Source organism: Lepidochelys kempii, chromosome 7 (genome assembly GCF_965140285.1).
Source record: "Lepidochelys kempii isolate rLepKem1 chromosome 7, rLepKem1.hap1, whole genome shotgun sequence".
Lineage (NCBI taxonomy): Eukaryota > Metazoa > Chordata > Testudines > Cheloniidae > Lepidochelys > Lepidochelys kempii.
In genome coordinates, this window is record NC_136386.1 from 23154250 (window position 1) to 23225781 (window position 71532).

At 42.9% G+C, this 71532-nt stretch overlaps 1 protein-coding gene across 1 annotated transcript; it reads left to right on the plus strand.

Moving 5' to 3' along the window:
* The first annotated feature begins 293 nt into the window (after nucleotides 1–293).
* Nucleotides 294–48475, plus strand: KBTBD12 (kelch repeat and BTB domain containing 12). The gene is made up of 6 exons (XM_073351377.1): nucleotides 294–373; nucleotides 9072–10257; nucleotides 11334–11604; nucleotides 16527–16677; nucleotides 32361–32558; nucleotides 48251–48475. The coding sequence occupies exons 2-6, from the start codon at nucleotides 9188–9190 to the stop codon at nucleotides 48418–48420; spliced, it is 1860 nt and encodes a 619-aa protein (XP_073207478.1). The 5' UTR covers nucleotides 294–373; nucleotides 9072–9187; the 3' UTR covers nucleotides 48421–48475.
* The last annotated feature ends 23057 nt before the right edge of the window (nucleotides 48476–71532 follow it).

The window sequence follows — 71532 nt, forward strand, 5'->3', positions numbered from 1 at the left end:
GTGCAGCGGCAGCTGTCTGGTCACACAAGGATCCCAATGTTTTCTTAATGGCTATATGTGGCTGATGACAAATCAGTTAGTAGAAGGAAGAGGGGTAGTGAGGAGATGCCAGTGCCAGTCCAAGGACTTTCATTTAGTCCTAATGTACTCTGCATGTGACATTAATACGGCTCCCTCTCACAGCCAGGAATCCAGCCAGGCCTAATAATAGCCCCTGGCTCCCTCTCTGTCCACATGAGGCTCTCAGATAAGCAGCAGCCATATGAGGTATCTCTTTCACTCCCGTTTGCCCCCCCCCCCGCCCCCATCTCTCTCTCACGCAGTCTCCCAGACATATGCAGATCCAGAGGCGTCGGGGACAATAGGGAGAAAGGTAGATATATCCACTCCCATCTCTCGGCACAAGAGAGAAGGGGATTTGCTGCTGAGGCTCAAAAGCAGTGAGCAAGTGCCACTGTGGATTGTTGGGTGGGTGTTATTGTCATGGGCAGGGTTGGAGAGGCCCTGAAGATCTTAGGGGGCCACTTAGGGATGTCAAAACTGGGGCCCATTGGCAGTTACATGAGGCAGATAAATTGGAGCCCTTTGCACCTGTTGGGCACCCCCTGGAGATGCTGAAACAAAGGCCCTCTCACTTCCATATAGGGCTCTCTGTAGATTTCAAAATGGGGATATGGGACTCATTCCCAGGGATCTCAACATGGGAACCCCTGAGAACATCAGACCGGGGGTCTGGTACTTATATGGATTTGCAGTAGATGTGAAAACAGAGACTCTCTGCGGATGTAGAAATTTGGGGGTCCCAGTGCTGCACACACCAATATAGGGACCTTTGCACTCTCAACAAATCTGAAAATTATGTGCACTTTCAGCAAGGGCTCTTGGAGAACCAGTTGCTCTGCTGTTTTAGGATTTTCATGTGCCTAGGTCTGGCCTGGACCGTGGAGTTCTGAATTTGTAGTGTAGGTGTGTCATTGTGAATTGTGGGGTTGTTATGAATTGAACCTGTATTGTGGGGTTGTTCTAGATTTACTGCTGTGTTGTTGCCAGGGGTTGCAGGGTAGTTGGTGCGGGCAGGGAGGGGGCAATAGCCCTACAATGATATATTCCTGCTACTGACTGAAACTGAAACTAGGGGAAGTTATAGGAAAGGATAGATTCACATAAATTGCACAGTAACTAGTGAAATGCTGATGTCAAGGGGTCAGGGTTCTACAACCAGCAAGCTATTTGAATCTCACTGTTGATCGACAGGAGATGTTAACTCTTAGAACACGAGCATTTGCTAACCAGGTGATTGCTCTGGTAAGTGAAAGTTTCAAATAATTATTGTCAATTATATTTCATAAGTTTTGCCAATTTCAAAAATGAAAGTGGAAATTGTTTTATACAAATTATTAAATTACACGTATTGTAGTTACAAAATAGTGCAAACAATTTATAAAAGCAAAAACATGAATAATATTTCAAGCTTTCCAGTATTTTCTGGTATATCAAACATGTTCTAGGCAAACAAAAAGAGAAACTTGAGAGCTTTGGAAGATGGATTTAGCTAACAGAGCAAATTTTAGAAAAATGGCCTCGTTTTCTGAACGCATAATTTTGGGTGTGTAAAATACTTGTGCATGCACTTTTTGTTCACTATCACTTCTCTGTGCAAATAATATTTTTATATACGCAAAAACCATCTGCAAACTGCAAACTGAACAAAAATGTATAACTTATATCACTTTCATGTGCCACTGATTAGTGCACAAAAACTGCCCATACAGGAATTTGTTTGTGCTAATTTTTATGTGCACAAAGTGCCTGATCTAATGCCCACTACAGTCAATGGGAGTCTCTTCATTGATTTCCCAGGGTTTTGGAGCATTCTCGAATTAAAGTCAGGCTAAGGCATCATAGAAAAGGTAGCCCACTTGGTCATTTTATTCCTAGCTCTTTGATATTTATGAATCTATAAGATTTTAAAGAAAAAAACATTTCTGGTATTTGCTGAGATTGAATCAGTATTAATCTAACTCCACTTCAGGGCTCTGGGCTGGCAATAAATGCAGCTCTCAATGTCAAAACTTTCCAGGATCACACACCACACAACCCCTTTGAAAAGCAATCAAAGCATCTTCAAGTATCCACTGATCAAAGACACAGCCAACAGTTTTTGTAGCATTGTAAAATGCTGAAGAACCCATTGTTAAGTGTTGTGTTGTTTCTCCACACACAAAGAGCAAAACGTTATGTTCAGTCCGAATTATTTTTACTTTAGTTTAAGAGAGCAACAAAACCAGGAAGAAGAAGTGTCCATGAGGGAGCAGTGTGTGCGTATGTGTGTCCTCTGTAACAATCTGACCTGAACGTAACACAAAATGGCTGCCAGTCTCTGCTGACAGCAGTTAGCATTTTAAAAGTACAGTACACACAAACAGGGTCATAACAGTTACATAGCTATATACAATACATCACAGTAGGGAACACAAGGTCATGTATGCTGCTTGTCACTCATGATCCTGTTTTTTTTTTTAAATTAAAGTTCTCATGCACACCATTTGCACGCTGGAGATCACTGGGGAGCATATCGAGAGCATGTCTAGCAACAAGCTTTCTAGCAGAAGCCAGCCCATGTGTGGGGTGCATAAGACCTCACGTTTCCTAGGACTGCGTGAAAATAAATATATACTAAAGGGTTTTGAAAGAAGAAATGAGCAAAATACACACACACCGTATGTTATATGGACCAATCTCATCCCAAGGACAGAATTCTACTTGCAATGTCTACAACCTCAGAAAAGTGTAAAGACTCATCATCCCCATCCCTTCCAGCTCAAAGCAACTCAGTGCACATCACCTAGAACAATGAAGAGACATTAGTTATAGGTCTGATCCAGCTCCCATTTAAATCAATGGGAGCCATTCCTTTGACTTCACTGGGACTTGGATCAGGCCCGATGGGCAAAATTTTCAAAAATGTCTATGTGACTTAGGAGCCTGTGTCACAGTGAAAGCCGAAATCACTTTTGAAAATGGGACTTGGGCTTCCAAGTCATTTAGGTGGAGGTTTTATAAAAAGTAAAGCCCATTACTAACAACATCTAAAGGCCGTACAGTAATATAATCCTGGGATTCTAAACACACGGTTTATAATGTTATCACCCTGATATTGATTTACCTCTCCAGTGGCTGCTAGCCAAGGCATAAAAGTATATTTAATCAACATATTTTCTTCATAGCTCATCAGAGCATAGAAACATAAAGAATATGTAGTCAGAGGCCCCAGTTTTTGGCTTTGACTGAGCAGTGCTTGGTACAGAACCCAAAGGAAGATGCGACAAAGAAGGCTTTGTACCACCTTTGTATCCTCCAGATTCTAGGACTGGCCTGAAGGCTGCTCTATCTTACATTTGACTGCCATCTTCCACAAGGGCTTATTCTGGTGGCTGGGAATTGTTGGAGCACAAAGGTAATCCAGCCACACCCCTTTCCCTCAGCCAGGCCACCTGTGTAGGGACTAAGAAGAAATGACAGACTCACAGTGCTGACTCTACCCCAACTGAGAAATCTCTCTATACAAGGGAAATTTGTGGTGGTGGTGGGGGGGGGTAAGCTCTACCTGGTTTACAGTCCCTTTGCATTGGAGCAGCACAAAGGGGCTGTAGTGGAACTGAGAATTGAGGACAGAGTACGCTTACAGTATGATAGCTTCATAAAAGCCGAAATTCATGATTCTGAGATAACAACTGTGTTTTTATTTATATTTTTAACTGTTCCTGCAGCACCCTAGAGCCTCGGAGGGGGTAAGCTTTAGTTTCTGCATAACATTATGTATTATTATTATTAATAAGGTTCACTTCACGAAGAATATTAAATTAAACTAACAAAACAGGTAAAATAAAAATAAAGGTAGCAGACCAGAACAGGAGGTAAATCAACAATGTGGCTCTGAAATAAAGTAACATTTGCAATTGAAGATTTGCAGTTGGATCCATTTTTCATAGCCAAAAAATATGAAATCAGCAAACAAGGCTATAAATATATTTTGGGCGCCTGGTGACCTTACAAAGCACTCAAACATTGTAGTGGAGGTTTTATAATGACATCCAAGCCCTTTGCTTGATATAAATACAGTATCTGGCTGCAATTTACATTTGTGTCCCATTTATCCTCTCCTTGATATAAATGTTCCATCTTTTCCCTTTATAAACCAGAGCAGAAAGCAGAGCAGTCCCATTTTATTATTATCCTTTTAATAACCTTTCTAATAGTGTAAGTGAGAGTAGTAATGTCCTTCCAGTTACCTCACCTAAATGAAATGTTAACTGAAAGTCAGGAAAAGAATGGTGGTTTTGTAGCCGAGGCATAGGAGTGAAATTCTGGACCCACTGAAGTCAATGAAAGGATTTTTTCACCCCTGGGTTTTATTCCTGGTTCATCTTCAATCTTCCTCAGTAACCTTTCAGTTCTTTGTGCCAAAGTTTCCTCATCTGTAGAATGGGGAAAAATCCCTACCTCACAAGGGGGGTTGTAAGATTTCATTCAGTAATGTTTGTGGAAGCACTTTGAGATCTTTGATTGGAGGAGGCTAAAGAAATGCACAGTTCTTATGAGGAGAGGTAAATATTATAACTTCAGATCTGAAAAGTGTTAACTCAGCAGTTAAAGTTGAAGTAATTTTCATCCTTCTTCATAACAAAGTATAAAAAAAAAGACAACTCCTACTTAAAAAAATCAAGGCCCAATTAATTAAGGCCCAATTAATCCTACAAGCCCTCCATATCCAGAACTCCCAGTGAAGTCAGTTACCAGATCAATAATGTAATGGGTTCTCAAATATTCAGTTTCAATGTAGACAGCAAAAAATGGCTGTAGTGTCATCTTTCACCAGCACAGGGCCCAATCCTGAGATCCTTTTTCTTTCTCCCCTAACTCTTTATTCCAGCAAAACTCTCATTTCCTTTCACTGAGTACAAACTGAGTCATAAGCTCAGAATTTGGCCCTCAGAGAGACTATGAAGTTATGGTTTATTTTCCAGATACATTTTTAAAATGCGGTAATAATCCTGATCCATTGCTCAAATTTGTTGTGTTGAGCTCAAGACTTGGAAAATGGAAAGAAGTGACAAAGTCAATTGATGTGTCTGGCTTTTACTGCAGGTTCAGTGTAAGAAATCCACAACTTGCTAAAACGGCATGATGACTAGTTATGCAAACATCTTAAACTGAAAGCACAGTCCTGGGGCTGGTACTGTAGCTGCACAGCCCTTCCTCACTTGGGAGATAATTATGATTTCTAAACTTCGACACTACAGAGAGATGTGGACTCTGCCGTGAGGAGCCCCTTAGTGGATTTTTTTGATAATTTCATACACTTATGTTTTTCATAGTGATGTGTTGTTTTTTTTAACAAAAATAAGCCTACAACCTAGAGTCTTCTTGTTAAAGCTTCAGGAAGCTGCTCACCACTGCTGCAGTCTGAGATCCTGCTCCTGCTTGTGTATAATGTTTCTTATTTGAATATTCCTATTTAGTGTTTGCAGGATTTGGAAACAGGTTTATGATAGTATTTATAACAGCTTTCAAACATGGCTATACCATGGCTTTACAGCCTGTCTACAAATCACTTACCCTGTGACATGATTCCTTAACACAGCTCTGTAACAGTACTGTCTCATTATCACCCTACAAACAAAAGGTGTGTTAAAACACCGATTCCTCTAGACATGACAGATACATGTGCATTGGCACGGGTTTACAAGGCCTCATTCTCCCCTCACACCGATTTTATATCAGTGCATTCCAAGTCCATAGCTTGTTAAACTGAACTGGGGAGGTTGTGGGGCACAAAGACAAAGATTACAAAACCACTGTGTCCTTCACATTTTTTCCCTATGGATAAACATAAAGATACAGTATATAAATAATTAAAATTCAATTAAAATACCATCTGGGGCCACTATAGATGGCATCAAACCTTGTTAAACTATGTCACTGAATTACATAAAGGCCTTCGGAAAGGCTGTAGCACACAGTTTAGAAACATAGGCCGGATTCTCCCCTCAGATACCCTGGTGCAAATCAGTACTAAACGGAGTTACACTGGTGTAAGACAATGCAGACTCAGGCACATTGTTTAGTCCCAGGCCCCTCCCAACAACACTACCAGATCATATTATTTTAAGTTAATATCCATGCTGGGAGGAATGGCCATGTTTTAACAGGGTTCTCCAACATGGTAAATTTCATAGTGCAGGCAGACAGGACTGTATTTTTAAACATGCAGGAAGAGTGGAGGCCCTCAGATGTGATGGTGATGGGCAGGTAGGTAGATAGAACCTAACTCTCTCCCTCCATACCTCTTTCTTCTGCTTTCCCTCCACTGGTTCCAATGTTCGTCCTCTCCTCCGCCCCCAGCGCGCTGTCCTCAGATCTAAGAACAATCCCCAACCCTATGTATCCCCGTGGGTCTCTCCCCACTTCCTGCAGCCTTTCCCCTGCTCACCTGGGGTCATCCTCCCCTCCCTTGCCATGCGAGCACCAGGACCAGGGTTGCCTTTCCTCAGTGATATCTTCTCTGCCTACCCTATTGTTCTCCTCAAACCCACAGAGAAGGCTGCCAGCAGGGGGAGAGGCAGGGTGGTATCTGTTACTGCACCGAGTATGAGGCTGTCTCATGGCTGTCCCTGCTAGTGGGAGGACAGAAGTGCAGGGATTTTCTCTCAATACCCTTCTACATGCTGGGAGCTGAGCTGGGAGATGCAGTGGGGACAAATGGGTAGGTGGTGCCACCCAATGTCTGCCCATTGACCATTACGTCTTTGACTTAAGCAGAATTATAACAGAATGACTCCAGTTTGAGCAGAGAACCAGGTCTGTTGTGTAAACCGTCCCTTTCTATGGTCTCAGTGGGCTTGAATCTCTACTACCTTGCGTTATATACATTTACTCTGGTGTAAAATGGTAGTGAATCTGAATTCTTCACTGACTTGCATTGGTGGTCATATTTTACACCTGCTTCACAGAAGTGTAAATGACTATACAAGGTGTGACGTAATGAAGAATCAAGCCCACAATTGTTGTTAGCCTTTTGGGCACATTTCCTGCAGTCCTTACCCAGACAAAACTCCTGCTGAAGTCTTTAAGGAACAGTGAGCACTGAAGTGTGCCACTGATGGACTAGAAGATTTCAAAATAATCAAGTGGTCTGAGCTAAATGAGCTGAACTATAAGGTGACATTCAGCATCTGCATGGTGGACTGATTTTCTTTATGGGTGTGTATGTGTGAACAGGTTTCAGAGTAACAGCCGTGTTAGTCTGTATTCGCAAAAAGAAAGGGAGTACTTGTGGCACCTTAGAGACTAACCAATTTATTTGAGCATGAGCTTTCGTGAGCTACGGCTCACTTCATCGGATGCATACCGTGGAAACTGCAGAAGACATTATATACACACAGAGACCATGAAACAATACCTCCTCCCACCCCACTGTCCTGTTGGTAATAGCTTATCTAAAGTGATCATCAAGTTGGGCCATTTCCAGCACAAAAAGCTGGAAATGGCCCAACTTGATGATCACTTTAGATAAGCTATTACCAACAGGACAGTGGGGTGGGAGGAGGTATTGTTTCATGGTCTCTGTGTGTATATAATGTCTTCTGCAGTTTCCACGGTATGCATCCGATGAAGTGAGCCGTAGCTCACGAAAGCTCATGCTCAAATAAATTGGTTAGTCTCTAAGGTGCCACAAGTACTCCTTTTCTTTATGTGTGAACAGAAGCTTGAAGGCCTGATCCATGGACTTTTTACAGTCATTGAGAATCTTTCCATTTGCTTTAATAGACTTTGGATCAGGCCTTAAGAGAGGTGACAGCAGGGAGCCACAAAAGAGAACGCTGAAAGGGAGGTTTAGGGTTTCTTTGACAAGAAAACTGAGGGGAGAAAAGGGAAAAATTACTGAACCCCAAAGAGGTTCATTTGAGGTGGCCTTTGTCTTTGGAGAACACTGACTCACAAAGTGTTATTCCAGTTATTTGCCAGTGTAAATGCCCTGAAATCAGGCCCTTTGTATTTAATTTTTATATCTGTGACTTGTCAGGAAAAAGGGAGAAAAAAAGAGAGCCAAATGGCAGAGATAAAATTATAGTAGTTGAAAGTATATTTTTTCCCTTGGAGTTTTATCACATCTAAAACTAGTCAAGGCAGGCAAAAGACTTTAATTAGGGATCAACCCTGCATTAATTGCACTCCCAGAACTCCCACTGGGTTGCAGAGTTTGCAAGGCAAATACTGGAACCTTGTGCTAGCCTATGACAGCCTGAAAGTGATTCTAAATGGACTATAAACAGAAGTGAAACTGACTAGTTGATTCTCAGAATCCAGGCTGAGATAAATGTAAAAGGTACTGGTGACAAGTAAATTTTAAATTTCTTTCAATTTTAATAATCTGAGGTGTGAAAGCTATTTGTCACATAGGTAAGCTCAATAAAATATATGACTTTCAACCTGACAGCGTACGTCAAAATAGGCTCAATTGATGAGTGTCAATACCAATAACTGATTTTTAGGCTAAGCAGCAACACAGGGCCTGATTTTCAGTTAGCAGGTAGGTGGATGTCTACATATGATATCAGTAAGAGTTTTGATTGACTGAGGCCTGGAGGACTTGTCCTTGCAATTTTAGTTCCAATTGGGACGTAATATTTAATTGCTTGGATCTCTCTAAACAATACCATAAATATTTGGTAGCGTGCATTACATCATTAGAACATTACCGTAATACAGTATTTTTTCTATTAAATGCCAGTGACCTGTCAGAATGTTAAAATATGTATCAATTTTAAATGCAGAATGAAAACTGTATTTCATTTGTTCAGGCATCAAAAATGAGAGTGAAAATAATATAGTCCTCATCTTGGAATCAAGCTCAGTTTGAAAATGAAACGGTTATACATGTTCAAGTATGTATTAATGGTTTATAACCTGTCCTTTAGAAATGCTTACTGTCATTAGGATTTAACAGCAAAATTCAACTGTCAGAGGATTTATTCTTATAAGAAAATTATATGCTTTCCTCCCCCCAGAAATATTTTATGATGAAGGCATATCACTTCGAGAGCAATCAGACATGCAAGTAGCCCTTCCAAAAATCAAGCAAGTTCTTGAAGAGATTTAAAAATAGAAAATTTTGAGTTTTATTATGGATCACAAGACTGAAGGGAAAAGGAAGCAGCGACATAGCTTGACTTTACTGGATCAATTAAACAGTATGAAAGAATTAACACAAATGATTGATGTGGTCCTTGTAGCAGAAGGTGAGAAGTTCCCCTGCCATAAATTGATATTGGCTGCATTCAGTCCCTATTTCAAAGCTATGTTTACCTGTGGCTTGCTTGAGTGCACCCAAAGAGAAGTGGTGCTCTATGACATCTCGTCAGAGAGTGTGTCCATAATACTCAACTACATGTACAGTGCAGATTTGCACCTCACTAATTTCAATGTCCAAAGTGTTGCTGTTGCTGCATTTTTTATGCAGATGGAAGATGTTTTCAATGTGTGTCAGAAATACATGATGGACCATATGGATGCTTCCAACTGTGTGGGGATCTACTATTTTGCAAAGCACATTGGGGCAGAGGAATTGTCCGATCAAACCAGGCAATATTTGTATCAGCACTTTGCTGAGGTGAGCTTGCATGAAGAAATATTAGAGGTTGAAGCACAGCAATTGCTGAGTCTCATAAGATCAGATGATCTGAATGTATCCCGGGAGGAGAGCATTTTGGACTTGGTCCTCAGATGGGTGAACCATAGCAGAAAATCACGTGTCGAGTACCTGATTGAACTCCTGAAGCAAGTGAGACTGGAACTTGTAAGTCCTTCTTTCCTAGTGGAAGCTCGGAAAAGGAACACGGTTCTTCTCTCTAACTCAGAATGTCATGATATGATTGATGGAGCATTAGAAACTATAAAGAAATCCACCCACCCCTCTCTCAGTCTTCGCTATGGCATGGAGACCACCAGTCTTCTACTTTGCATCGGCAATAATTCTCTGGGGATTCGATCAAGACATGGTAGCTATGCAGATGCCAGTTTTTGTTACGCTCCTGCAACACAAAAGACTTACTTCATTTCCTCCCCAAAGTATGGTGAGGGTTTAGGATGTGTGTGTACCGGTGTTGTCACTGAGAACAATGATATTATTGTGGCAGGGGAGGCCAGTGCTGCCAAAATGTCTAGACAAAAAACCAAGAACATTGAAATTTATAGGTGTGTATCCTCAAACAGGAGGAAAAAATTAATCATTGTTTTAAAGTTAAACAATAAATAATGTTCCTGGAGCAGAAAAAGGCCACTAGAGAAAGCATTCTTCTCCCCATATGTTTGTATGTGGATTTCAGGTACCCAAAGCAATTTGTTACAAAGGGCAATCTGTCCCTCTCCATGAAACACTGAGGCATCGCCTTCTATATTAAGGGCCAAATCCTGACCCTTTTACTCATGAGAAGGCCCATTGACTTAGATGGAATCCTTGTATAAGTAAAGTGAACTGGATTTCATCCTAAGTCTCTTTCTGTAGACCTCATATTCCCCTAACTGAAAGGTCATCAGTTTGTTAGTATTTTCTTTCCTGGATCATTCCTCCAGGTCATTTATTTAATAGTGGTGCTGATGTCTGAGATGTGGAAATTAATGAATGAGTTTGGTCATTCGTGAATCTACACCCAGCTTTAACTATACCATGCTGATGATGCATGGGAGCTAAAATGTAATAATCATAATCATAATAATAAATAATTATTAATAATTAATAATATTGAAACCTTCACTCTGTTTTTACTCATTCCTCACTCAGATAAACCCGCATTAAGGAACATAGGAGCTTTGCCAGAATCAAGACTGATTACAAAGTGAAGCCAACATCAGCAAATGTGGGGCCTAAATTGAGGCGCATAAATCCACAATTAGACACTTAAATAAATGTGGCCTTTGTTTCAGAGGTGCTACTGCAGGTTTCACTGAGTACAGTGGGAGTTATGAGCGCTCAGCTCATGCAAAATAAGGACACTTTAATTGTGGTCAATATTTTCAAACTTGGGTGCCTAGAATTAGGTTCCTAAGTCCCTACTAAAGCCCTGATATGCAAACACTTATGCATGTGAGTAATTTAATGCACATGACTAATCCCACTAAGTTCAAGGCTAGAAACGTTTCTTCTCTGTTGACAAGAGAAAGAACTTCTGTTGTCACTGTAACATCATCTGAAACTGGAGAAGGGAGATTTAAATACAAAATTGATATGATTTTATCAGAACCACAGTTTCTAATTTTGGATTTTCCTACAGGTACCGCAATAGAGGAAACCGGTTTTGGCAAAGTTTGTGCACTGCTCAGTTTCGTGAACTCTATGCCTTGGGCACTGTTCATAATGACCTGTATGTCATAGGAGGGCAAATGAAACTGAAAAATCAATATCTGGTCACAAACTGTGTTGAGAAGTATTCCATGGAGCAAGATAGCTGGAGAAGCGTGGCACCTCTTCCAGTGCAACTGGCCTGCCATGCTGTGGTAACAGTAAATAATAAACTCTATGTGATGGGAGGCTGGACACCACAGGTAAAGAAGTGTACTAATTATTTTATTCTATAAAAGCTAGCTAACCTGGCTTATGTGCTGCCTAACTTTGTGGCTCTTCTTGCATAGTTAAAATACCTCAGTTATAAGCAAAAAATAAATTGCACTCATTCCTCTCACATCTTTAATGGGAAAATCAAGCAGGCCAAAGAGGAATAATGTCCATGTCATATAATCTTCAATTTATATGCTACCCGTAATAAAGGCAGTTGTTTCAAAGGGAGTTTCTCAGTGAGAAAAAAATTAAAAATGCGTCCTGTCTAAACACAGTTTCACTCATGTTCCATTTTTAAATAGTCATGGGGTAAATCCTGAAGTCCTTACTCAGTTTTTAATCCAGTGAAACATTAATTAAAAAGAAATCATGGTGATGATTATACTTGGGTCTTCCCCAGCACTTTCACATCCCACTAGTTAATAATTGTCCTCTATAACTTTTCTATCAGCAGCAAATAGTTGTGTTTAAATAAGAGACAGAACAAATCCTGCATCTTGGCAGGATGTTAGACTAGATCAGTGGTTCTCAAACTTCATGGCACCGCCACCCCCTTCTGACAACAAAAATTACTACATGACCTCGGGACGCAGTGTCGAAGCCTCAGCCCACCTGAGCACCGCCACCCCAGGTGCCGGGGCCAAAGCTCAACCCTCACCACCCCATGCGGGAAGTGGGGCAAAGCCGAAGCCCAGGGCTTCAGCCCCAGGCAGGTGGCCTGTAACCTGAGCCACACTGCCACCCAGGGCTGAAACCCTTGGCTCGGCTTTGGCCCCAAGTGGTGGGGCTCAGACTTCAGCCTCAGGCCCCAGCAAGTCTAACACCAGCCCTGGTGACCCCATTAAAACGGGGTCGTGACCCACTTTGGGGTCCTGACCCATAGTTTGAGAACCCCTGGACTAGATGACCCTTGCGGTCCCTTCTAACTCTATGTTCTATGATTCTAAGACATGGACCCATACTGGAATCTAAAATCCAACCCCTATAAACTTTGGTAAATTTCAGGTCCAAATCCATATACAAGCTTCACAGCTCAGCTCCATTACTTGGGGAATCTTTTCCGTTTTTAGGTGTTTGGGTTTTTTTTTTTTTTTTTTATAAAAAGTTAAAACTTTCAGTGGAAAAGCAAAAAGAAAAGGAGTACTTGTGGCACCTTAGAGACTAACCAAGCTTTTCATCAAAAAATTAGTTTGGTCACAAATGCAATTTTCCACCAAAATAATTTGTTAGACTTTATTTGGGACATTTATAATATATGTTGTTGTCTGTAGGATATTAAAAATGTAATCACGTCTCATTGGTTTGGGACCACTTTTTAGAATCAAATCTTTAAAAATTTAAGACTAAAACATGTTCAGAAAACACAATTTCCATCTGTTAAGATATTCTGAGTTTGGAAATCCCTAAGGAGGAAAGAGAATGTTAAGAGAGTAGGTCTGACACTGAAACTGAGCAAAGATACTTTCTCTTTTTTAAATAATTAAAATACAAGGACGTACTTAACATGGAAATAATATGGCTGTAAAAAGCTCAAGCTGGGTGGTGTGTAATATAACAAAGATAGATGTTAAGGTAGACGCCCAGCTTTTGTCTAGCTTGATAGCTCTCTAAAACTAAGGAGAAAAATGCCTGAGAAGCTATTGTCCTGAATATTGAGCCAAGACTGTTAAAAACACACGCACCTGGGAACTGATACCTGCCAACTAGCACTTTCTGTGACAATTCAGGAGTACATATCTATGCATACAGTTGTTTGGGATGAGCAGTTTAGCATTAACTGGTAAGGAGTTACATAAGAATCTATCTGCACAGGTCAGAATGCATTAGCCACAGTGGTGAAATAAAGATTTTAAGACCAATGACCCAGCGGTAGGTGTGTTGCTTCAGTATTAGTATTCCCCTCTCAGGCACTAAGGGTGTATACTGGGGTGGGAAAACTATGGCCCATGGGCAACTTCCGGCCTGCCAGCCAATTTAATCCAGCCCTTGAGCTCCTGCTGAGGAGCGGAGTCTGGGGCTTGCCCTGCTCCTGCACTCCAGCCGGAGCGTGGGGTCGGGGGTCGCTCGGCATGTGCATGCCACCACTCCACAAGACTCCCACAAGCAGCGCATGTCCCCGCTCCGGCTCTTCCATTTAGGGGCAGCCAGGGGGCTCTACGTGCTGCCCCCGCCCCAAGTGCCACCCCCGCAGCTCCCACTGGCTGGGAATTGTGGGCAATGGGAGCTGCAGGGGTGGCGCCTACAGACGGGGCAGCGCACAGAAGCACCTGGCTGCACCTCTGCTTAGGAGCCGGAGGGGGCACATGCCACTGTTTCTGGGAGCTGCTTGAGGTAAGTGCTGCCCAGAGCTTGCACCCCTGAACCTCTCCCGTGCCCCAACCCCCTGCCCCAGCCCTGATCCCCCTCCCGCCCTCTGAACCCCTCGATCCCAGCCTGGAGCACCTTCTTGAACCCCAAACCCCTCATCTCCAGCCCCACCCCAGAGCCTGCACCCCCAGCCCGGAGCCCCCTCCCGCACCCTGAACTCCTCATTTCTGGCCCCACCCCAGAGCCCGTACCCCCAGCCAGAGCCCTCACCCCCCTCCTGCACCCCAACCCCAATTTTGTGAGCATTCATGGCCCACCATACTATTTCCATACCCAGATATGGCCCTTGGGCTAAAAGGTTTGCCCACCCCTGGTGTATATGTATGATATTGTCAAATGAGCAGTATGAAAGCATATTAAAGTTTCTCAGGTTAGGGGTTATGTTTATATTTGCGCAACCCTGAGCACTCATTCCATCAGCCTTGACAAAGATTAATAATATAACATTGCTATAGTGCCATAAGTGTACATGTCAGTTCACAGAACATAGTCAAAGATATGCTCTCCCCCCTGAGACCTTATAATTGAAATAAGACAAGGCAAACTCAAGACTGGACATATAACAACAGCTCAGGAGAGGGAGGGCCTTACTCACCACAGCATTACTCCAGTTCTGCACTGGTGTAACTGCACTGACGTCAATGTAAAATTGGAGTAGTGCAGTGAGTATCAATCAGGCCTATGGAACTGGGAGTTGTTAATAACGAGAAGGAAAGAAGGATTTTATGAAGAGGTTCTGTCAGAGGGTAGCTGGCCCTCTGAGGGGGTCCGGGGCTCAGCCTACCTATGAAGGCTCAACAAGGGGTACATGAGACAGCCCAGGTTCACCTGGGACTAATTACATCATTGAATAACTGAGAGGCCATTAATTAGGCAGGGAAGCACCTCGGCATCATAAAAGGAAGCTACTCTCAGTGGGGGTGGGCCAGAGAACAGAGGTTCCTGGGGAAGGGAACTGTCCTTACAAGGAGAAAGTTCTCAAGGGGAGCCTAGTGAGGGGACTCACCAGAAAAGGAAACCAATAAAGAATGTTCCTAGGTGGGAGAGGCTCCAAAGGGGAGGAGCTATGAATGCCAAGGCTTAGTGGCCCCTGTGGAAGGACTTCATCAGGTAGCAACAGAAGCCCCTGATCAGAGGAATTATAGGCTGTTCTGAGGATGGGTGGTCATGGTTTGATCTCTGTGAGGATCTTGACCCAGAATGAGAGACCCTTCCCCAGCCAATGACAAAAGGCCCTGGCTTCAGAAGATGATTCTGGGACAAGAGGTCCTTGCTGGTAAGGGACCTGGACATAAGTGGGGTTGATGGACTAAGTTTAATTCAGCCCCCTCCCTCTTCAGCTAGAGATGCAGAGGGGGAGGCCTGTTTGTATACGGTTCCACCTTTGGGTTACATAAACTAGACCCCTGCAGGGGCCCAGTTCAATACACATGTGTCTTGTTGCCCTTAGTGAAAGCCCACTGTGGAAACTGAGGCAGGGATGTAATTGTGATGCTATACTGAATGGCTGCTCCAGGAGTGAGGACCGCCATCACAGGTAGGTTTGGGAGGAGGCTGATGAGGGCAGTGAGATGGTTGTGGATTCTGGGAGCAGAATGGAAGAAAAGTGTGAGGTTGAGTGTTCTGTACACAAAAAGCAAAGCGTGCACGTTCAGTGTAAATTACTTTCATTATCTAGCCTTTGATTCCTTGCCCATTGCCATGATGTCAGAGTGTCTTTATACTAAGGAAAACAACAAGCAAAAAAGAACAAATATAACAACCCCATGAGTAAGCAGAGTATGCGTGTGTGTGCTCTCTCTCTCATTGAAATACTTCAGAGCCCTCCCCCACAGCAGACTACTTACATTTAAAGGGGCCGTCACATAATTATAGCTGAAAAACATAATTATAGCTGCTTATGTAACACCAAAAGAGGGAGAAAATGGGGAGGAAGACTGGAATAAACCGGGGGGGCAGGAGTGGGTATGGGAGGGGTATAATGGGAACAAAGCTGTAGTTGGAAGCCAGGGGGTTATTATTAAAACTATTAAATGGAAAGATTTAGCAATTGTTCAGTTTTAATTATTTGTTGATTAAATAAATAGACATTAATTCAGAACAAATATTGTATATAAAGAGGTTCTTAAAACAGCCTTTAAAGTACCCCATCAAAACTCATGGTACAGCATCAGTAACCAAGTAAACAGAAATTCAGTCTTCAGGAGAAAGGTTTTGACTTATTCTTACAGCTTCACAGAGGCCTTGTAAAAGAGCTATGTTCTGTCAGAACTGCGTCCATAGATGTTTTGTTATTACCCAAATCCTCCGCTTTTTTGCCATAGAATATAAATGCACTGTTATTCATCTGTCTTCTACAATGTACTTCTAGCCACAAGTCATGGGTGCTGGTAAATCGTAGTGAGTATTAATCACTTCACAGCTATAATTGATGTGTTTATGTTATTTATCTGCTCAGCTGTCTCCTGTGATTAATTGCACGCAGGCATGTCCAGAGGGCTCCAAATGTTGTATTATTATATGACTGTCATATTTCATACAGATGGATCTCCCTGACGATGAGCTGGATCGATTAAGTAACAGAATGTTGCAGTATGACCCAGGCCGAGACAAATGGACAGAGTGCACACCAATGAAGTACTCCAAATACCGTTTCAGCACAGCTGTAGTCAACAGTGAGATTTACGTCTTGGGTAAGAGGAAACAGATTTTTAACAGATAGCACAACCACTTTTTATTTTTTCCAGCAATTTGCCTCCGTGAAATGAAAGACTGCCCCTTTTGTTTTCAACAGTAGGGCAAAGTATATTGGACTCAATGGATTGAGTTTTTCATTTTTTTCATAATTTCTTGCATTCTTAAATTCAGTTAGGTGAACCTGAAATGAAACTTTATTGCTCTGGCTTAATATCGTTTCTTTAACCCCTTCCATCTGAGGATCTCAATGTTCATGAATCCAGACTCACAACACAGCCCTTTTGGGTAGGGAAGTATCATTACTATCATTTTACAGCTGAAGAAACTGAAGTACAGAAAGGTGAAGTAACTTGCCCAAGAGATCTGGCAGGGAGAGACTAGACCCCGGCTATCCCAATTTCGTGCCTTAATCTCAGGACCAGTCTTTTTTATTTTGGGGTCCAGTGCAACTTCCATTAAAGTCAATGGGAAGATTCCCATCCACTTTGCTACTGTCAAACCAGAACGAAGAGAAGGTGATGGTTTAATGCAGAAAAAGAATGAAGGCGTTTCAGGCATAGGGGGAAAAAGCAGGAAAAATACATAGCTTGGAAGGAGAGTAGACAACAGGAAGGGGAGTGGGAGGAAATGAGAGCAGAATTATAGGCAAGGGCTTGACTGTGCAAGGCCTTGAAAAGATGAGGGTGAGAAACTTGAATGTGACATGGAATAAAAGAGGCAGTCAGTAGAGGGTTTCCAAGAGGAGAGTGATATGAGGGGAGTATCCTTGAGTAGCAGAGGAGGAAGATGACTTCCACCCTGCCCTTATCTTGGTTTAGAGAGACCCTTGTCTTCAGCGGAACCGAGTGTCCCCATAGGCATAGCCAGGAATAAGCATCAAAAAGTGGAAAACAGTTAGTGCCAAAGGTCACTGGCAGGTGAACTTCAGCATGTTGTCAGATAAAGGTAGTGTTGCCTATGTAGGTTCAAAGGTGCTTTGAGATAACCAAATATAGATGAAGTCCAGTCCTCTGTGGTAGGTACAATAATGAAAGCTTGAAACAGGCCATGTAGTGCATAAGTAGAGGCAGCAGCAATGGCAAGGAAGAAAGAGGCTCTATTCAAATATTTCTGGAACAAGTGTCCTGAGATCAAGACCAAGAATTCTGTGATGATACAAAAAAGACAGGGAGAGAAAAATGAAGCAGTCTTGGGATGCATTTGATTAAATAGGTTGGCAGTCTTCTGTACAGTAAATGTGATACTGTAACACAGAGAAGCTTTCTGAAGAGCTGTGGTTAGTAAAGAAAAACTACATTAAGTGTCCTCAGTCTAAAATGTCACATGGCAAGAAACATGTATCACAATGAATAAAAGAATGAAATATATATAGTTTTGCTGAAAGTGACATTTTAGTCTGAAAAGTGGCTGCAAGAATGGCAATGTGGAGTTCCACGTTTATGGTCTCTTCCTTAACTCAAGATTTGCTTCGTTCACAAGTGAAAAGCTGTATTCTGCTATTTAAAACTGTCAGTGCCACAAACTGAGCCAGGGTTCTGAATGTCAAGTTGTGTTCTCTCTTGCTTGCCAGTCAATACCAATAACAAAGATTCTGTATGTGGAACTTTGCTAACAATTCTGTTGATGATGTGTGAGCCAGACGAGAAGCCTGCTCCTCTCCCATCACTGTGTCAATTCTTCAGGTCTAACAGAGCAAAAGGAGGTTAAAACATTGGGGCTGACCTTGCATACCTTTACATGCATAGTTCTTCCATTATAGCAGCTCCACTGAAATCAAGGGGATTATTCATGTGAGTAAGGATTTGCAGGATTGGGCCCTGTCATAGACTTGCTGGTCCTTCAAGAGGATTTGGACTTAGGTTCACCTGTGACAGATCAGCTACCCTCCCCACCCAGCTGATTGTGATCAGCTGGGGATCAGGTGGCTCAATTCACTTATCAGACCCAGATGGTGAAGAGTTGAGTGAGAGAGCTTATTTGTGGAAGAGAGCTACAGGAGGGTGATTGTCTCCTGTGACAGGCCCTGAAGGGAAGAGGTCCTATTGCGACCCGGGAAGTGGGCGGGCGTAGCCTGTCCACTGCTAAAGGATCCCCCTCCAGCCTAAGAGGGGGATCCACAGGACCGGGACACCAAATAATTCCGGGGGACAATTAATGAAATAACAGAGACAGGAGTGTGGTCAAAGGGTCAAATGAAGGGAACCAGACGGGGACACTGAAGGGAAGAGGTGGTAGGGAAGAAGGAGTCTCCTGCGGCAGGCCTAGGAAAAAGCCAACTCCCAAGCAGATGGGCTGGAGATAGGTTGGGATTAAGGATGCAGCCTGGGGAGAATCAGACTGAGGGAAGGAATCCAGGGAACAAGCCTAGAGGGTCAGCAGCTTGGTAGGAGCAGAGCCTCTTCAGGAGAAAGTCTGGAGGGTTAGCATTCTACAAGAGTGGAGGGTAGCCTATAAGGGGCAGAAGGCCCTTTTGTTTTATATTTTCTTTGGACTGGAGACTGCTACTTGACAGTGTCTGTGGCAGGACAGTGGTTGGGACTAGGAGGGGAACAGATAGTGTCCCTGCTGCAGTATGTCACAGCGGGTCTCAAAGGGGTATCAGGATGCTGTGCTGCCACAGACCTTTAGTTTTGTAACTAAAAATAAGCAAATGGGATTAAAGGCACAGAGGCCAGAATCTGATCTCTCATAAAACAGTGTAAATTGGAAGTAACTCCACTGAAGCGAGTAGAGTTACTTGGAATTTACATTGGCATTAACTGAGATCAAAATCCGCTCCAGGGAGCAGTTCTCTTGAGAAAGACAGTGCTATGTTTCCAGTCACACTGCTGACCATATTTGCACTTCAGTTAAAATTGGCATTTTGTAGGCTGGTGCTGGCAGTGACCATCTTGCTTACAAGACAGTTTTTTCTAGTAAAATAATAATAATAAAAAAAATCCTACAGAAAGAAAACAAAAGACAGATTTCTGGACACATTGTGCCTTTAAATACACTGCAGAAACTCTGTTATGTCACCAGAATTACTGCAGATTTACACCAACGCAACTGAGGGCACAATTGCACTTAAAATTCCTAACAGTAACCATCTGAGAGTCCTGTGTAAAAGATTGCAAACCATTTTCCCTCTCCAAGCTGAAAAAGAATTCTAATATTAAAACAGGTTGGTGACAGCCTGGTAGTCACTGGTATTGGTGTTTCATTCTGCTAGTGTCACAAATGGTCTCATCTCTAGCACTAGGCTTCCACATGCCAACTAGAATTAAAACCTTGCACAAAAAATACACGCCATGGTTTATTCACAGTGACAAGTGTGTGTTACCTTGTGAATTCTCAGATTGTTGGGCTACAAAAATGGATACACTTCTCCTTATAAAGACAGTTGTGATGGTGTCCTCGCTAGGCAGACAGACAACTCGTGACAGTAGAAAGAACAAGTTGAAAGCTTTCTTAATCTGGTTGCCGAAGCTCTTGGTCATGCAGATGACATCCATGAGAGAATGACAGTGGAAACAACCAGGGCTGATGTGGACAGGCCAAAGAATAATAACTGTCATGGGGAATGGTTAAAATCCATGGCCAGCTGCTCAAAGGCAAGGATCCTCAGGACATTACATTGTTTCACAGGGAATGTCAAGCACTGTGGGAGACAAAAAAAAGACTGACAATGCCAATTTGTTCCAAAAGCCAGATTCTGAAGACTTTCTGAGGGACTCCCTGTATACTGTGTCCCCCCGCGATACTATGCATTATGGCTGCCATTCCAGAGAAGCTATGCAGACTTGATAAATCTGCAGCCAATTTGCAGATTATGGTGTAATTTCAGTAGAGCTGGCAAAGGGAGGTGTAACTTTACCTCCCTGTGTTGCTAAGTTACTGTGACCTGGGGAGAGAGTTACTCTAGTGGAGGTGAGGTAGTGTTCTTCCCTCTACCCTCGGTGAGGATTCCAGATGATGGGTATGGCTTTAATTCCCACCAGGGCTCTATACAAGCTCTGCTTTTGGGAGCATCTGAGGAGGCACTGAACAAACCTACTGTGCAGAGACTCTGAACATGCTTCTCTCCCTCCCAGTGCTACCCTCTTCTCAGGCTGCACTTATGGTATCTGATGTAAATGTAGTTGTGGCCTTTGTGTGGAAGAACATTGTCTCCGTGGGTTCCCTGAGAGCTGCATGCATCTTAGAGGGTCCACTGGTTTGTGGAACAAACCTCACCTCCCCCGCCCCCCTGCTTCCATAAGGGGAAAACCCTGTCTTCTTAATAGAATGATGAGAAGGAAACTCCATGAAAGAAAACTCATGGAGATCCCTGCTGCCTGTGTGATTTAAATAAATAAATGGGAGAGAATATAGCCTCTCCTTGAATAAATGCTCAGCTCATAAGAATGGTATTGCAGAAAGGCTAGACTTAACTCATTTCAAACAAAATTTAACACCTGCATCCAAACTAAATAAGATTTTGGGTTTTTTTGAAGCAGGGTCCGTGTCTTCCTGTATGTTTGAACAGCAACCAGCACCAGGAGGCCCTAAGCAGGACTAGGGCTTCTGAGTGCTACTGGAATTCAAATAAATAACTAAAGAAATTAGCTAAGACCAATATGAAGCAAAAGGCATGCATGCCATATTTGCTTTGAGTAAATTGCCATAACATAATTTTTTATATTTGGATCCAGATTCTGCTCTCAGTTCCATGGTGTAACTCTGTAGTAACTCTGTTGACTTCAGTGGCGATACTCCAGACTTACACCATTCTAACAGATCAGTATCTGGCTTTCAGTCTTTCATGTGTTACTGTTGGCACAGAACATAGAATACACAGGCACTGCCCAAGAATATTCTCAGTCCAAATGAGAACTGAACATGCTGACCCTGGAGACTAACTACTCCAGATCCTTTGGTGTGAGAGAACCTGTGACAGAATATGGACAGTGCTTTATTTAAATTCCAAACTAGAAATACACGTGGATAACTACATAAGGCCTGATTCTGGTCACACACCAACTTTACACCTATGTAATTCCACTTACTTAAATTAAGTTATTCCTGTGTTACACTGATGTAAGGGATATGAAAAACATTCATACTGTTTGAGTGATTGTATTGTTCACAGAACCTATACCATGTGTCTTTTATCAGCTGTTCTACTTAGAATTGGTTGTTGCAACAGATAATGTTCCTGGAGACTCTTATGCTATTTAAATGGCATACATAATCCTTCCAAGTAAATGAACAGCCTTTCCTGAGGCTCAGAATCCTTTCTCCTATTCACCACATTCGACTGATCTTAGCTCTTTCTCTCCATATTTTCCCAGGAACATAACTATATTCGTTAGAAAGCTCAAGAAAGAGTGGTATTGTGTTCTTAATGACAGAGCCAATTGAGATACTTCTGGAAGAAAACCAGATGGGAAGGCTCTATTTAAGGTCATGCATTTTAATCTCTTGCTTAAAAATAAAAAAAGAAATCCTTTGCATCTGAGACTGTGAAAACTCATTACGACTGATGAGTAAATTAGAAAAAGACCTGCCAAATGCACCAGCTCATGCTAAAACACTTTCAAAAGAACTGCAGTCTTTGAAATATAGGTCAGTGGTAAGTGATATTGCATCAGCATAAGGGCATTAGTTCTGCATTGTTTTTATGTTATGTAATCCCTGTTTTTATAAATAAGAAAATATAGAAGGAATTAAATGAAAAATCCTGTTAGTAAGGACTTGGGAATCAAAGAATCTTTGTTTATCCTCCTTACTCTGGAATACCACCTCATTAAAACAGAGTTTTCCCTGAGCTCTTGCTGAGAGCTTCTCTTTAAACTTTTAAGCAGTTAAATGAGGTTCAATTAAATTCTGAATGTTTCCCTCATAAAATACTTATTTGAATGTGGTACTCAGGGGTCTCTCTGGGAAGGAAGGTTTGTGTAGGAGGAAGTAGAAGGAGAAATTTTAACTTTCATGCTTCAGTATTAACTGTGCCTTTGAATAAATTATGGTGCTTCTAAAGTAAACATGTCTATTCATAAATACATTCTGGATTTCCTCTGAGTAGCAGATAATGGGCCCAATTCTGCCCTTGGTTACCCCTGTTCACGTCTGGTAAGTGAGCTTGCATGGCAGTTGAACCAAGAGCAGAATTTGGCCTGATTCTGGCTATCAGAAGCTCCCCCATGTCATTGAGAGGCTACCAGCAGGTTGTAGGAGAAGCTGGAACTAAAATTGTGGCTTGTTGGCAACCGTTTGCTTTTCTCATGCCTGCTTCCAGTCAAGCTTTTCCTTCATGTTTTGCTACAAGACACATTACGTCATCTGTTTTCTCTGCAATAGTAAAGAATGGCAGGTGGTTTTCAATTCCATCTCCGTAAGAGTCTGTCAGAGCTAGCATTATGGCTCCCTTATTTCTCCCTGAAACCAATTATGCAGCACTGGTTTACAGGGAGTGAGAGAGCAATGCAAGTCCTAATACTCAGCTTGAGTGCTGTTAAAGAGTAATGACGGGAAATGTTACGTAAGGGTTTAGAGCTATTAAATCCATTGTGGATTCCAGAGATCAATTTAATAGTGAATTATTTTACAGAAAGAGAGGTAGCAAAGGAGCTTAGATTTCACTTGCTTATTGGTGAACCTGCTCTGTTTTTTCATCTTCATTTCTCTTTGATAAAAATTCAAACAAGGACTGAGAATACTTTACACTGCCTGTGTATTGTGATCAAAGGGCGTGAGAAGGTGGGGAAGTATTACAGTCCCCATTTGACAGAGCTTAGATGATCTGTAATTTCACCTGCATACATTTTTTTTGCACAACCAACTTGGGACCTCTCTGTGGCAAATACCCACCACACTCATGGAAGTTTGTGGGCTTTGTGGGTGCTCAGTTCTACCGAAAATCAAGCCCCATGTGTCTCAAGTTGAGTATCAGTGAACTAAGGCACGCAAAATTAGTGGCCGTTTTCGGAAATTTAGGCTTCAGTAGCATGGCTGAGGTAATATAACCCATGTCTCTTGATGCCGAGGTCGGTATCAGACCCAACCCCCACTCCCGCACAAAAGGGATATATTTATGGGTATTTTAAGGCTCTAATCACCACTCCAACTAAGCACTAGCACAGGGGAGTACTACTAGTTACTTCCATCCCTCCCCCACCATCTCTACAGAGATACCCACCCAAAATCCTGAATACTCAATTTTTCCATGAGTTTAAGTTTACCCATCTTTTCATACCACTGTTCCCTTTACCATTTCCTATGTTTAGTTATTGTGATGGATGTGACTCAAATCCCATTTAGTCTCACTGTATAAGAATAAGGGAGGTGGAGGGGAAGAGAGTTGTCCTAAAGTGAAACAATATTCTTTGCCTTCAGCCAATCAACAACGTGTGGGTATATGTAAGGCACAGCACTGTATCTCATTGAAATTCTGAGGATGTACTGATCATATCACCTACCCTGCATCGTCTTCTTTCATCAAAAGCCTTGTCTTGTAATCCTGATTTCTTAATAAAGACTAGGTATTGTATTTATATATTTATTTTACTAATGGAGCCTCAGGTTAAATTCAAAGTCCATTAGAACTGCTGCTTGCAGAGTGCCCTTGAAAGTGTGTTTGATTGCAGAACCATCCAAGCATGATAGGGAAAGCTCTGAAGCATTAACGGCTTTGGGAACACAAAGGTGGCTTTGCCGACTTATTTTAGTCCCACAGTGGCATCTGAACTGTCTCCTGGGGAAAGAAAATAACATAAAGAGTCTATATGTTGAAATGGTGTGTTTGCAAGGGACAGTGCTCTGGAATTAAATCCTCTTTTGTGACAGATGTGAAAATGACAGGCAGAGAAATGTTCAAAACTCCCAGAGTGAAATCCACCTCTCCCTGCACAAAGGTCAAGTAATCGGGCTTTGCGCAGAGAACAAAGCTGGGTGGTGGTGGAAAGAGATTGAATTCACCCACTCTGTTAATGGCAAAAGTCCACAGGGAGATGGGGCGGGGGAAGGGGAAAACAATGCAGACCTTCTAGCTGCCGTTCCAGACTATAGGCTGAAACAGCAGTTGCTGCTCCTTCATACACCATATACAGGAGTTTTGGGTCAGTGGAGCCATTTATTTTTCATGGCACCTCTGCACAGCTCTAGGTAGTTTAAGATATGCACAATTAAAAGGGTAAAAGTCCAGAATAGAGAGGCATGCCCCCATCATATCAACATTGTCCTGCCAGAACATTTGGCAGGACAGCTGCCTCCCCCAATCAGCTATCACATCCAATCTCTTCTGTTTTTTCTGGATGCTTCCCAAGGCTTTTCACACTATTTCCATCTTGTGTGAATTGAGCTTCAGACAGTTCTCCCTCATCCACTTCCCAGTCTCAGCCAAACACCAAGTCAGTTACTTAACTGCTGCAGCCAGGTCAAATGAGGTAGAAATGCAGCCTGAAGGTACCACAGCAGTCCACATGTTCTGACTAACCTTCTTGACGACTTCATAAACTCATTGTACAGGAAGGGCAATAAGGTAGAACCCTCTGGACTGGAGTGTGAGCAGTTGCAATATACAGTAGATTCTGACAAAGAAAAGCTTCTTCATTTCCAACCATCTCCAACCATGCCTCCACTCAAGGGCCAGTTTGAGTTTCCTTCACTGTAAGGAATTTCTGCATTGTGGATAAAAGTTGAAAGGACGGGCTTTAATTGTCAGCCTCTGTGGAACGGAATCTGTGTCTTCTTTCTTGGAGTATTGGCAAGTCATGCCTACTGAGATCCTGGAGACAGTGCAGGAGCTTTGAGTTGCTACCTGCAAGTGTGTGGCTAAGCAACTCTAGCAGTATCTGGAGTTTGCAGATTCCTTTGCATTATCTGCTAGCTTATTTCAGTGTTAGCATTATCTTAAAAGAGAAGCATAAAGCCATTCTCCTCTGGGTCTGATTCCTCATTGCTTAGAATACCCTTTTAGAAGCTTGAAAATTATATTTTATTCCCATCTGATTTTTTTTCTCATTTTCTGTTTGCCAAGCATTGATTTTTGTCTGTCTTGAATGAAGCTGAAATTGGATTTCTCTGTAATGGCTTGGTAAGGTACACATAAAAACTTAGACATTTCATATCTAGAGGACTTTTCCCATCTGATTATAACTACTTTTAGACAGGTAAAATTTAAGGCCTAAACTGGTTGATGGCAGTTTATTTAATTTTTTTAATATACTAGTGTTTAGTTTAGGCTTTGAAAGTGACTGGTGATAGACCATTAAAGTTTATTTCTTTAATAATTATACAAGGAAAATGTTTCAGTTTTCTCTCCCAGGGTTGCCACCATGAGTTCCTGTATTTGGTGAAGTTTTGGATTTTCTGCTAAAGCAGATTACTGGCATGTTACACACATGGTGCTGATTGAATTCTATTCTGGTTCAGTGTAAATTGTCCTTTTCATTCCTTCCAAAATTGCAGTGCCCATGATTATTGCATTTTTTATTGTAGTTACAAAATTCACAAGATGATTAAAAGAATGGTAATAATGTTCCTTAGAAAGTTCCAGAGGTGGCTCTCCCAGTGAGGCACTTGGGACAATACCATGTTCACAAAAGCTAGGCAACTAATCAGAGTCAAATAAACTTACTGCCATCCCCATCCACTGCTATTCACAGCTTTAATTTAAACAACAAAGATCTTCCATCCTTCAGATGAAGGATCCACGTAGGAGCAGATACTTCTGCACCCTACACTGTTACTCACATTCCACCAGTGGATACCATAGAAGCAGTGCTTTTGGGAGGCCACTTGATTAAACAGCCTGGCTGTCATATTAAAGGACCAAGGGGTACTTTAAAGGTACCCTTGAGAAACGAAAACATAGTCAGCTAAGGAAGAAACAGTGTCCCACCTTTATAGGTTAAGACCAGCATCTTAAATCCTGCTAGGAACCATTAAAGAGTCAGGGCCGAGTACTGTGCACCAGTTTAGTATGCTCTTGGTATGAAGCACCATTTAATAAGAGTGCAGAATTCAGCTGTCCAAACTTTCATTGCCAAATAGTCTTAAGGCATAGCTCCATTGAAATGGGATTATAACGAAGGCATGAATAACTGTAGAAGGTGTGAATTGAAGGAGCAGGTTGCCTTTTTCTCACCAGGAACAGATAGAAAAGAGCAGTTTTGATCACAGCTGCCACCTGTGCCTCTTGGAATAGCTTAGGATCGAATATGACCTCCAACTGCAAACCTGTGCAAGAGGCAGCATGTGCTCTTCCTCGGTCGATCAATAGGATTGATGGGACCACTGCCATTTTTTCTGGATACTTATCCATCCTGTCCACAGTATCTCCACTGTGTGGAGGTTGAGTTTTGGTCAGCTCACCCTCATCCAAACCGCCACTTGCACCCGAACACTGAGTAAATTACAGACCCTCCACAGCTGCCGGTCCAGTCTGTTAACTGAAATAGCAGTTACTGCCCTTCCACACACCCTGTGCCGGAGTTGTGGGCCACTGGAACCACATCACGTATATTTTCTAGCACCTTTACACAGCTCTAGGTAGTTTGATATGCACAATCAAAAGGGTAAAAGACCAGAATAAAGAGATCTTGCCCCATTATATCAATGCTCTCCTGCCAGATTGCTCTGCAGAACAACAGCCTCCCCCAAACAGCTACCACTTCCCATCTCTGCCACTTTTTCTGGATGCCTCACCAACCTATCCACATTATCTCCATCTTGTGTGTGGATCAGCTTCAGCCATCTTGCCCTCAACCAACCCCCTGGCCCAGCCAAACTCTGAATCAATTGCACAACTGCCCCAACCAGGTCAGGTAAAGTAGAAATGAGCATCCTCAGCTACCTGAAAGCACCACAGCTCCCAGATTTATGGCCTGTTAGAATGAACCCACTGACCCTTGATGGTGAGGTATATGACTATGAAACTTTTTTGAGCAGGGATATATACACAACATTGATTTCATGCCTGGGCCATGACCAGGGCATCTAGGTGCTACGGTAATACAAATAATAATAATGATCCAAGGCACATTAAAATAAATGGGAGGGAGATTTCTCATTGGCTTTACTGGGCTTTGGATCAGGCCCTAAGCTCCCAAACTCCTGTATCAGTTCACTGCTGTGAACTCAAGGTAAAAGTGGGGATGAGTGGTCTCCTCTTTGGTTGCTCTAAAATACTGATCAGGAATAGCGAGATGTGCCTAGGGCATTACAGCCCCCACCTTTACAGAGCCCCTCACAAATGCCTTTGGAGATGGTACAAAAGGTTAAAAATAGGGCTGGCAAACTATTGAAAAAATTAATCACAATTAACGATGCGATTAATCGCACTGTTAAACACTAATAGAATACCATTTATTTAAATATTTTTGGGTGTTTTCTACATTTTCAAATATATTGATTTCAATTACAACACAAAATACAAAGTGTACAGTGCTCACTTTATATTTATTTTTATTACAAATATTTGCACTGTAAAAAACAAAAAAAATAGTATTTTTCAATTCACCTAATACAAGTACTGTAGTGCAATCTCTTTATCATGAAAGTTGAACTTGCAAATGTAGAATTATGTACAAAAAAAAACTGCATTCAAAAATAAAACAATGTGAAACTTTAAAGCCTACAAGTCCACTCAGTCCTACTTCAGCCAATTGCTCAGACAAACAAGTTTGTTTACATTTGCAGAGATAATGCTGCCTGCTTCTTGTTTACAATGTCACCTGAAAGTGAAAACAGATGTTCGCATGGCACTGTTGTAACCGGCGTCGCAAGATATTTACGTGCCAGATGTGCTAAAGATTCATATGTCCCTTCATGCTTCAGCCACCATTCCAGAGGACATGTATCCATGCTGATGATGGGTTCTGCTCGATAATGATCCAAAGCAGAGCAGACTGATGCATGTTCATTTTCATCATCTGAGTCAGATGCCACCAGCCGAAGATTAATTTTCCTTTTTGGTGGTTCGGGTTCTGTCGTGTCCGCATCTGAGTATTGCTCTTTTTAAGACTTCTGAAAGCATACTCCACACCTCATCCCTCTCAGATTTTGGAAGGCACTTCAGATTCTTAAACCTTGGGTCGAGTGCTGTAGCTATTTTTAGAAATCTCACTCACATTGGTACTTTCTTCGCATTTTGTCAAATCTGCAGTGACAGTGTTTGTAAATCAAACATGTGCTGGGTCATCATCCGAGACTGCTATACTATGAAATATATGGCAGAATGCAGATAAAACAAAGCAGGGGACATACAATTCTCCCCCCAAGGAGTTCAGTCACAAATTTAATTAACATACTATTTTTGTAACGAACATCATCAGCATGGAAGCATGTCCTCCGGAATGGTAGCTGAAGCATACGAATGTTAAGCATATCTGGCACGTAAATACCTTGCAATGCCAGCTACAAAAGTGCCATGTGAACGTCTGTTCTCACTTTCAGGTGACATTGTAAATAAGGGTATGTCTATACTACCCGCCGGATCAGCGGGCAGCGATCGATCCAGCAGGGGTTGATTTATCGTGTCTAGACTAGACGCGATAAATTGACCCCCGAGCGCTCTCCCATCAACTCTTATACTCCACTGGCATGAGAGGCGCATGTGGAGTCGACGGGGGGAGTGGCAGCAGTCGACTCACCGCAGTGAAGACACCGCGGTGAGTAGATCTAAGTACACTGACTTCAGCTACGTTATTCACGTAGCTGAAGTTGCGTAACTTAGATCGATTTCCCCCCACCCCCCCCAGGGTAGACCAGGCTTCAGAAGCAGGCAGCAGTATCTCCCATAAATGTAAACGAACTTGTTTGTCTTAGTGATTGGCTGAACAAGAAGTAGGACTGAATGGACTTGTAGGCTCTAAAGTTTTACATTGTTTTGTTTTTGAGTGTAATTATGTAACAAAATATTATCTACATTTGTAGATTACACTTTCACAATAAAGAGATTGCACTACAGTACTTGTATGAGGTAAATTGAAAAATACTATTTTTTATAATTTATTATAATATTTGTAATAAAAAATAATAATATAAAGTGAGCACTGTACACTTTGTATTCTGTGTTTGTAATAGAAATCAATATATTTGAAAATGTAGAAAAACATCCACAAATATTTAATACATTTCAATTGGTATTCTATTGTTTAACAGTGCAATTAATCGCAGTTAATTTTTTTGAGTTAATGGCATGAGTTAACTGTGATTAATCAACAGCCCGAGTTAAAAACAATCCCAATGAAGAGGCAGATAAAAAAACTCTCTTTAAAACATTACCTACTGTAGGCTCCTTTCACTGACTGGCCATTTTAAATGACACCATTTTAGGGGCAAAGTTTCAAAAGGCCCCTCCCCAAAACTGTGCTAGCAATATTTGCAGCCATACCCTTTTAAATGTAAGTGAGTAATTAAGTGCAGAAGCACCCATTTTGGTCTCATAAACTTGTGGGGTCCTGAATGGGCATGTGTATTTGGAGGCCCGTTGGAAATCTGGCCATTAATTTGGAAATTGCATGAATATTGCTGTCATTTTATATTTAAAAGTGGGCACATGCACACATGCACACACAAAAGAGCTGCTTTAGCATGGAGATGCCATCAATGCTCATTATAGGGTATTGTATCGAGTGGCACAGATGCAGAACCTGCTGGAGTACATCAGCATATTAATCCTTGAGATCTAAAGGCTGTGAATTCAAAACCCAGAGCTGCTCACTGGAAAATATTTAGAGACACAGTGCCTGCCGTACAATTTCAGTGTGCAAACATTGCACACTGAAGATGGAGTGAGGATGGGGAGATACTGGTGCTGAATGTTGCAATATGTTCCAAGAAATGAAAACCAGGAGCAGTTTTTTTGAAGGCCCAGCTATTCTAAAAACAGAATCCAGACATCCTAATTAAGTCTCAACTGGTAGGGCTTGTTTTAATTCACAAGAAAAACAAGAATTAAAATTCAGCTACTGCTACTGCCCTCACAATGCATTATGTGTTTCTATTTGGAATGTGGTCTGAGAACAGAATTTGAAAGGAATATAAAACCCTACATATTTATCCATTTGAACCATTATGGGACTAGTTTCAGAGTAGTAGCCGTGTTAGTCTGTATCAGCAAAAACAAGGAGGAGTGCTTTTGGCACTTTAGAGACTAACAAATTTATTCGGGCATAAGCTTTTGTGGGCTAGAACCCACTTCATCAGATGCATGGAGTGGAAAATACAGGAGCAGGTATAAATGCATGAAAAGATGTGAGTTGCCTTAACAACTGTGAGGTCAGTCTAATGAGACAAATCAATTAACAGCAGGGAGGAAAAATAACTTTTGAAGTGGTAATGAGAGTGGCCCATTTCAGACAGTTGACAAGAAGGTGTGAGTAACAATAGGGGGAAATTAGTATTGGGGAAATTAGGTTTAGGTTTGTAATGACCCAACCACTCCCAGTCTTTATTCAGGCCTAATCTGATGGTGTCCAGTTTGCAAATTAATCCCAGTTCTGCAGTTTCACGTTGGAGTCTGTTTTTGAAGTTTTTTTGTTGAAGAATTGCCACTTTTAGGTCTGTTATTGAGTGACCAGGGAGATTGAAGTGTTCTCCTACTGGTTTTTGAATGTTATGAGACTAGTCTTTCTTGAGTCTCTACACAGACTGAGACTAAAGAAAACTGGGTTCTAATCTTGAATCTGACACTGACTGGTTATGACCTTGGCCAAATTGATGTCTGTTACCTCATCTATAAAATTGATTTTGTAACACCTGCCTCTCAGAGGTGTTCTGAAGTTTAATCAGTTAGCATATGTAAATTATTTACAGCAACTTGAGATCCTCTGATAGAAGGTGCAAATAACAAAATTTATATGAAATATCTCTATTTTTAAGTACCTATCTGAAAACTTGCATTGATGTATCTGATACTTACTATGCATTTCACTGAAATACAGTGGTAACCCGTAAGGATCAGTTTGGTCAGGTTTTGTTTTGACTTACAACTGAATGATCACTATATCCAGAGCCCTAAAGCAGTGAATTTTCAAGATCAGATGCATACAGACATTCAAAGTCACTATCTCATATGTATACAGCACGTTTTACCAGGCATCTTAAGACCCGGGTGGTAGGTCAGACAGATATTAACTGTCTTTAACTGACATTCCTGCCAACTGGACAACTATTTTATCTGCAGCCAGTTTGCCCTTACAAAGGGATGAAATTCTTTCCTACCTTTTGCAAAATCCAAATGATTCTTGATTAGTGAGAGTGAAGGGCAAACCCACTGACACCAAATTACTTTTGGAAAGCAATTTTTGATCCTTATAACTGAATGATCATGTGATCTGGCTACTACCAACAAACAACAAGTCACTACAGTCAAATTCTTCTGTGTAATTAAAAAAAAAAAAAAAAGGAGGTCGAGTACCTTGGCATTTTGCAAAAGTGCCTCTTGCCCTTCCTGCCATATCTAGGTGAGAATGGAGCTCCTTTGGGGCAGCCGTGAACTCTGTAGTAAAGGGGCGTGGCTTTTAATTTGAAAGCCTCTGATTACCAAGCTTCTGGAGATGAAAAGAGAAAATCTATGAGGAGAAAAACTGAGAGCATGTAAATAAAAAATAATTCCATAAAGACAAGAAAGCAGCCAGTTTCAGTGGCACTCTGGGACTGCCGTATTTCTGTCTTGGTGTCCTGTGTATTTGATATATATCTTTCTCTGCAGGAGGAATTGGCTGCTTGGGTCGAGACAGGGGACAGGCACGGCAATGTCTTGATGCAGTGGAGATTTATAACCCTGATGGGGATTTTTGGAGAGATGGGCCTCCGATGCCTTCTCCTCTCCTCAGCTTACGAACCAACTCCACTAGTGCAGGCTCGGTGGAAGGGAAGCTATATCTCTGCGGAGGATTTCATGGAGCAGGTATTGAATACATCTGAAAGGAGTTTGATGTTTCTTCCACAATTTAAGCTTTACCATTCCATCACACATACAGTCACTGAAGGGATGACTGAGTAGCCTAATCATCAGGTTTAAAATACCGAAGTTCCCGAGCCCCACAGAGTTGCACCCTAGCAGAGTTGATTCAGCCATTTGTATTTCTGATTCCTAATGTCAATATAAATTGAGTACCATGCTGTTTACTTGCTTTTAGACTTTTGGCTAAAACACATAAGGTGTTTCAGATTCCAAGAGTCTGATCTCTGCTACACCTGTGAAAATCAAACTCCACTAACTTCAGTAGGGTGATTCCAGATTTACATCAGTGTACCTGAGATCAGAGTCTGCCCCTAAGTTTCTATGTTAGGCACACTAAAAAGTTTTGGATATTTTTTTAAGAGTAAGGCTTTGTCCTTAGTCAAAATTTCTATTCAGCATAGCTACCTGGCCTTCATTACCACAGTATTTGAGCACCTCATTTCCTGCCCCCCTTTCCATCCTATGGCTGGAGAGATATTTATGGGCTACTTCACCTTGAATGGGTACCTTGAAATATGTGTTAACTACTTATGCTAAACAATCTGTTCCACCTTGTATTTAGCTGTGACACTCGGGGAGCTTGTTTACACGTACAGCGCTGCAGCCGTGCAGCTGCGCCGCTGTAGCGCTTTGGTGAAGATGCTACTACACTGATTGGGAGAGCTTCTCCCGCGGTGTAGTAATCCACCTCCACGAGAGGCGGTAGTTATGTCGACGGGAGAAGCTCATATGTTTCCCAGACCTGAAGAAGAGCTCTGTGGAGCTCAAAAGCTTGTTTTCTAAGAAGGCCTTTGCACAGCACCCCTGTGAGGTAGGAAAGTACTGCTATTCCCCTTTTACAAGCAGAGAAATGGGACTTATCCAATATCATAGAATCATAGAACTGGAAGGGACCTCGAGAGGTCATCTAATCCAGTCCCCTGCACTCAAGGCAGGACTAGGTATTATCTAGACCATCCCTGACAGGTGTTTGTCCAACCTGCTCTTAAAAATCCACAGTGAAGGAGATTCCACAACCTCCCTAGGCAATTTATTCCAGTGCTTAACCACTCTGACAGTTAGGAATTTTCTCCTAATGTCCAACCTAAACCGCCCTTGCTGCAATTTAAGCCCACTGCTTCTTGTCCTGTCCTCAGAGGTTAAGAAAAACAATTTTTCTCCCTCCTCCTTGTAACAACCTTTTATGTACTTGAAAACTGTTATCATGTCCCCTCAGTCTTCTCTTCTCCAGACTAAAAAAAAACAATTTTTTTCAATCTTCCCTCATAGGTCATGTTTTGTAGACCTTCAATAATTTTTGTTGTTCTTCTCTGGACTTTCTCCAATTTGTCCACATCTTTCCTGAAATGTGGCACCCAGAACTGGACACAATACTCCAGTTGAGGCGTAATCAGCGCAGAGTAGAGCGTAAGAATTACTTCTCGTGTCTTGCTTACAATACTCCTGCTAATACATCCCAGAATGATGTTTGCTTTTTTTGCAACAGCGTTACACTGTTGACTCATATTTAGCTTGAGATCCACTATGACCCCCAGATCCCTTTCCGCAGTACTCCTTCCTAGGCAGTCATTTCCCATTTTGTATGTGCATAACTGATTGCTCCTTCCTAAGTGGAGTACTTTGCATTTGTCCTTATTACATTTAATCCTGTTTACTTCAGACCATTTCTCCAGTTTGTCCTGGAAACTGAGAAGTACCAGCATTATCAGAGATCAGGAGGAAGGTCCCGTGGTGAGAATAAAGAAGGCGTTGGGAGGAGGCCATGGGGAAGTAGCCCAGGGAGTTGTAGCTGTCACGCAGCTGTTACAGGAGCCACTGTGGACAGCTGCACTCCACAGGGCCCTGGGCTGGAACCTGGAGTAGAGGGCGAGCCCGGGTTCCCCCCATCCCTCCATCCCCCGCAACTCCCTACTTGATACCGGAGGAGTTGACCTGGACTGTGGGTTCCACCAAAGGGGAAGGTCTCTGGCCTGTTCCCCGATCCACTACGTGGATCATCAGAGACTGTGGGGATTGTTCTTCCTTTTCCCCATGCTGGCCAGTGATGAGGCTAACTTAGTGAACGGCAGATTTGAGCCACGAAAGTGGCCAAACTGAGGGCTGCTGTGAACCTCTGAGGCAAGCAAATCTGCCAATAAGCGCAGGACCCACCAAGACAGAGGAGGAACTTTGTCACAGTATGAATATTATCTAACAGGCATATTTTGTGTCATCTTTCAGCCAAGAATTTTGTGACCTCAAAGCACTAGTGGTTATGACACGTCATTGTGTTTCCATGGCAAACATTGTGCTATCATGTTTTACTAGTTTCTCACAGCAACATTCGGATTCAAAAACAAAAAGCCTAAACCAACTAAGTGCAAATTTCAAAAGACTGATCAGATGCAACAGTAAATGAAGCAATTACATTCATCATGACTAACTGTTTAGTATGAAACTTTCTGAATAAAGGCACTATGGTAGCTTCAGAGACATCAAAAACACCCAGTCTGAACACCATCACACTTTGGCACTGAGTCATATGTAAAGGGTGCTGGTACTGGGATTAGAAAAGGGAGAGAGGGAGGAGTCAGAGTGTGTGTCTGAAAGTCCCCAGGTGGATTTCAAGATGGTGAAAATCTTAGAATCATAGGGTTAGAAGGGACCACAAGGGTCATGTGGTCTAACCCCCTCCCAAGTTGCAGGATTTGTTGTGCGCAGTCACTAAACCATTCAAGAGACAGATGGCTATCCAGCCTCCTGTTGAAAACCTCCAGTGAAGGAGCTTCCACTACCTCCCTAGATAGTCTGTTCCACTGTCCTACTGTTAGGAAGTTTTTCCTGAAATTTAATCTCAAATGAAGTTTTGTGGGTGCATTAGATGGGAAGTCAGACTAGATGATCAAAATTATCCCTTCAGGGTATGGATCTATGGACTATCAGAAATTAGGTTTGAGTGGATGCTTTTTGATTTGCCCCTCTTGCAATCTTTCTGTTATGTGTTTGTACAATGCCAGCATAATGGGTCCCCACTAGTGCAAAATAAATAATGACATAATGTTCTTTTAATGTAGTTGGGGTTTTTTATTTAGCTTGCAAATCCAGCACTTGGAAGTTAGTAAATGTCAGTTTTACAGTTGCCAGTACAACTTCCGTTCTGCCCTGAATGCACTAATGAGGCAGGGTCCCTGCAGGAAGAATAGGATGCAATCATGTCACTGAAAACTGCATCCCTAATGCCTGTGCATAAGGGGGCCAAAATACAGCTGCACTGACAACCGTCAATCCGGAGGTTTGGTTTTCTTACTTTCAAACACTTGACTTTGCAAATTAAATCATGTTCCTTTACATAGTGTTTTTTTTTTGGGGGGTGCAATTTCCAAGGGTTTCATTAAAGGAGAAAGGTAAAGCCAGATTTTATTATGCACAACTCTAGCAACCACCAATCACACATCATCAAGAGGGTTTGAACTCTAGGTCATCAGCATGATAGCACAGACATTGACCACTCATACTGCAGGACTAACTGGCAGCAAAAGGCTATTATTCCAGAGGCAAAAATGGGCAGATGGGACCGTGTGCTGGGCCCAGAGGCGTGGTTGGGGTAAGCCTGGTTCTCTCTCTTCTCTGCCATGTCCCCTGGACATTGTGGGAGCTCCTGCCCCATGTGGTGCCACTGAGGCAGGAGGAGGAACGAGCCCCTGGTGCTATGTGTTGGGTTCGGGCTGGGGTGAGGACTGGGGTTTATGGAGGAAGCCTAGCTGGGCTCCACTCACCCTCACATAGCTGCTCCAGCAGCTCCCAAGCATTTCCAAAATAGTGTTTCTGCTGCTTTGGAGCAGCCTGGGCGCAGCTCTCTAGAATATTCCTGTTTGGCTGCTATTTTGGCATTCTGGCAACGTTTTCCTCAGGCACACAATGGAGCAGGGCTGCCCAGAGGATTCAGGGGGCCTGGGGTCTTTGGCGGTGCGGTCCTTCTGCTTCGGGGCACTTCGCTGAAAACTCTCCTGGGGGCCCCTGCAGGGCCTTGGGCCTGGGGCAAATTGCCCCACTTGTCCCCCCTCTGGGCGGCCCTGCAACAGAGAGAAAGGGGTCTGGTAATTTTCAGATGTTTATCACTCAGCCAAACCTAAACGGTATTTCACAGGACAAGCTCATGGCACATCTGTAACCTCAGCCGAATTTCAAAGGGGTGCTTGCTGCTGTGAACTCTGGAGGTGTCAGAGCTTCTCCAAAAAGGTCAAAAGCAATTTTTATAATGGAAGTTGTTAGGCAACCTAAATATCAAGGTTGCTACCAGCTCTCCCTATAATAATAAATCAGTCCAACCCCCACAGCCTGATTCATCTTTGCTTGTACTTAAACCTAATCTGGATCCAGCCCAGGGCTCAGATTGCACCTCCTTAGTGAACTGGTATGGTATGTTTTTGTTTTGTGTTTTTGGCTGGCTGCCATTTTGATTTTGCTCCTGTGCCCTTCACACTGCCTAGCTGACACTCAACAGCCATCTTGAGTTGTTATCGGCACCCCTGGAGAATCAGAGGCCAGAGGCACCACATGCAAACACACACCTGGGCTCAAAAGCACCAGCTGTCAACTACCTGAAGGCCCCAGACTTGAATGAGGGGAAAGTCAATACCGCACACTGGCTACTGCTCCTGCCACCAAGTCCCTGGGCTGCCACTGCTTTAAACTCCCGTCATTGGGGGCTCCACTCATTGCCACTTCTCAAGTCTCTCAGCCTGCCTGAGAGAGTACAGCCAGAGTAGCAGTAACAGCCACCTCAGCAGCACGGGAGGAGCAACTGTACAGGCAACAATCCAAAGCCCCACGAAGGGGGAGTCAGTGGACCTACTGAGCTTTGCTGAGAGTGAGCTGAACCCAGAAGAGCATGCCAAACAGTGCAGAGTGTGCAAGGGTGAGCTGAGCCCAAGATGTCTCCAAGACTCACCAAGGGTAAGCTGAGCCCTGGTAGGCCTCTGAACCCCAGGGATGGCATAATGGCATTTTGTTTGGATGTTTCCTGTAGGGCAGGGTTTGATTTGTGGGTGGAGCTTTGGAAAGTACCACTTTTTTTTAGTTTGATCCTTGATCCAGATCTGGACCCTGGCTCATGTGTGTTGTCCTGCTGAGAGGCGCCATCTTCCCGTAATATTACTTCTGACAATGGCCATTCTAGGTATGTGAAAAACCATTTCTGTTCTGCTGAAATTCCAGTTTCAAATCTGCTTTAACTTGACTTGGGAAGCTTAATTCTGTAGCCACTAAAACAATGGTGTCCACATTAACTGGCTTGGTTCTCCTAAGAAGTGAACTAATATTAAGTCAGGAGGAATTATTAATCTATTTGTCTCTGACGCTCTGCTCCCCCAGGCATTCCAGTGTCACAAATGCTATCTGTCAGCAATATTGCAGCCCCCAGCAAGATGCGCAGAAATATGGTGTTTTAATTAATTGAAATCTTGTTGACAATTAATCTATAGTTTTGCAGACAAGCTGCTCTTAAAGTGAACATTCAGAATAATGCAATGGGCAATAGCCATCTCGTGTTCTACTAGATGTTTTGCTGAGCTACTGCCATAGCTACGGATTTTAAACCAGCTTTTGTAGCTTGCCTGCATAATGGTCTTGTTGATACATTTTATATTTCCTTTGCCTTTTTACATAAAATGAAATCCTAGACCCTGCACAGGGTGACAGCTATTAGTGTTTCGAGCTGTGTGTATGGCATAAGCAGTCACATTAGCATGCTTCACTGAAGGATGTGGCAAGCTCATGTTAAGTTATTCAGCATTACATATTTATAAAATGCCTGCCAGTTAAGTTTCCTATTTCTTTCACTGATTCTGAAGATAAAAATGTTCATGGGTTAAAATCGTGGAGGGGTGTGTGTGGGGGGGTGTGCGTGTTTGTTAGAAGTGGGTTATTTGCTTTCACTCTAGGTTTGCCAAGGTGCAAATTTGTTGACCTTCACATCATGTTGTCAAGCTTATGTGCTTTCCTAGGCTTGGGGGAGGGTTTGAATCAATTGAGGAATTGGTAGAAGCTGTACTTTTGCTAGGGGTTTTTGTTTACAGATATTGACCCAATTGTATAATTAGTAGAGTTGTAGGAATAAATTCTGGGCATACATGCAGATATAATTCTTAAATTATTTTTAAAAATTAAATACTATTGTTTGCTAAGAGCACGTGCCTAGGCTGTCACTCAAAACTACCCACCCTCATATGTCCTTGGCTGTTTTGCAAAACAAAAGGAAAACTACCTGAATTCAGCTATTAAAGGCCCTACCTCAAACACAGGGTCTGCTGCTATTGGTCCATCACATATAAAAGTCCTTCCGAACCTCATCAATTAAATCCACTTGATACTGAGCTAGGTGTATTTGAAGTGGCAGTTAACCCCTTCTCTACCTCAAATACAGTTCAGAGCAGTAATATATGTTTATACCAATGTTGCTACAATGAATTAAAGACGTAGCTAGTATGTTTGTGCACCACTGCCTTCTCCTGGATGAAATCAGAGATGCTTAACTGTGTGTCATAGGACCCATCCTGTTAATAACAACTGGAGATTCTCCTTTGGCTTAAGTGGTAGGGGAGTCTCTGATTTTGGAGCAGGAGGGCCTGAGTTACATCCTTGTAGTTATTATGAAGTTCCAAGTAGCCACGGCATGCAGCATAGGGACACTCATGAAGTCCTAGACAATCATGGAATTGTTACGTTTCTATACTGTGACAAAGTTCCTCTTCTACTTTGGTGGGTATTGCACTTATTGGCAGATCTGCTCGCCTTGGAGCTTCACGGCAGCCCTCAGTTTGGCCGTTTTCGTGAATCCACAGTCCAGGTCAACTCCTCCTGTGTCTGACCAGGAGTTGGGAGGTTTGGGGGGAACCCGGGCCCGCCCTCTACTCTGGGTTCCAGCCCAGGACCCTGTGGAATGCAGCTGTCTAGAGTGCCTCCTGGAACAGCTGTGCGACAGTTACAACTCCCTGGGCTACTTCCCAATGACCTCCTCCCAACACCTTCTTTATCCTCACCATAGGACCTTCATCCTGGTGTCTGATAATGCTTATACTCCTCAGTCCTCCAACAGTCAGCGTTCTCACTCTCAGCTCCTAGCGCCTCTTGCTCCCAGCTCCTTACACGTGCACCACAAACTGAAGTGAGCTCCTTTTTAAAACCCAGGTGCCCTGATTAGCCTGCCTTAATTGATTGTGGCAGCTTCTTGATTGGCTGCAGGTGTTCTAATCAGCCCGTCTATCTTAATTGTCTCCAGAAGGTTCCTGATTGTTCTGGAACCGTCCCTGTTACCTTACCCAGGGAAAAGGGACCTACTTAAGCTGGGGCTAATATATCTGCCTTCTATTACCCTCCTGCAGCCATCCGGCCCGATCCTGTCACAATACAGATATTTAAATAGCTAACCCAAATGTATTTAACTGCCTCATCATCATCATTTACATGACGTGCTCTTGAAAACAAATATATAAATTGGAATAGTGTTTAGTTTCTAGCAGGGCAGTGCCATGTTGTAATTACTGTATTCCAGCTGAGCTAATGAGTTTGGATCTCAGCACCATCCTTTCCTGAGAGTGGACTAGCTTAACGGTTTTTTATTTTGACTAATCTACCATAACGTCTGCTCCCTTCAGTCTCATCTGTTATATGATTTAGATGGAGAATAATTGTTGTGCTTGTTTTGGATTATAGTGGTTACAGTACATTACTTGAAGCAAATTAAATTTAGACATATTAAGGAGCCTGGCACAGTAAATACTGTACTTGTGAAGTTTGGGGGATGTGGGATTGGAACAAAACTGTTTCTGAAGCACCCTGCTATGTTCCCAGTTAAATAAAGCAGGAGGGCAAGTTCTTGGCTGATTGCTGCCTGTTTGCAACCCTGCTTGTTTCCCTGATCAGTTAGAATTTACTAGGTAACACTGAATATTTAAAGTTCTCCTGTCCACAGTTATTATGTTTTGAATACATTTTCCTATTAATAAATGGGATGCAGAATCCCTGTTTTGTTTTGCACAGATCTAGCTCATCATAAGCTGTCAAGCTGCAGGCTCTCAACCATCTATCAAGCCTGCATGTGGAATCCACACTAAGAAGCTGCTGAATGACCTTTCACCTAATTTTCACACTAACCAGAGTAATATGTAATTCAGCTCTTGGGGGAGAGAGAGAGAGAGAGAGAGAGAGAGCTCTAGCAAGCTCTGTTCCTAGAAATGGCTGCCCACTTATCCAGCATTCATCAACCTAAAACACACAACAGTAACTAAGGCTGATATAGGTCTCAGAAGCAATGACGATCTGCACCTGCTTGCTACGGGTTCTGAATTTGACCCCGTGTTTGATGGGAAGATATTAGTAATCCAGTCACACTTCAGATCAAGTTTCTATTTATATCTAGTTTAGAAAGTGTTAATAAATGTTCAATAAATGTTCAACAATTGTTATAGAGTCCAATAGGTTGCTTATAAACATGGCTTACAGCCATGTATAACATCTGCTGATGTACTTATAACTGTCTATAACATATTGTTACCCCCTGGGGCCAAAATGTGGGGTCTAGTAGGTTGTTCCAGCTAGCAGCAGAAACTGGTGATAGTCGGGATTTCTTTGATGCAGTTTTGTTCACTTATAAAGAATGTACAAAGTCCTGTGTCTCTGAATGCAGAAGGAACCAAGAACAAAAGGAGCACTTTCTTAGCTTTCAGCCCAAGCCTAGGGTTGCCAGTTTTGGCTGGCCGTATTTCTGGAGGTTTCATCACCTAACATAATCTTTAATTAAATATTAATCTTTAATTCCTGGAGACTCCAGGACAATCCTGAAGGGTTGGCAATCCTACCCAAGCTGCTTTAGACCCAAAAGCTGTCTCTGTAGCTTTATCCAGGGACACCCTGTGCTGAGAGGCTACTGCTAAGCTTTCTTGTGGTTTTTTGCCTCTGCTTTTGTTCTATTCTTACCTGTTCACCATTTCAGTGTGTGTGCTCTCCACCCACACACCAGCCCACCTGGTCACAATGCCTAGTCAAACCCTCCGCTCACCTGCTGCTAGTTTCTGAGCAGACTCTGTTAGGGTTTGTTTTAGGTGTGACCCTTAAGTGTCTCTTACAACTGTCTTAAATGTGGGACTTGGTCACACATCAGTTTGAATGAAGTTTTAATTTAACCCCTAACAATGTTTCACACACCTCATAACAATATACTGCTTGTGTCTACAACATGCTTATAACATTTATTAATCCTTTCTAAACCATTTATCAATGGGATCTTAGCATAGAGTGGGACCAGTAATTCTGTTTCTGTAAGGGCCTGGTCCTGCAGCCCTTACTCATGTGCTACTGAAGTCAATGCACCTAATCTTGTGACCGTTGAAGTTAATGTGAGTTTTGCCATTAACTTCAGTGGGAACAAAATCAGGCCTGAGGAGAGTACGCATGAGCGTAAGGAATGCAAGATAAAAGGATAAATAATTAGAAAGGCTCTGGATATTGAAACCCAAACAAAGACAGTTGAAATAGCAGTGGAAATGGGAGGTCCTCCCTCTAAGCCACCACATCCAACTTTTAAAAACAGCGTATAGGTCATGAGTGCACTGACCGCTCATGAAGTTGAGACTGGGGGGCTAGAAGCATTAGACGCTAGGTAGGCAGATCGATAGAGGCCTTGTCTGAATTGGGTTCATTCTCTGAACAGATGCACCGAACTGTAAGATACATCGCACCACTGTACACCCAAGCCACAATGTGCCTCCTAGTTCTCCCCGAGCTCTGGTGGGTCCGTACCCTGCACCAATTCTAAGCCTGGCACAATGTGCACTGGCCAGTGTGCTGAGGGGTGAAGCCCAGGCTTTCCCTGTTCCCTGCACACATGCACAGATAAGGAGATGTAGTGACTCTGCAAAGGGTGTGCTCTGTGATGTGAGTAGCCAGCTCAGAGGAGTTAGGGAGCACCGTATGCCCCCATGCTCCCCTGCATGGGCACACAGGATGGCTCATGATCTGGCTCCTAGTGATGGACAGAAATGGGATTGAGTACCTGGAGAAAACATTTTCCTCTTTTGTCCAATTGCAAGTCAGGATTTCATGTCTCCCATGATGACAGGCTAACAAACCATTTAACCCATTGCAGCAAAAGCATGTGCATTCCCCTGCCCCCAAGCTTGTAACATTGTAACAGGTAATTAGGAAGGCAGCTATGAATGGCCATGAATAATGTGGCGGGAGGTGTTGTAGTCATGCTATATGGAGAGAACATTATGTGTTTTCTGGTACAGAGAATCACAGAAATCAGAGACGTGTAAATTGTAAAGGACCTTAAAAAGACAGGTAAAAACCCCATTGGGTAAACAAACCAATGCTGGAATCAAAGCATTTCAACAGTGACAAGTCAGATTTAGAATAGCTGTTAAACGCCAATGGCTGGAGGTGTTGGAGAATAAAGACCAGAATGAGGATCTGCCAGACATTTTGGGGATCTGGTGGGTCTGTAATGCCTGAATGAATCCTTCAAGGAAAGCTAAGAGCAGCCAGTTAACAATTTAGCAGCTAGAGTTTTAGTGGCTGTTTTGAAGCTGATCCAGGACAAAGAGTTAGGGTGCAGTATGGAGATGTGTGTGTCAGACATAGAAAAGTGGTATGACGATGTGGGGGGAAAAGCCAGGACTGAGATCAGCAGCTGTGCATAAAGGAGCTTGGGACAGGAATTTCACAGACCACAGAAGCCTACTGATGAGAAGCAGACACATGAATGCTAATTCCAGCTGTGAAAGTGACATACGTGTGGCCTTTGTCGAGCCTCTTAATCACTTCATGCATCAGTTTCCTCATCTGTAAAATGGAGGCAATAATATTTACACCAATGGGCTATTAAGGATTGATTAGATACTGGACCAAATTTGTGCCTGGTGTAACTCCACTGAAGTAAAATTAGTAAGGTTTAGTTTGTTCCCTTGTCTCTAAAGTGCTGTTCAAATATTTTCCTCATATGTTCTTATGGTTAAAGCAGTGTTCCAGAGTTCCAGTTGCCAGAGTTCCAGTTCCAGAGTTCCAGTTGCCAGCTCTGCTACAGAATTCCTGTGTGACCTTGGGCAAGTCACTTCATTTTCCTGTGCCTCAGTTTCCCTTTTGTAAAACATTAATAATAATACCGATAAAATAAGGGTGTTGTTGGGGTAGATTCATTAATGACTGTGCAGCTCAGATAATACAGTGATGGGGGGCCATGCAAATACTTGGCTAGATTTGCAAGTGGTGCTTACACTTCAAGATGGAAAATAAATATCAAAGAGATCAGAAGTAATACATAACCTATATCCACAAGGCAAAGTTGTTACCCCCAAACCACATATGGAATGCAATTTGACAGAACAGAAAAACAAATAAAATATTTATAGCATTGCCTGAAGCAATATTGTAGGTCTTAACATGCAGTGGTCCATCTTGATTCAAGTGGCATGAGAAATCATACAATGAAAAATCAGTCCAGTAATGCTGGATAGTGAAATGCATTAAAAAATATAGCTTTTAATAGAATTGGATGTTTCTGAGCATATGGATGGAGGCGGCCATCTTATTGAAAAGTAACATTCTCTCTGTCAGTTTCATCCTGCTTTAAACACATGGAGAGAAGAACATTGTTATGTAAAAAATGATACCATTTTGTTTACAAACAAAACATTTATATCAGCCTTAGTTACTGTTGTGTGTTTTAGGTTGATGAATGCTGGATAAGTGGGCAGCCATCTCTAGGAACAGAGCTTGCTAGAGCTCTCTCTCTCTCTCTCTCTCTCTCTCTCTCCCCCCCCCCCCAAGAGCTGATGGGCTAAAGTGTTAAGCAGGATTTTGAAGATTATGCCTGCAAATTCTACATGCAGAATACTGTAGTTTGCATATGTGAAATGTTATTTTTATTGGCAAATTAAAGTCTCAATTACAAAACAAGGTCTTTATTGCCTGGAAAAGGTGGTTTTATAGGTGCAGTATTAGGTCTGTACACAGATTTTGCACCAGTATAACTATGCCAGTTAGGGGTGTGCTTTTTACCAATATAGTTGAATCGACACAATCTCTAGTCTGGCAAAGTTATACTGGTATAAAGATGCCTTATACTGGTATAGCCTATTCCCCTTCTTATATAAGAATAAGCTATACTGTTATAAATACTTTTATAGTGATATAACTGCATTCTCACTGGGGAGAGGGGTATTGCACCGCTTTAACTCTACCAGTATGTTAAAGTGGTACAGCTTCTGTCTGTAGACAAGCCCATAGGCAGAGTTAACCGGAGCTAGCCTACCATGGGTGAAGCATCCCCTCTGCAAAGTCCTACCCAATCTAGACCCATGGAACTGCATCCCCACTGGTGCTTTACTAGTCTGTGTGCTTGGCTGGATTTCTAGCAGGATATCCCATTGTTCTTCGTGGAGTATTAAACTGGACTACTTTCTGAATCCATTCACAGTGTATTGTAGGAGAACGTGTCTGTTCTATGTAGGCTCCTGTGAGAAAATCTTATGGATCTTACTCAAAAAAATACCTCTCAGGATTACTTCTGATGGTTCAATCAGTATCTCTAGCAGAATGAAATCTCAGTTTGTGTAACAGTGAAATCTATTAAGTGACCATTTGAGTCACTAAAAAGAAATAATTTGCTTAATGTAGGTGGTTGAATATAAAAGTGGAGCAGAACTGTGCTAAATTTGTTTGGGGATACTGTGGGGTGGTTTCTTAAGACAAGTTGCCCAATAAGGGTGATCTCTTGAGTGAGTGTAGGTTCTACTGTGCACTCATAAAATCACTTTTCAGCAAAATAAGCTACTATAAGAGATTGAAGCTTAGAAATACAAATTATAATTAAAATAACAGAGAAACTGATGAGACAGTGCTTAGAGCATCACTTGAGTTACCTCTAAGCTAAGGTTTGGGATTCGCGTTAAAGCCTGAATCCAGACTAGAGACTGGAACCAATGGCCCCAAACTCACACAAGGTATTCTTGCAAAATTTTGGCCCAAAATAATATTAGACAATAGTGGCAATAAATAATACTTAGCTCTTACATAGCAGTGGAAGTCTTACGAGATCATCTCTTTTTGTGAGATTTCTACCCTGTTCGGCTGAAACCTTGCAAGAATGCATTGGCTGTGCACAAACTGGATCTGCAGCATTGGTCCTTTCTGTTTTTAGACCCAAAATCTGGAACCAGAATCACAGAACCACATTTGAATTCAGTGATTTGAATTTGATTCCCACCAAAATTCAAAGGGCTTCAGAGATGAAGAACCAATTTTAGCCCATTTCTTGTTAACATATTTTTTCTTTGTCTCAGATAATTCTCTTTATGTGAACCAAATAGGTGTAGTTTCCTTTTAAGTTAAGCGAGATAAGACTAGAGAAATTATGACATCCTTTATTCCAACAACATAGACTCTCTTTTTTTCTCTCAAGAGTTGAGCGTTAACTAACACCCCATGTGCTGGAAAACAGAATTCGTAGAGAGAGGAACAAAACTGGTTACAACAGCCTACAAAAAAGGGAAACAAAAGACACTAAAGGTTATGAGTCATGAGGGTCAGGAAAAGACACAGCAAGACTTGTGGGGAGGATTTCTGAATCTTCCTTTGATGTTTTAATTAGGATTTTTTTTTCAAGTGTTGCAATCCTCCACAGAATGTTTTAGACAGCTCCACTGTTTGATTTTCTCACTCGATTGTCTCATTTTGTCGTGATCCACGCCAAAGAAATTCCTGGCATAATAATTTATGGCATAAAGGAGTTGATCTAATAATAAATAACAGGACTGGTGCTTCCAGTGTCACATACTGGGGCTGCTTGTGTCTTCCTGTTTGCTTTGAAAGAAACCCTTCTCACTCCTGCTGGGTCATATAGAAACAAGAGCTCTTTGCTGGTGCTTGTAGATGTCATTTGTTTACAGTCTCTGTCAATCAAACCTTTCTTCTCCATATTTTAACTGGGTGTTTTAGCAGCTTGTTCTCTTCTTTCATGGATGGATGGTGCTTTCCTACCTATTATTCTTCCTCTTTCCTTGCTGAACTGCATGAGTTTGATAAGCAAAACATCACGACTGGTTAGCTCCCCCCGGGCTGTATGAAGAAATGGAACAAGGGGTATTTAGATAGGGACAAATCCTAACGAGGTCTTACTCAGGTTATATTCAGGCTTTACTCAAGAAAACTCCTGAAGGGGAATTAAAGCTAAAGTAAGGGCTCAGGATTTAGTTCAGTGACAAATGCAGCCTACCCCTTGTTCAAACTTGTTTTCCCCTCTTCCACAATTAATTGTGGGCAAAACTGAGAAAAAATTATGATTTGAGGTTCTGAACTGAGACAGAAGCATCTCTTTGTGTTACCATATGAGAAACGATGTGACTGGAGTTGGTGAATAGTTTCTTTAGGAATGAACACATGGCAGAAGGCACAGGTAATTGGAAACAGGGTTGGCTTTGGGTGCTCACCACACCAGTTGATGTGGGGGAGCTACACTAATGTAGATTTACCCCCAGTTATCAGGGTGGGGAAACTTATCCTGAAATTCTTTTTTCCACATGACTGTCCCCCACATCCTGAAAGCCAACCTTCCAGGACAGTTGAAGAGCCCTGGATGTATGTTAGGTCTCGTGATATCGAGCCATTGTGACACAATTGTTTTCACCTGTTGCTCCTAAATCATAAGAAGACATGGATGTTGTGGATAAGACTGGGGAACTGCTAAGACTGTTCTCATGGGAGAGAATGAAAGGCCTGTGCTCCCAAGGTTACAAGCTTTGCAGCTCTCTGGAACTTCAACATTTTCTTTCCTCTTCTTTCCTTTGCTGGTTGATCCACAAAGCAAAATTGCTGTCAGCCTCAAAGAAGGGAAAGGTACAAATGCTCTCACATACACTCACTAGAGATAAAGGCATAGGTTTTGAGGGCATGTAAAAAAGGATCAAGAGCAGCCTCCAAGGAAGAGATGAATGGGAGTGCCAGTCTGGACACACTGCACAATGAAACCTGTCACCAGATTATTAAGTCTCAGAGAAAATATGTTGGGTATTTAATGTTTCTTATTGTGATAGTTCTTCTCCTGATGGTTGTGAAATGCCTGTGCTTGCGAATCTTTGAGACTCAGCTTTTAGTAAAGCCATCTAGAGAGTCATCTGATGTGGAGGAAGGAGACTAGTAGCAAAACACATTGACATCCTCTTCTCAAAGTAAGCAAAGTTTAGATTAAGGTCACTTGCTGTGAGAACCTAACTTTGAAATGAAAAGAAAAAGTGAGGAAAATGAAAGCCCTTTTCATTTATAGAAAAGAACTTGGCTTTGAGTAGCAAAACTGCTGGAAAGTTCAGGTCCTGTGTTAGCAAAGAAAAGGTTTTTCCTTTTTCCAGGAAGTGTAATGCGGCGCTGCATCTAAAGAAGCAAAATTTTCCCTTCTCTGGTGGCTCTTTTGTTAAGTTAAGATTTGTCAGCCTCAATAAAAAGCATTTTGTTGTAAGAATGGCTGTGATTTAATGTGGTTGCTCTACCCTGATTGTTTATGACAAGTTCCTCACAAAGAGGAAGGATTAATTCATTATTTTTGCAAACTTCTTTGACCCTGTTGACTTTGCCTTTGATATTTTGTTGTTGCTACTATTTTTCAGCTCGCCATGAAATTATCACCAAAGAGATCCTAGAGCTGGATACGTGGGAAAACCAGTGGAATGTGGTGGCCATCAACATCCTCATGCATGACAGCTACGATGTCTGCCTTGTAGCTAGACTGAACCCCCGAGATCTTATCCCCCCACCCTCTGACCTAGTGGATCAATAGAAATGCAGTTGTTCCTTGTGCTTCCAGATTCTGCTGTAGCTGAAGAGCTCAGAATAGAGAGAGATGTGCAGCTTGACCTCAGAAGTGGTCTGAGGTGAAAATTGAGTTCTACAGAGATGAGTCTGTGACATGCTCAAGCAAGCAGTGCCTTAGACCTGTGATCTCAGCCACTGCTATGTACTCAGTATTGGTACTTCAAGCTTTTGTGATTGGTACTATGGGCTTCCCATCCCAATAAGCCTCTGGAGTTGGCCCAGGCACCCTACCACAGCACTTCATCGTTTAGCCGTGTAAGCTCTAATGTACAACGCAGGTTGGGCTGCTGTGGGCCTTAGCCTCACCATCATAGTTGCAGCTCAAGGCCCATTGCAGGGTAAAGCAGCACAGCTGAATGAGAGCCCTAGCAGGTGCAGATAAAGTTTCAAGGGAAGATTCTGCCTTCACGTACATGCTGTGCACCCCATTGATTTCAGCAGGGTTAACGTGGGTGTTAAGAGCTTGTAGAACTTGGTCTGAAATTGGTACAGTTGCCCAAAGGGGTAAATTGAAGCTGGCCCAGTGCATGAGCAGTGGTAGTGGGAGAGAAGAGGCAAGGAGCCTTCCTTTCTTTTGCACTCCTGCAGAGGGGCCAACCATAGTCCCAGTGGGGAGCACAGACTAGAGCAAATAGTAATACTAACTACCTTAAAGAGGTTGGGCTGAATGTAGGCTGTGGCCCTGCCTCCATCCCCTCTGGAGGCGAACCAGTTTTGGGGGAGAGCATCCTGCATCTTCTCTCAGTATTCTGAAGCTCCTGCACCAGTGTCAGGAGGAAATCCAGTGCTCAGGGGCTTGCACTGCTGTGTGACCAGGTGTAGCCAGTACCTTGAAGGTACAGTTTGGCTCAGTTTTGAAGCCCTTATTAGTTACAACTTTGAATACAATATTTGAAAAGGGGGGGGAGAGAAATGAAACACAAAAATAAAAATTAAACCAACTTTATCATCAGCAAATGAGATTTGCTGCCATGCATCCACACAAAGAGAACAAAGATTGTGACGGCAGCTCCTCAGCAGTCTAGCGGTCCTTGTTTATATCAGGCTATTGTTTAAATAGAAGTAGCTTTCATGTAGCATTGGGATAAACTCTGCACCAAAAGAGGGATTTTGCTGTTTCCAGAGGGACTTAAGAGTAGTTCAGACAGAATGATCACATTGAGCTTCTTGAAGCAGCATTAGGTTCACAGGATTAGATGACAGTAGACTAGAAATGTGCTGAAGTCTTGCCAGGTAGCTGATATTCAGTTTGAATTAGTAATATCCTTTCATGTGTACTCTGATGCCTGCCTCATAATGTATCTGAGTGTCAATTCCTAGGCAGTACAGGCAAGGGGATTGGGAATCTGAGCAGTTCTGTTGGTCTGAAACTACAATTGAGAGGATGCTGCTTTACTCATAAAATGAGACCATCTTTGGAGAACATAGCAATATGTTATAAAGTGCTGAAATGCTCAAGAATTCATTTGCAGCAAAACGTTGCTGCTTTGGGTCACAAGACCAACAACAAAAAGGGCAAGAAGTGATCAGGAAAGACAGCCTGAGTCCCCTCCGAGAGTTTGAGGACAGTCACTTGCAGAGCAGGATTCACATACTGGAATGGTGCTCCACACTCTTCTTGAATCCTATATTTGGTTCCAAAAGTTCCAGCAGTTTATCATTCTCCCTGCTGTGACTAGTAGCAGGAGGGATGGAGAAGATGACCCGAATGGCCTTTCCCCTCTCTAATTTCTGTGATTCACTAACTATTCCCTTGACTATCCAGTGGGACTATCAATCTGTTTTATAAAAATACTCAACAGGAAGTTCACCAAAGGTTGCTCGATACATACAATACTGCACTGAGGGTCAGTTGGGCAGTGGGTATTTTGGTTTTTAGAAGGAAAGTAGAAATGAGGCTGTGAGCCTTATGAGTCAGCCTATATCTCCCTGCATGTTCCCTAGGCAGGATATGTTTGACAGTCTAAACGTTCATATTTGTGTCTCTCGCCTTTGTAACGTTAAATCATTCTTGTTCCTTTCCTATGTTGACATGTGACCTAGTGTAACTTTAGGGCCAAGATTGCCTCAGTGGTACAAGCTAAGGTGGCCAGTTCTTAGGATCTCTTCTGAAAACCTGGGTTTTTAAAAGCTCTTTGCTGTCAGCACCCAGGTGACATTAAAGTTGCCCGTTAACGTGTTGTAAAAAACACTAGAGAGTTTGCACAATTTCTTAAATTGTAACAAAGGACATTTTCCTTAACCCTTGCTTTCACTGCAGAAAAATTATATCTGCTGTGTTGAGTCATTACAGTTCAGCTACACAGCTTTCTAGCTGACAAGGATTGATACTCTTGAATGACAACTCACTTAGGTGGAAAGTTCTTAAAGACATAGTATCTATCCTCAAGGTTACTTTGAACACTACATCAACATCGATCAGTTTTGTTTCTTTCCTTTATTATTTTTCATTTACAGCTTAGTGGGGAAAATGTGTTGTTTTTGTTTGTTTTTATGACTACTCCTGCTCTGGCTTCTAAGTTTCCTAAGGTTTAAAACTTAAATAGATCTACAGGGGTTGTGAAATACACTCCATTATAGAGAGCTGCCCCTGAAGATCCTAGGGGGACTTAAGTGAGGACATTCCAGTTTGTGGTGGACACAGCGAAAGCCCCTCCATCAAGCTTGCATGCCTCGGATGAAGTGACCTTTCCTCCCCACTCCTTATCTATTGTTTTTTGTATAGTTATTGAAAGAATTGAGTGAAAACTGTGTAGTCTATCAAGGTCTGTCTTGCTAGCAGAAGGCAGTAATAATTATTTCTTTGAAAAAGGAATGCAAAAAACATGTTTGAACATGTTCATGAAGGTCTATATTTTGCTGGCTTCCTACAAATCTGTAAAACTAGGGTACTCTTTTTAACATCTGTTTTTCCCACTGGTTGAATGTTTAGTTTTGAGGGTCCTCTCTTTCTCTGTTATGGCATATGAAGCCCTTCTGGCAATTTGATTCATGAACCATCATGCTTTGAATCCGTAGGTCAGAATACCAGCTACACTTGCGCCTCTCCCTAAAGGTTTTGAAGCAGACATAACAGATCATGTACCAGCAGTTTCCAAAAGAAGGCATTTCACCCCCAGTTGTGCTCAGCTGGAACTAGAATGTTAACAGTTTACTACCATCTGATACTTGGAGGTTGGAAGTAAAGGATTTATTAAAAATTGGCTGAAATATACACGGGATATGCTCATAAGTGCACCACCCTTATTTTCCTTGGCAAACATCTCATCTCCGTGTATGTTGTACCATCCCCTCTGAGTGTCTGATGGAATGATTTAATAACCCACCCTCTGATTTCAGCCACAGTGTAGTCTGCAATATGGGTCGTGAATTTATGCTGCACAGTGCAAAGAGCAGCAGAGTGTTAGAGGGCCGTGACGCCATATAGGCAGACCTGCCTCGCTATAGGAAGTGTTATTAAATTATATTGCACATAATAATGCATTCTGTAATAGATATGCTGTGTATCTTAATTCTAGATTTTTTTATAAGTTCTTTACTGCAGGAGATGTGGTCGTTTCCACCAAGCCACATGGCAATTCTGCCCAAGTCCCAACTCAGCAAAGTATAAACATGTGCTTGCCTTTAAGCATGTGAATATTCTCATTGGATTCAAAGGGACTATTCACATGTTTAATGTCTGACACGTGCTGAAGTACCTTATTGAACAGGAACCAATAACTGGACTGGAAAATCCTCTGTGTTTCTAACATCCTCTGCTTTAAATCAATTGAATTGAAAAGATACCTTTTTTCCCTCAGGCCCCAGGCAAATTACTAGGGCTAGATGCTTTGACCATGTCTTCCTGCTTCTCCAGTCTCTTCAGTGCCTGCCACTCTCCTTCCAGATGAAGTTCAAAGCTTCCCATCCTCATTTTCAAAGCCTTGCACAACTCTGGCCATTCCTGTATCTTTCCTCTCATGTCTGCCTACATCTCATCCCATGCTCTATGCTCTAGTTTCTCTCTTGATCATTCCATTTGTCTCCTTGGCAAGCTTCCAGCTTCTCTCCTACTTCCACGCCATCCCTTAGGCTTAGAACAACGTCTCCATTTATGTTTACCCTACCCAGCTTCCTCCTCCTCCTCCTCCAAAAACCTCTTTAAGATCCCTCTGTTCCATGAACCATTCTAGCTTTAGAGGGTATGTCTACACTGCATTTAAAAACCCACAGCTGGCCCATATGGCAGCTGACTGGGGTTGCAGGGCTGTTTAATTGTGGTGTAGATATTCAGGCTTGGGCTGCAGCCCGAGCTAAAATGTCTACACCACAATTAAACACTCCCATAGCTCAAGCACTGTGAGCCAGAGTCAGCTGGCACAGGCCAGCTTTGGGTTTTTAATTGCAATGTAGACATACCCAAAGAGTACAGAGGATCCCATACTGAATCCCTGGATTAAAACACCCCAACACTGGGGGAAGTTCAGATCCCAACCAAAATTTTGCGGCTCAGTCTCATGGCAAATAAAGATCACCTCTTTCTCTATGTTTGTTGGGCTTTGCAATGCCCTTGGTCTTATGGCTACAACACAGACCTCAGAGCTAGGAGACCTGAGTTGTAGTCACAGTTGTGCCACAGTCTCATTGTGCGACTTTGGGCGAGTCACTTTACCAGTCTGCTTTAGTTCCGCTATCTGTTAAATGGACGTAATGATACTGACACATCTCAGAATGGGGTGGGAGGATTAATCTGTGTTTGTAATGGCTCTGAGATTTTTGGAAGAAAAGGACTAGGTAAGAGAACAGAACCAAGTGCCTAGTACATTGTTCATGCCACACCAATAATAGTAACCTGTGCAAAGTATTACTGTTGTCTCTGATCTTTGAACTTCAGTTGCTGCACAAAGAGTCTGAAGCATAGATGATGCTACCTTCCCTTTTGCAGAGTGGGTTATTACCTCAGACCAGATTCTCTCCTGTGACTACAAAGGGCCCACATCTCACCAGAAAACCCAGTCTCTAATGTGTAAAGTCTTAATATAGATACTTCTTCTGAATTTCGCCTTTTCCCAGTTACCCTTTATAAAATTGCATGATTTTGCCAGCTTTTCTATGGAGAACATGCCCTGTTCTGGCCTGCTGGTGCTTCTGATTCTTCACTACCAGAAGTAAAGTGCTGGTGCTAAAATGTTATTCAGCTCCACAATTTCATTGTCTCATTCCTTGGCTTCAGAGTGGGGAAAACTTACCTCACTAGGCATACAGTAATGAAAGAGAACCCATTTCTCACATGGACCCTACACCTGACCCCTTCCTTCAAAAATGCTGCTGAGATCACCACAGTATTTTAAAATTAAAAACGGTGATTCCCAGTTAGAGTCAGGCAAATAAATGTGAACTTTCTAATACAGAAGCAAGTGCAGAGAGAGTTGTCTAGAGGTAAGAGCACAGGTGTGGGAATTAGAACTCCTGATTTATATTTCCAGCTCTGTAACTTGGGCAAATCACGAAACTTTGTTGTGTTTTGGTTTATCCATGAATAAAGCACATATAAAAACACATCTACTTTATGCTCTTTGCTGTTAGGAGGTGTAATTAATTAATGTCTGTAAATCACTTTGAGATCCACAGATCAAAAGCACGATAGAAAGGCAAAGTTTTATCATTACTCTACAATTGCCGTCCCTCTGGTTTTGTCAACACCATTCTTCAAAGCTCTCAGAAACCTATTCTTCTTGCATTAGGAGATATTGGGTATTTGCAGATAACAAGGAGTGTTTTGTGCACTCCTTAACAGGAAAGGCAATAAAGGATATCAATTCATGTATAAGGAACACTGTACATTATCTAGGGAAGGGAGGAACGAGGTGTATATGTGTATTCCTTGGCTGCTAGTAGTGTTTCTAGAGATGCAGCACTAATCACAGAAATGAAAGAGGTCACTCTTTGGAGCTAAATTTGAGCTGTAATCTTTAAAAATAAATAAATTGTGCTTCTTATGAAAGTGTTTCTGATTTAGTAAATGATGTAATTTGACAAAGTGCACAGACAGCCATCAACAATTGGTAATAGGCAGAAAATAGAAAGTGGTTTATAGGGGCGCAGTAGACTCACTGGGTAACTGATACCTGAGCTGAATTTAGACCATACACCTCACTAGCTTTGATTAGGCAAGCAGCTGTTGGAAGTCTCCTGGGATTCCTATAAGGAATATACATCTGCCATTCACCTAACTGGCCGCTTCAAGGCACAATTGTGCCAAAGAAATCACCTGAAAAAGAACATTTATTAGAGGGAGCATCAGGACTTTGTTAAATGTAAACATAGCGCGATCTATTTGTTGAAATTACTGGAGTTACAACACAGATTAATGAGACCTTATCCATCCTTCTGCATATGTAGCTAATTTTAGCTGACCCAACAAATAATGTATAAGGCTTAAGCTCTGGGTCCCAAAAGTTCCCTTCTTCCAGGGATGGGCAAATTGTGCAGAGATCACCTTTATTTTTTAATCAGTGGTGAGGTATGTTGACTGTTTGCTGTGGTTTGCAGTGATAAAATACACAGTGAAGTTTATGCTGCAGGACAAGATTGATTTTAATTAGGAAGCTGGTTTAGTTGCTTTGTTTCACTTGACCTTTTAAATTGAAAGCCTGTGTTAGAGTTAATTGATAACTTCTTAAAGAAGAAAACAAGCAAGCAAATAGTGAGTAAACACCAATATAAAAAGAGAAGAGGGCCTGACTTTTACTCCCTTGCACTGGTGTAAAATAGGTGTGACTCTTTTGAAGTCAATGGAGTTGCACTGGTGTAATAAAAGTGTAAGTGAGAGGAGAATCAGGCCTAATATTTTCCCCAAATTCAAACTCATCTCAGGAAGAGGCTCACAGTGTTGGATTCTTCCTTTCTCTAGTGAACCAGAAAAAGAAAGAGGAATACATGGCTTGAGGGATTGCTAATAGAATAGTGCACCTTTCCTTCTGGATCACTGGTTCAAATCTAGTGCTGGTCAGCAGGGTTTGAAAGTCATTCCCAGCTGATGGCTGCACATTGTCCCATGTGAAGTGAGTTGGTGGGTCTCAGTTTAGCTCCTAGTGGATAGATATCCAAATTACTAAAAAAGTATCATCATGGTTGGTTTCCTTGTTGGCACTCTGAGACGAAAGGTCAAGGTCTAAATGGACCATGGAGATTCGCATTCCGCTCTGATCCTCAGACATCATTCCTCCAGGTCAGGGTTGAGGAACACTGACATAACAGTCTGGAGGAAGCTTGCACTGCTGTTGCTTGTAGTTGTACCTCTTCTATGGATGGGAAGGGATCAACACCCAGGACTGTCAGTCTGGCATCTCTCATGAGTACTAAACTCCTCCTTTTCAGACTTAAGAAGATAAATAGAAAGGGGATAGGGTGGGGGAAGAAGAACCCTCTCTCATACCTAACCTTGTCTTTAAACTCACCTTAGCTGTTGTCTGGCTCCACTCACAGTAGAAAAGAACATGTTAAAAACAGTATAACCAGTTATCGAGCTACGGTCATCTTAACACCTGTGGAGAGGAGAAAGGCAATATTTTGTCTCTGTCCCAAATGTCACAGCAGACACTTCAGCCGTGTTAAGTTTTGGTATGCTTATTACTGTGCCTGGATAAAAACTCTCAGAATAATGGGCAAGGTTGTCAGTCTGGTGTGTCCTAAGATGTCTTTGAGCAGAGGGTGAAATTCTGCTGTCTGTTATACTGAGAATACCACTGAAATCAATATGTTTATGCTGGTATAACTGAGTCGCTAACCAAATCTCTAAGAACAGGTACCTTGGGCTTTTCCTGGTGATTAAAAAAATATCACCATGATAAACCAATGGAAGGAGTTGATCCTGCCAAGTATTTTATATGGAGATTGATTTCGTATGTGGCTGCCATAGGACCTTTGACTATTATAATGTATGCCAGTGATAGAATCCATTGCCCCTGTTACATAATAGCCAAGATGAAAATGTCAGGAGAAAGTGGTGTGCTCCCTGAATGGAATGTGGGGTTACTGGTTTGTCCTCTGGCTTCCTTGCTAGCTGCTGGGAAGGGCCATAGCAAACAAGTTTGAAGAGGTCTTTTCTAAGATGCTCATGCTAAGCAGGACATCATGCACACAACATGCATTCCTAGATTGCAAGGTGTTTGCAAATTTCACCTGTAATTCAGAAGATACAATAACTTGAGCATTCTTAATACACTAATTCTTTGAAGGTGCCTTGAGTAGTGAGGCCAGGGGGCCAAATTGTGATCCCACTGAAGTCAATGGCAAATTTCCCATTGACTTCAGTGTGACCAAGATTTGAGCCGTAGTCATTGTGTGAAACGTTTACATCAGAATACCCTTCAGACAGCAGGACAAATTCAGGGGTGAATCTAGAGGAGTCTAAGTTGATGTAACCACGCTACACCAATTTAAACACCTCCTACAGTCCCATACACATACTTTGATCCCCTTAAACATCCTGATTTGCAGGATGCACTCCCACTTTCCAAACTGTAAAGTACACCTTTCTGTCCTCACCCATCACCTCTGAATTGTGCCTGCTGCAGGTAGCTGAGTGTAAAAGAGTCTCAAACGGTTTCACTCACGTGCTAGAAGAGAAGAATGTAGCAAGAAAAGCAACTAACAGGAGGATGTGACTTATACCTTCCAGTTCTTCAGTTACACTGACTTAAATTCCCTTACCGTCATGTATGTGTTGGTGAGGGAGTGTAAGGCAGACTGACACATAGCAGCATGCACCTCACTCTGAATTTGGACCTGTAAGTCTCATTCTCTGGAATGCCTTATGGAGGCAAATAGGCAAAGGCAACACATGCACAAGAGCCTGGGTTCTTCAGTGATTTGCACGTTAATAGCTTAAGTATTTTGCCATTTGTTGGCATGCCCATGTTCTCATACCAGGATACCAAGGAGAACAGGCACAAGGCCATGGTGTTGAAAGCTCCTTCCCACTATTCATATCTGATATATGATATAACCTTCTGTGTTAAAATACTTATTTAAAAATTGAATGAGTGTCCTCCTATGTGAAGTAATGCAGCTTGGAACAGTCATCTAGTGCACTAAATAATACTTATTGTGCCAAGAAACTTGATATTTTCCCTGAACAGCTGAATCCCTTAACTGTTGGAGGGCAAAAAAGTTCAAAAAAGCCACAGTACTAAAAACGTACCATGAAAATCTCTCCGCCACTTGATAATGTCTGTAAAACTCAGAGTGTTAACTTTTCTGGGGACACAGCAGACTTGTTTCCTGAACATTCAATTGGCCAGTGTCCTAGCTCTTTTGAGTTCAAGGAGGATTTTTAACATTCTTGTGCTCCTGTGAAATTGTATAGATCAACGTCTAGATTCTGATTTATTTGCTTAGCTGATCTCTAGCAGCAACAGGAAAATAAATCTTTCCAAATATGACTCCAAAGTAAATGTTGGTTAGACCACCTTTAAATTATATTTCTGGTTAGGCATCAGAGGGGCATAATCCATTCTATACCACAAGTCGGAAGGATACCACTCTGGGGACTTGATCCAGTTCCAGCTGAAATCGGTAGGATTTTTGCCATTGACTGCTGTGGGAGCATGGTCAGACCTATGTTGTAAGTCCATTGGCACTCAGAGGAGCCCACTCTGAGATATGGAAATAAGCAGGCATTAAAAGGTGACTTAAAAAATGGACCAGACTTGGTGAGAAATTTATACTTAATCTGCATCCACAATATGAATTTTAAGTAGGAAAGCAAGTGTTAAGATATCTCGTGGGATATCCGTCTGGAATACATGCCTGTGATTAACCTAACCAGTTGCTGGAAGTCACTGTTCCACCAAAAATTACCAGAAGAATCATTTCTAAGGCAGAGGCACCCAACTTCTTAAGGAGTCAGTATAAAAATTCTAATCGCCTAAGTCTACTAAGCGACTACGAACACCATCTGCTCTACTTAAATTATAGCAGCTTTTGGGGGGATGTCAATTAAACACCTTACTATTAATTTGATGTTAACAAAACCATTCAAAGCAAAACTGAAGTCAGGGAATAATGGAAATATCAATAGCATCTCAGGGCTTGCCCACGAGTCAGGATGCAAAAGAACTGTTTATGGGTTAGTAATACAACCTATCCCCTATTTTAATAAGGGAACGGAAAACCCATTAGAAAAACCCTACAGAGACATCTAGCTCCATTACTAAACATCTGCAGTCACCTTCCGCATATTGGTGTATTATGGAGATAAGATTTCATGGTCAAAAAATTATCAAATAACTTTTAAGAGTCAGACAGAGATTGGAAATTCAATACAATTTTTATTTATGAAGGTTTTTGCTCACAAGGGTCCCTGGGAGATGTAAAAGTTCAAATGAAATATGATAAAAATCAAATCACATCAAAGCTCATTCATTCTGTACCAAATAAAACAGGTCCAGTTTCAGCTTTGGTTTTAAAACCAGAGAGGGAATTTGCTTGATGAATTTCTACTACTATGCAGAATTCCAAATCAAAAGAGCACGGTTGCTAAAATAATGATTTCCAGACACTTTTGATTTAAATGTTAATATTGTCATGAGACAAGAAGTGCAAGATTGAAGGAACTACTTTGTAAGATGCAAAGATCCATAGGATAAACAGGACACTGAATTGGTGGCTTACTTTAAGGATCAACAATGTAATTTTACATACAGAGCCTGCTTTTCAAGTACTGTATGTACACAAACGTATACATGCAATTGCATGCTTAATTTGCATGCAAAATTATTACAACTGCAAGCATAGTTGGACACACAAATGGCTGTGTGCACAGATACCCGGTTTATGTGCACAACAGCAGTAACTTCATGTACAAATTAAGTATGTAATTATGCACATGGAATTGAATGCCTGGGTTTTTGAGATTCATGCCCGAACACAGGTTTGATGGACAAAAGGTTAAGGGGCTGTAGGCCCTGGTCCAAGTTCTAGTTTTATATTCAGTCCTGGCCCAATGTCAAAATAAACCTGCTGGACTGAAGAGATCAGTTATAATTTCATGTCCAATATCTTGAAAACCATCTGCCCTTGAAGTCACATCATTCCTATTACCTTCTTGCTTTGCCCTCTCCCAATTTCAATTCCAAACGTGTGTGTTTTAAGCACAAAATGGATTTTAGCTGATATCTCAAGAAATGTCAGAGGTAAAGATTAATGCTTTATACCATTAACTGGATTCCAGGCTCTGAAAAAGCATGAAGCAATGATTTCTGGTGCTTGATGATTTCAAGACAGCAGTTACTAAAGTCACTTTAGGAATTAAGTGTATTTGGAGAACAAGATAATCAGAATGACATGAATCTTGTGACCTGCCAGGGCTACAAACACTTAGGGAAGACCGGTACAAATGTTTTCAAGACCAGTACATTTTTTACAAGGACTGGTCCTGGGCCATCGCTCTGAAAATAAAAATATAAATGAATTTCAATCCTTGGGAGTGTTGTACTGAAAGTGCCTGATGTGGATTTGAACTTGAGGCCTATCATCCTTTACAAAATCCACTCAGAAAGGCCACAATAAAATGAGTCAAGTAAGCCAATGAAAAAGGAGATTTCTCTAAAGGAAAGAAAGTTTTCTTGTATTTCTTTATGCACACAAAGTTGTTATGGTGACTGTAAGAAGCAAATGTTTTTTTGAAATCAAAGAGAACATACGTAAAGCTGTAGCCAATTCAAGAATTTGGGTGTTTTAAAATAACTCAGACCTGCTTTGGTCAGAAGTAGAGCAAAACACATCCCTCCCTGCAGTTATTGGTACCATTCTTTGGGCTTTATAATCTTGTTGAAATATTAGCCCGCTGGTTCACGACTGACATTTTTTGTCATAGCCCAGGGGTGGGCAAACTTTTTGGCCCAAGTGTCACATCTGGGTGGGGAAATTGCATGCAGGGCCATGAATGTAGGGCTGGGGCAGGGGGTTGAGGTGTGGGAGGGGATGCAGTGTGTGGGAGGGGGTGCAGTGTGCAGGAAGGGGCTCAGGGCAAGGGGCTGGGGCGCAGGAGGGGTGTAGGTATACAAGGGAGCTCAGGGCAGGGGGTTAGGGTGCAGGAGGGGTGTGAGGTGTGGCAGGGGGCTCAGGGCAGAGGGTTGGGGTGTAGAAGGAGTGCAGCAGGGGGTTGGGGTGCAGGAGGGGTACGGGGTGCGGCAGGGGGCTCAGGGCAGGGGGTTGGGGTGCAGAAGGAGTGCGGGGTCTGGCAGGGGGCTCAGGGCAGGGGGTTGGGGTGCAGAAGGAGTGTGGGGTGTGGCTGGGGGCTCAGGGCAGGGGGTTGAGGTACAGGAGAGGTGTGGTAGGAGGGGTGTGGCGTGTAGGTGGGGTGCGGGGTGCAGGAGGAGTGCGGCAGGGGGCTCAGGGCAAGGGGTTGAGGTGCAGGAGAGGTGCAGCAGGGGGTTTGGGATTGCAGGAGGAGTGCGGCAGGGGGCTCAGGGCAGAGGGTTGGGGTGCAGGAGGGGTGTGGCGGGGTTTGGGGTACAGGAGGGGTGCGGGGTGCAGGAGGGGTTCCGGGCAGGGGGTTGGGGTACAGGAGGGGGTGCGGGGTGCAGGAGGGGTTCAGGGTGCGGGCTCTGGCCCGGCGCCACTTTCCTGGAGCAGCTCCAGGGTGGTAACAGCGTGCACCAGGGCAGGCACCCTGGCTCCCTGCCCTGGCCCTGCACATGCCGCTCCCGGAAGTGGCCAGCACCACGTCCCTGCGGCCCCGGGGGGCGGGGAGACAGAGTGCTCCGCGTGGTGCCCTAGCCTGCTAGGGAGGTACCCACAGGCGAGGGCAGCGTGTGGAGCCCTCTGTCCCCCATCCCCCAGGGGCCGCAGGGACGTGGTGCTGGCCGCTTCTGGGAGCAGCGCAGGGCCTGTGGTGCCACAGGGGGTGGCAATCCCGCGGGCCAGATCCAAAGCCCTGATGGGCCGGATCCGGCCCACGGGCCGTAGTCTGCCCACCCCGTCATAGCCTGTTGGTTCACGATGACTGATATGTCAGGTGCTGTCATGGAATCCTGTTGCTGACAGTGGGAGGAACCAGACGCTTTAGAGAAAGATGCAAACCTCCCTCATCTCCGCCCCATCCCTGCACCATAATGCACCTAATTGAGTTTTTATTTGACGGGGGGGAATTTCTGCATGGCCTCAGGTGATCAGCATAATTTGGTTATAATGTATCCTCTGTGAGTGCATTTTAGCAAATAAATGTGTGGTTTATTACAGAGATTTCTTTTGTTAAAAATTGTTCTAGAATTGTTACCCCAATGAGTGTGTGCATATAATCTGCAGGCCATATTTGAAGATTCCGGACAAAATCTTGGCCCTGTTGAAGTCAATGGGAATTTTGTCACTGACTTCAGTGGGATCAGGATTTTGCCTTTGGTCTTATATGTGAACAAGGCATATATTATTAAAAGGGATGTATTGTAATGAGAGCCAGGTAATTGACCACCTTATAAAAGAGTAGAGTTGTAATATTGCCAGATAAGAACATAGCTGAACAAAAATATAGTATTATAAAGTATCATTCATAAATTATTACGTGAGTCGCAGCATAAGTACCTGCAGAGCTTAAGTTATAATGAAAGCGGGGCCGGGGTGCAAACAATTTTTTTTACATTCATAACTGATGCAGCAAGTCCAGAGGTGCTGGGGCTCAGCCCTGGCACAAATTAAGCACTGAGTACATGCAGGATAGTGAAGTGCCAGGAGCCTTGGTGATAAAATTGGAGAAATAGAAGTCTGAGTCGTAAATGTAGTCCAGAATTCAAGACATCTGATGCACAGTTACACAGGGTCATGGGGCTAAGCTCTCATGTCCTGGTGATGATATTGGAAATTCCTCTGCTCACTAAAATATCAGACTCAGGCCTGAAGGGAAAACAAAACCAATTATTTTTAAAATCTGTAGGGCCATTACACCTAAATTTGGATTTAGGTGCCACAGTTTACACACCCAAGTTTGAAAATTTTGGCACCCACCCCCAGATTGATATCTCCCAGGCACTTTGCGCTGTTTGAAATCTGCATCCAAATTTTGCATCTCAGGTTTATTTCTGTTTCGGGCAGGAAGTAAAGATAATACCATATCCCATAGAAATTGAAAGTACTATCATTTAGCATGTAGTCGCTTCAATTGGCAATCAGATGGGCTATAGGGAAATTAAATTTAAAAATTACCTCCTTCATTAAGCACCCAGATGACTTAGTCCCTGAAAATGTTTTAGTTTGTGTGTATCTTGGGGGAGAGAAAGACTAGTACTCCATTTTACGTGATGTGTCTCCGTTGACTATATTTACCATGTAATTACTCTGTAAATGAATCTCCCACTGCAGGTTTATTAAGAAGCTGTCATGGTTTACCTTTTTTTTTGGCATCTATGAACATATTTGTCAACACACCTTCAAGATTCATATGTAGGCTGGGGAAGAGCATCTCCCGACAAAAGACTCCAGGTGAAATTCTGGCCCCATTGAAGTCATTGGGATTTTTGCCATTGACTTCAATGGGGTCAGGATTTCATCCTCCATTTGGTTCAGGGGTTGGCAACCTATGGCACATGTGTCAAAGACGGCAAGCGAGCCGATTTTTAATGGCACGCTGCTGCCTGACGGGTCCCAGCCGCCAGCCCCGCTCAGCCCAATGCTGAACCCAGGGCGGAGCAGGCTGAGTGGGGCCTGCGGCCGGGACCCTGGCAGGCAGCAGTGTGCCATTAAAAATCCTGCCCAGCCCGGCAAGCTCTTCTCTGCGCCTCTGCGCCTCCCTCCCCCCCCCAATCCCCTGCTGAGGGGGCAGGGTGGAGAAGTTTGGTCTGCAGCTGCTGCTGCAGGGCAGGCAAGGTCCCCCCCCAGGCCTGTTCCCCCAACGTACTGGGTTCCTGCCCCTCCTCCTCTCCCTCCCTGCCGCTGATCCGCTGATGGCCCTTGCGAGGAGAGGGAGAAGCGGAGCCGCAGTGCCCTCGCTGCTCTGGGGAGGAGGCAGAGAAGAGGTGGGGATGGGGCCTTGGGGAAGGGAGGTGGAATCAGGGCATATCTCCTCCAGCCCCCTTCCGTGAGCCACTCTGGGCAGGGGGCTGGAAGCACCCCCAGGACCCCAGCTCACACCCCCAGCCCTCTGCCCTGACCACTACCACCCACACACACACCCAGCCCTCTGCCCTGACCCATGCACCCCCCACGACCCCTGCCCTGACCCCTTCACCCCCCCCACACACTCCACCCTCCTGCCCTGACCCCTTCACCCCCCTCACACACCCCCAGCCCTCTGCCCTGACCCCTATCTTCCACACACACACCCAGCCCTCTGCCCTGACCCCTGCACCCCCCCACGACCCCTGCCCTGACCCCTTCACTCCCCCCACACACCCCACCCCCCTGCCCTGACCCCTTCACCCCCCTCACACACCCCCAGCCCTCTGCTCTGACACCTGCATCCCCTTTGCACCCCCCCAGCCCTCTGCCCTGACTCCTGCATCCCCCAAACCCCCAGCCCTCTGCCCTGACACCTGCATCCCCTTTGCACCCCCCCAGCCCTCTGCCCTGACCCCTGCACTCCCCACACACCTCCAGTCCTCTGCTCTAACACCTGCATCCCCTTTGCACCCCCCCAGCCCTCTGCCCTGATTCCTGCATCCCCCACACCCCCAGCCCTCTGCCCTGACCCCTGCACCCCCCACACATCCCACCCCCCTGCCCTGACCCCTTCACCCCCCTCACACACCCCCAGCCCCCAGACTTCTGCCCTGACCCCTACCCCCTCACACTCCCAGTCCTCTGCCCTAACCCCTGAACCCGCCACACATCCCAGCCTCCTGCCCTGACCCTTGCACCGCCCCATGACCCCAGCCCTGACTCCAGCACCCCCACACATGCCCCCAGCCCTCTGCCCTGACTCCTGCACCCTTCTCACACACCCCCAGCCCCCCCACTCCATGCCCTGACTCTTGCACCCCCCACATTCCCACCCCCATCCTGAGCACCAAATGGCAACTCCTGCACCCCCCCTCCCCACGTTCCCACCTGCACCCCTCACACCAAATGAGAGCTGCCCAGGTAAGCACTCCACACCCAAACCTCCTGCCCCAACCCTGAGCCCCCTCCCTCATTCTAGCTCCTAGCCAGACCCTGCACCCCAACCTCCAGCCTGCTCCTTCACCCCCAGCCCTGTGCTCAGTGCACTCCCACCCTCAGCTCAGTGCAGAGAGAGAAGAAGAGAATGGGCTAGAACCAGGGAGAAGGTAGGTACCCACTGTATGTGGGCAGGGCCGGGATCCCAGACTGGCTGTGGGCTGAGCAGGGCCGGCAGCTGAGACCCTGGCTGGCAGGAGCCGGCGGACGGAACCCCTGAGCGGCAGTGGGCTGAGTGGCAGCGGATTGAGCTGCTCAGCCTGCTGCCGGTCTGGGGTCCGGGCCACCGGCCCCGCTCAGCCCGCTGCCAGTCTGGGGTTCTGGCTGCCAGCCCGGGGTTCTGGCTGCCAGCCCCTTGCCAGCCGGGGTCCTGGCCACAGGCCCCGCTCAGCCCGCTGCCGGCCTCAGTGAACGGAACCCCAGGCTGGCAGCGGGCTGAGCAGGCCGGCGGCGTAAGATCAGCATTTTAATTTAATTTTAAATTAAGCTTCTTAAACATTTTAAAACCTTGTTTACTTTACATAAGACAATAGTTTAGTTATATAATATATAGACTTACAGAGACTTCTAAAAATGTTTAAATGTATTACTGGCATGCGAAACCTTAAATTAAAGTGAATAAATGAAGACTCAGCACACCACTTCTGAAAGGTTGCCGACCCCTGATTTGATTAAAGGGGCACCAATTTGCTTAGATTCACAAGTGAATATAGGATTTTATTTTATGTTTTATGCTTGCACAAAACCCGATAAGCACAGAAATGTTTTCCTAAGTCTTTAAAATTCTTAGATTCTATTAAAATAACTCTTTAGATTGCAAGCGCTTTGTGCGTTTTTTGTTTTTTTTTCCATTTCTGAATTTGAGATTTTTATTTATTCTACTAAGGAACAGCAGAGCAGTTTCTCAAACTCACTTTATCTTGGAAATGTTTTCAGTGCTACTTGTAAACCCACAGGAGTAGTATTTTTACCACTGGATTTGATCAATCTTGTATATTAGCCAATTGATTAATTAGAGAGTCTGTATCTAAGGTCCCAGTCCTGCAAGGAGCTCCATGCAGACAGATCCCTATGGGAAGCCTGGTTGAAGTCAATGGGGCTCTGTGTGCCACAGGGATCCATGTGCATGGAGCTACTTGCAGGATGGTGGACTAGGTTTGTACAGCATTTAGCACCAGGGGGTTCTGGTCCTGAATGGAACCTCTGGGTGCCACTGTAACAGAACTATTAAATAACAACGATAACGATATGTGCTTAATGTGCATGCATATTTCATGCAAGTTAACCAAGATGGCATCATAAGTAAAGCAGTTCTTCCACCTTGTGGTTAAACAGAATATTAGTCAGTGAGATTTTTGCATTAAATATCAGACAAGAGCAAGTGGAAAAGTAACATTAAATGGACACGTTGTGCAAAACCCCACTGCTACTGTGAAACCCTGCCCCATACACTTATACTAGACAAATAAACTTCAGTCATATACATAACGTGAATGCTAAGTATATAAAGTGTATGCATACATGTAAGTTAGTGAATGTGATTAAGTTGCCCTCTTGTGATCGGAGCCCTGTCTAAGATGATGTAAGACCTAGCATCATAACAACTAACAAGAAGGCTGCTTTAGCTCTAGTGGAAGAGGCTGGTGTTTATTGCAATCTAGAAATCTTGTCCTGCTGGTTAAAGTATTGCAGTGGAAAGTGAATGAGAATGTGGTCTTGACAAAAGGAAAAAAATTAGCCCTTTCCGCTCAGCTTCCATGAATGACACAGGTGAGCAGGTCAGTGCACATAAAGGGGATGAGTAATTCCCAGGCCTTCCTCCCTATTCTCACCCCCAGCCATTCTTCCCATTTCCCATGTGGTTATTTAAGCAATCTTGCTATTCTTTGTGGGTTCCATTAGGAGATAACTCAATACAAGATAGGTCCACCATCCCAAATCAGCCAAGCCAGAATGCAGCCCAATTCCAAAAGCAGTAATTAAATGTCAATTCTGCACTAATGTAATCAATGTATAATGAGATATATAATTTTGCAGTAAATGCTTAAAATTTTCACTGTGTGAAACAGTGGAACACATTGGCTAACAGACTTTGCAGCCAGTAAGTGAATATTAATGTTTTTAATGGTCCTAAATTGCACTTCAATTCTGCTGCGGGATTATCATGGTTATATAAGAGAGACTGATTTGGTTCAAAGAAGAATGGCAAGGCATGAAAAAAACAAACTGTTTAAAACTTATGTCTGATTCTCTTCAGATGTTGCTTGCTTTTGAACAGTGACTTATTATTATATCATTAATTACATTATTAGTATTATTGACTATTTCTATTACAATAGCATCTAGCGGCACCAATCAGGATCTGGATATTGTTGTATTGGTACAAACAAAGAGTAAAAAAACAAAATCGTCATCTGTGACATTTTCTTTTAATGACTCAGTTTATAACCCTGGTCCATGTGCCAAATATATTCATTGTTTAAATCCACTGAAGTCATTTGGGTTACACCAGGCAGGCATTTGGCCCATTGTCTCTTCTTGACTGACTATAATAATCCATCTATAACTATATCCCCAGTTTGTTTTGCTCTTCAACAGAAGCATTGGGTTCAGATCTGGAGATGAACCCAGACTTCCACCAAGTTCTGGGAAGGAGTTAGCAGGCTTCAGTTCCACTGATCTGGCTCAGGTCTGTATCTAGTGATAAGTTTATTTTTCTTACTGTAACAAACAAATCAAAATGCTTCATTGTCTAAAGTTATTTTCCAAAACCAATAACAAATCAAGAAATTTGAAAGATGGGCAGTGTCAAGAATAGCACAATCTGTTTCTTTAGCTATTCTTATCTCACAAATAAAGGCTACCAATATAAACAATCGGGGAGGAGGAGAGGGACCGCATACCTCCAAGAAGCCAATTTTAAGAGTGGATTTAATGCTGGTGAAAAGAATTGGATTGGGATCTCTGAACACTTAAGTTATTTATTTATTCACAGAGCAAGTGCAGCAGAGGCAGCTGCATGACAAGCTTTTCCACTCTTTCCCCACTACCCTGTCAATGTGCCACAGCATGATCCAGAGGTACCATCTCTGGGGAGAGGATGGATTTTAGTGTCCACATGATGCTGTTTTGACACAATGCCACCATGTGCCAGATCTGATAACATTCTGGCTTACTGTGATAAGGATAAAAAGATTTTGCTTTTCTATTACACATTTCATCTAAGGATTTCCAATCACTTTACAAAAGTGAGTAAAGATCATTACCCACACTAGTGATGGGGAAACTGAGGAGCACAATGTATCTGAATTGACCAAATTCACAAAATGAGTCAGGGGAATAGTCTGGTGTAGAACCCAGAATCACAACACTATGCTTAATATATGAAACCAGAGCTCTCTACTTTTTTTACATAAGGTCATAAGCCCATCTCTTGGTGTGAAGATGTTCTGAAGCAATGTGACACTTTTTGGACATAACATCATATTGTGTCACAGCATGATGGCATTTTGATGCAGTGTTATTCTGTTGCTCCAAAATGTCATCAAGCTGTACCGTGGTACAATGATGACACAGCACAAAAGACGTTTTCCACAAGTATCACAGGTAAGGACATCCTGATACAACATAACGACATTTTCACACATACTATTTAATGTCATGTTAATGTTTTGTCACAGTATTTGAATATTTTGCTTCAATGCAAAGTCAAGTCCCCTACTCTGTTCACATTTAAGTCCTCTGAAAGACCCACTTCTCCCAGGATGCCTACAGTGAATCTAGTTGACTTGTATTAAAACCCCTATTTGTTGTTTCCCTTTTCCTAACCTCTGTCTACTTGTCTGTCTGTCCTGAGTCTTCAGGGCAGGGATTGTCCCTTCATGAATCTAAGGGAAAAAAGGAGTTCAGGAGAGCTGGCAGTTTCTCGGAAAGAATATTAAAGCAAACTATCCTCATGTGAAGATAGGAAGACTAGTAAGAGGCCAATATGGCTCCATCAGGAGCTCTTTGATTACGTGAAAATCTAAAAGGAACCCTAAAAAAGTAGAAACAAATAAATTGCTAAGGATGAGGACAAAAGAATAGCAAAAGCGTGTAGGGACAAAATCAGAAAGGCAAAGGTGCAAAATGAGTTACATCTAGCAAGGGACTTAAAAGGCCATAAGAAGAGTTTCTATAAATACATTAGGAGCAAGAGAAAGACAAAGGAAATTTGAGGTCCTCTATTTAGTGGGGAAGGAGAGCTAATAACCAATGACATCAAGAAGACTGAGGCGTTTAACGCCTATTTTGCTGCAGTCTTCACTAAAAAGGTAAATTGTGACCAGGTACTTAACTCAATTAATATTAACAACAATGAGGAATGAATGCAAACCAAAATAGGGAAAGAACGGGCTAAAGACTATTTAGATAAATTAGTTGAATTCAAGTCAGCAGGGCCTGATGAAATTGAAACAATTATCAGTTGTTATCTTTGAGAACTCATGGAAGACAGGTGAGGTCCCAGAGGACTGGAGAAGGGCAAACGTATCTTATTTTAAAAAAAAAAAAGTTTTTAAAAAGGGAAACAAAGAGAACCTGGGGAATTGTAGACCAGTCTGCCTAACTTAGATACCTGGAAAGAAATTGGAACAAATTATTAAACAATCCTAGAGGCTAATAGGATTATAAGGAATATCGAAGATGTAGTTGTCAAGAACAAATCATGACAAACCAACTTAATTTCCTTCTTTGACAGGATTACTGGCTTACTGGATAAGGGGGAAGTGTGTAGACATGACATATCTTGATTTTAGTGTTTGGCGCAGTCTCGCATGACGTTTTGTTAAGCAAACTAGGAAAATGTGTGCTAGATGAAATTACTATAAGGTGAGTGCTCAACTGGTTGAAAGACAGTACACAAAGTAGTTATCAACAGTTCACTGTCAAAGTGGGGGGTCATATCTAGCGAGGTCTTGCAGGGGTCAGTTCTGGGTTCAGTATTATTCAATATTTTAACTACTGACTTGATTAATGAAATGGAGAGCACGCTAATAAAATTTTTCAGATGTCACCAAGCTGAGCGAGGAGGGGTTGCAAGTACTTTGGAAGACAGGATTAGAATTTCAAATGGACCTTGAAATTGACAAATTGGTCTGAAATCAACAAGAGTCAATTCAGTAAAGACAAATGCAAAGTACTACATTTAGGGAGAAAATTTCAAATGCAAAACTGCAAAATGCGGGACGACTGGCTAGTCCATAGTACTGCTGAACAGGAGTGGGGATTATATTGGATCACAAATTAAATATGAGTCTATAATGTGATACAGTTGCTGAAAAGGCTAATATCATTCTGGGGTGTATTAACAGGCGTACCATATGTAAGACACAGGAAGTACTTATCCCACTCTACTTGGCACTGGTGAGGCCTCAGCTGGAGCACTGTGTCCAATTCTGGAGGCCATGTTTTAGGAAAGATGTGTATAAATTTGAGAGGGTCTAGAGGAGAGCAACAAAAATGATAAAAAGTTTAGAACACCTGACCTATGAGGAAAGATTAAAAAAAACTAGGCATGTTTCATTTTGAGAAAAGAAGACAGATGGGGGGCTTCACAACAATCTTCAAATAAGATAAGGGCTATTATTCAGAGGACTATTATTAATTGGTCTCCCTGTCTCATTGAAGGTAGTACAAGTAATTGGGTTAATCTGAAGTAAGGAGGATTTAGGTTAATATTAGAAAAATCTTACTAACTATAAGGATAATTAAGTACTGGAATAGGCTTTCAGGGGATGCTGTGTGAAATCTCCATCACTGGAGGTTTGAAACACCTGTCAATAATAGTCTGGGTTTACTTAGTCCTGCCTCAGCACACTGTGCTGGATTTGATGACCTCTCAAAGTCCTGTCCAGCCCTACATTTCTGTGATTCTACGAATGTCTGGAAAGTACCTAGCACATCATAAACAAATACAATAATAATAAATAATAATTATGATGACATCATATTTATGACATTCTGATGTAACAGTATAATGTGTTGATCTGACACCACAGTATCAGTGACTTTCGCAGCTTCATCCTGAGTCTTGCAATAAGTGGTGTTTTCGTAAAACCCCAGCTCTTGGAGTCCGGTGAGTGCATGAGAACAGTGGCTTTCATTTCTGGAAAAAAAAGTAAGTATGTAGTCTTCACGGATGCAAAGAAAAACTTGAAATGGGAGCTACTAAGGCTTAAAAACAGGCTTTGGGCAAAAAAACAAAAAAGACCAGTCAACAGAACCATACTAGGGTTGCCAGGTGTCCAGTTTTTGACTGGAACATTCAGTCGAAAGGGGACACTGGCAGCTCCGCACCTCAGCCCTGAGCCCCCTCTCTCACCCAAACACCCTCCAAGAGCCCACACCCTGCACCCCCTCCTGCACCCCTGCCCCAGCCCTGAACCCCCTCTCACACCCAAACTCCCTCCTGGAGCTTGCACCTACACCCTGCCCCGCACCCCTGCCCCAGCCCGGAGCCCCCTCCTGCACCCTGAACCTGTAATTTCTGGCCCACCCGGGTGCCTGCACCCCCATCTGGAGCCCACACCCTAATCCCCTGCCCCAGCCAGGTGAAAATGAGCGGGAGAGGCTGGGGGAGACTGAGGCACAGAGGGAGGGGGATGGAATGAATGGGGATGGGGCCGCAGAGAAGGGGCGTGGCAGGGGGAGGCCCAGGGGGATGGGATAAGCGTGTTCAGTTTTGTGCGGTTAGAAAGTTGGCAACCCTAAGCCATACGTGTATTTATTTTTTAAAATCTCATCTCAACCTCATGATTTTTCACAGCTAACCCTTTCCCTCCCTTTCTCTTCCCCTCCAAAACTTCCAGGTTGCCCCTTCCTGTAAGAAAACTAATGTCCCTAGACCCACAGCTTTAAGATGAAAAGGAGGACTTGTGGCACCTTAGAGACTAACCAATTTATTAGA

Excerpts from the sequence above, each read along its gene's own strand:
- KBTBD12 (XM_073351377.1), top strand. The coding sequence starts at position 9,188 with ATGGATCACAAGACTGAAGGGAAAAGGAAGCAGCGACATAGCTTGACT. Across the intron at positions 11,605-16,526 it reads TGGGAGGCTGGACACCACAG|ATGGATCTCCCTGACGATGA; the intron begins GTAAAGAAGTGT and ends TATTTCATACAG. Across the intron at positions 16,678-32,360 it reads CAGTGAGATTTACGTCTTGG|GAGGAATTGGCTGCTTGGGT; the intron begins GTAAGAGGAAAC and ends CTTTCTCTGCAG.